The 72089-nt window shown below is 40.8% G+C and overlaps 1 protein-coding gene and 1 long non-coding RNA gene across 2 annotated transcripts; one reads left to right on the top strand and one right to left on the bottom strand.

Moving 5' to 3' along the window:
* Positions 1 to 14155: 14155 nt before the first annotated feature.
* On the top strand, positions 14156 to 52384 carry tox3 (TOX high mobility group box family member 3). The gene is made up of 7 exons (XM_063880597.1): positions 14156 to 14392; positions 35263 to 35331; positions 42037 to 42288; positions 48926 to 49189; positions 49277 to 49507; positions 49665 to 49745; positions 49942 to 52384. The coding sequence occupies exons 1-7, from the start codon at positions 14291 to 14293 to the stop codon at positions 50803 to 50805; spliced, it is 1863 nt and encodes a 620-aa protein (XP_063736667.1). The 5' UTR covers positions 14156 to 14290; the 3' UTR covers positions 50806 to 52384.
* Positions 49200 to 67845, bottom strand: LOC134862595 (uncharacterized). The gene is made up of 2 exons (XR_010165533.1): positions 67763 to 67845; positions 49200 to 49486 (listed from the first exon to the last, which is right to left on the bottom strand). It is a non-coding gene; the product is annotated as an uncharacterized LOC134862595 (long non-coding RNA).
* Positions 67846 to 72089: the final 4244 nt, after the last annotated feature.

Below are 72089 nucleotides of genomic sequence, written 5' to 3'. Positions count from 1 at the left end.
TCAGAGGAGGATATCAGTTGACTGGGGTTATCAAACTTTTTCAAAAGACAAGACCATTTCTGAAGATGAAAGCTATCCAACTCCCATCAAGCCCGTTGTTCTAGTGGCCACTAAGAGCACGCCCACTTACTATAGTCCGTCATGTTCCTCCCAATCAGAGGGACGTTTTTTATTTGGTGTGGTTCAGTTTTTAAAATGTGAGCATATTAAAATATTGGAATGTATGTCACTGTTACTGTGGACTTTATTATCCATGTTTTGTTTGTTCTCTTTGAACCAGATGTAAGGCAAAAAGTCAGTCTCCTCCCACTCATGTTACCCTGTTGGTTATAAGACCATCTCTACAGAAGCCCGCAAAGGCCAACCCTAGACCCTTCCTTTTGGTTCCTGCAATCAAGTCTCATGCAACCCAACTGCATTTGAGTGAGTTTGTCCGAGAAATGGTCCGAGATGTCCTCTCGAAAGCAGAATCAGGCTGGTTGTTTTGGCCCATGAGCGACGATTTCTGTGTACACAACTGCCCAAACAAACCACACTCCAGTTTGATTATAACACTCCAAATGTTGGGGTGTTTAAGTGCTCTAACGTAAGCTGAAACAAATTGGAGAAGTGTCTTGAGTTGCGGTTAGTACTGTAAAATGACCATAAAATGCTTGGAATAACATGACTATGATGCTACATAGGCCCATCTGTGAGGCAAACACTAAAAACTCCAGAAAGCTGGAGGTTTTTGTGCTGTCACAGACATCCACAATCTTCACCATCCTTGACTCTACTTTAGTCTCCTTGTGCTGATATTGTAGAGAGGGAAATGTAAACTCTGGCATTCATCATGAAAAATGTTGTTGAACACATTCCCGGATATTTTCTTCAATGCACACATTCTGGCAACAAGGTTATTCCATGTTCATGTAGAAAGTATACATACCAATATGGCTGTCTGATCATCACAAAGTGTGGCTAAGCTCAAACAAAGAAAGTAGCACAATACATATAATAACATTTGTTGTATTTCATTCCCTGCTTCCTGTCACCTTTCTACTGTCCAAAAAGGTCTAGAAATACAAGGACAAAATCTAAATTCCCTCTGCAAAAATAACCTAATGCAATAGAGGAAGTCATCAAAGCACTTTGCTGTAGCGAGTATTTAAATCTCTCTGATGTTTTTTGATGTTCAGCGTTAATGCCCCAGATTCAGCTAGTGCTAGCACGTCCAACTCAAGTGTAATACTGATATTTTTGTTCGCCTTATACAGTATCTTATTCAAAGAAATATAAGGATCAAAAAGGAGATAAGACAGTGAAAACTGTTACAATAACAAAGACAAAATCATGTTTATAAAATATAAATGATACGGAAACTTGCAATAATGTGCCTTGATTAATAATGTTGGAGAAAAAAAGACTTTGATTCGATGAAAAATGAGTTAAACCTGCAATATGGGGATTAATATCCACCCTATTTGTTGCGTTACATTAGGTTTACTTCATGTATTACCTTTCACTCCATACCTTCACATGTGTTGACTCTCAAAGTCTGCTGTGAATACTTCATAATCTGTGTGACAGTTATAATGAAATGTAAATAGTACTGGGACGATTACCCTGTGCTTTAAATAGGAAGCAAAACAAAAATCTGCTTCTTTAATGGGAAAAACAAAAGGAGGTTTGCACTGACATTTTACACAATAACTGATTGCATTCTACAAATAAGATCCCAGGACTATTAATCATTATACATCAGACGTTCATTACACAGAAACTCATTACACTGGACCATTTGGAACATGTGCAGCGCGATGGGACACATTTATACGATTTTCATGAGCAAACCCTTTTGGAGTAACAGATGTTCTGTCAAAACACAAAGTAATTAATATTGCTGTGGCTTACTCTCTGCATGGAAGTAAAACATTTAAAAGACAAAACCTCATTTAAGCCATAAAATGATGATTATTTTACCATTTAAAACAACAACAACAACAACAACAACAACAACAACAACAACAACAACAACACCAATAAATATCCCAATAAAGATGAAACTACAGGCCATGTGTTTCATACAGATCTAAGTGTACATAACATGTAACATTAGCATAATGATCTAAAATGAAAGCGTCAGTTTACTCACCATATGCAGTATATTTAATGGGGCATGGCTTTAAAAATATCCTCTTTCATTGCTTTTCGACATATATTTGGTCATCTGGAGTGCTTATTGTTCTCCGATTTTGAACAGACCTAGTTAGTTTCCTTATGGGCTTCCTACTAGATCAGAAAACATGTTATTGACGACCAATCCTGATTTGGTTAGCCTCCCTTTGACACAACTAACTTTGCAAAGGTGCACCATATTTTTCGTGCAAGCCAATCAGAGCAAGCTGGGCTTTTTGGGAAGGGGCCCTCGAAGAGACATGCGTTAAAACAAAGCGTTTTAGACAAAAGGTTATAAACATGTTCGAGTAAAAACCCACGCAGAAGCATACACTGAACATATGCATCATATTCCCCCTTTATTAAAGACTCTGAGATATCAACCCAGTAAAGTCGACTTTAAGGGATTTTTGTTGTGGTGCTATAAAGATAGTTCCTGATGAAATCTGCTGACAGTATATGCAAACTCAGGAAGCTCATCTGTGTGCTGTAGCTGCTCAGCACAAACACTTCATTTAGGTCTTTAGGCAGCTCTAAATAAGCAAGTCAGTAAATTGAGTGAAGTACACTATGCTTAAAAAATGTAAACATCCTAAATCAAAAGGCAGCTAAGTCCCTCTAGTGATTGTTTTTTCACATCCATGTAAATGTGGTCTCTTGTTTAGTTTTTATGGTGTAATAGAATACTTACATATACTTTGAAATATGTGTTTACTTACCTACTTTTTTAGACTGTACAAACATGTGCCAGTGTTTTGACTGCTTTCTTCCTCTTACCCGGTGTGAGTGGAGGAATTAAACACATTCAGTTCAACACAAGTCAAAAAAATAAAAACCTGAGGAAATCTAAAATTATTAAAAGGAAACTGAAGCATATCATGTAATTAGCTCCCGGATTTAAGGGAACGTCAATCAAGGGCATATCTTCAAATCGCTTAATGGGATATTGAAATATCCTATTCCAGCATGTGGCATGGAAGGCAAGCGCTAATTAGTATGAATGGTGGGTGCTAAGATGACTAATGCTGCTGAGGACAGGTTTTAATTGAGAATAATATAATGAAGTGTCCTGCAGATTTTTCAGTATGCAGTGCTTGCTCCTTATTGGTCCACACAGGCCTTAGACTTGTGATGAAATATTCAGCGGTATGTCCAGCAACAGAAGGGTTTTGTTTTTTTACTGAGTGCACAGGTGCCTTTGATTACAAAAGCAAATAATTTCATTCAACTCTTGAGGAGGGTATCCTCATTTTATTTACTGACTAAATTGTCTTTACTAATTGGCAAGTTTCAATTCAGCACACACAAAGCAAGACTACAATATTATTCAAAACACCCAACATCAAACCGTCCTGTTTTTAAATCACATTTGTGTACTGACAAGCGGTCTCTGAATACAACATATTCATGACTTGAATACAAACAGCAGCTGGCAATTATTGTGTATGTTCATATGAAAATTACAGACACAGATATGTTTCACCAGTGAGAGTTTTACAGCAAACCAATTCTACCGTGTTTGTCTTATCTCCTTCATCATTATGATAAGGTGTAATATAGCTAATGGCCCCCCAAGGGCTGCACATAAAATGCAAACACAGTGGTTGGAAGGCAGGAATGAGGCTGGGCGGTTGGTTCATGGGGGCTAAAACCATTACAGGATGAGATATTATAAGAAGCCAGCTGCTGTTGCATGCAGACTATTAACACAATAAGGAACGGTGAAGCAAAAAGGGTGCCCTATGCACTGGTATTGGATTGGGCAACAATTCTGAACGAGCCATTTTGCTCACAGCTTCATTGTTCACTCGCTACCACTAAGACAGACGATTCAGGTTGTTCTGTCGTCCTAACCCTAACCCAAACCCGAACCTGAACCCTAAGACAGCAGTCAGTAACTTGACTCTACAGTAATGGTAGCTACGTTGTTTTTATCAATCAATCAATCAATCAATCAATCAATCAATCAATCAATCAATCAATCAATCAATCAATCAATCAATCAATCAATCATCAGAGGCAGGCAGGCAGGCAGGGCAGTGCAGGCAGGCAGGCAGGCAGGCAGGCAGTCCTTTCTATCTATCTATCTATCTCTTATTATCTATCTATCTATCTATCTATCTATCTATCTATTATCTATCTATCTATCTATCTATCTATATCATCTATCTATCTATCTATCTATTATCTATCTATCAATCTAATCTATCTATTATCTATCTATCTGTCTGTTGTTCTGTCTGTCTGTTGTCTGTCTGTCTGTCTGTCTGTCTGTATGTCTGGTGTGTTGTCTGTCTGTCTGTCTGTTGTCTTTCTGTCTGTCTGTCTGTTATCTATTAGTATCTATCTGTTATCTATCTAATCTAATACAACTTTTCCATCTGATCTAATAAGGATAATATCGGGATCATAAAATGTCAGTCAACTTTTGGTATCCACCTGTAAATCTCAGGCCAATCCAGTGCTATGTTTACTATGCTAACTTTGTCTCTTACGGTATGTGGTGCTAGGTAGCATTAGAGTGTTGATATGGGACACGTTGGATTTGGCCTACTTGGCTTGTAGTGAAATAATATTGTAGAAATGAATAGCACAATGGACTTATTTTCCGTGTTGGGTCTTGTTCACTAATGGTAACAAGACTTGCATAACCAGGGTAACATCAACTGTGGTGTTGTTGAGAGATGAGCTTAGATAGTATATATACTGGTGCTCAAATCAAAATGAATATAAGCCATATATTATTTTTTAAATCCTGTTTAATACAACATATGCATGTTGTTGCCAAATCCTTGAGCTGGCACGCAGAACTGCTGTGATTGACACTTTTATTGTTGTTTCATAAACTATTCAAGAGCATGATTCAGCTTGCCACCAAAATGCCACAGTTTTGTAGATGGATGTCTTCATCTCTAAGCTACATGGTGTACCTTATCTTTGAGCAAAACTCTTCTCATGAATATAAGATCTCATTTCCATGATCTAATTATTGCTATTATCATCACTTAGGGAATCTGTCCAAGAGGGCAGCAGAAAGACGGAGCTACTATGTAATGACTTGAGACCTAAATGCTGCTAAACACATTATCCCTGCAGAAACTACATTGATTAGACTGTATTGCGTTTCCCTTTAAACCCTTACAACTTTAAAATTCAATTATTCTAATAAATGTGGACAATAACTAAAAAGCCTAATTATTATCCTAATTTATGCCGACCATGAACTCAGTGAAAATTGAGAATGAGTTTTGTAATGGTTTGCTGTGATATTCGCAGTGTGTTATCCCCTTATGTTTCCAGTGTCTAGCTGCAGGCCACTGTCTATCTCTGAGAGGGTGTCAGACTTAAATCGGTTGTGTGTGTGTGTGTGTGTGTGTGTGTGTGTGTGTGTGTGTGTGTGTGTGTGTGTGTGTGTGTGTGTGTGTGTGTGTGTGAGTGCACATGTTTTAAGTCTCAGTGAAGTGGCTGTTCGTTAACACTCCCCAGAAACAGCTGCAGAGTCTTGGATCTAGACTTTTACTCTCCTAACGGCATGTATGTTGTTGTTGTTGTTGTTCTGAGAAGAGGACACTTCATTCTTTGAATTCAATTGCAGTTTTCTCTGGCCTTGTTGTGTCATGCTTCTTGTAAGAAAAGCTGTCCGCTTCTTCCTTATACTAAAAAAAAAACGCTTATTATATTTTACAAGGAGTAGATGGGAGTAATGTTTTGCGAGGGGAGCAACACAGAGTGTGCAGAGTGGTAGCAGAGGTAGTTAATTAACCCTTTCACATGGTTGAACGAGTAACTACAATACGTGAATGTGCAAGGCCAGTGTGTGTCAAGGTAACCTCGAGTTACATCATGTTGTCAGTGAGGTTCAGTTTTTGATGCACAAACAAAACACGTAACGAAAAGTAGGAGGGAAAAACAAGTGAGAGAAGCAAATGTGGAGCTTTAGGTAGAAGTAAGCGTCAGGTTTTACGTTGTAGACATCATATATAAATGTATTTTTACTTTCAAACAAGTGATCGTCCTTGAGCTGTTCGGCAAACCAGTAAAACTCAACCACCACTTGGCTCTTGCCTTCAGTTCAGTCTTGCTTTCATTAAAAGTTCAACTGCTGTCATTGCTTTTATACCTCACTGCAAGTTACACTTCTTTCAATGCAATGCAAGTGTTTCAACTCTCTTTACTAAAACGTAGCTCCAACTACTTTTATTGTTACATAAGAATGACAATACTTATTTCACCCACAGACTTCTGATGGGTAAATAAAATTAATCTTTTAGGTTTAAAAAAAAGAAGAGGCAAATATCACGACCGCTGACGACCATGAACTGAACTCTGTATGACTTTCGGCTTGCAATGTTTGCTAGAGGGGGTACAACTAGGCACGTTTGCTTCTTCTCTCCCCTTTTGAACATGAACTTTATTATTAATACTTTGTAAAAAGCAAAACAAAATCTTTGTGTTTTATCTGCCTTCACCCGTGTTACTTTGGTCTGTGTTTTAATATTTAGTTGTGTTCCAGCTGCAAATGTTCTTGTTGTTATCATAGGCGGTGGTGGCAAAGTCCATAGGGGCTTGGCCTGGGAACTGGAAGGTCACCAGTTCAAGTCCCCGAAAGACCAAGTGCCACCGTGGTGTCCCTGAGCAAGACACTGGTTACCTACACTGCTCCCCGGGCGCCGTACATAATGGCAGCCCACTGCTCCTAACACTAGGATGGGTCAAATGCAGAGACCGCATTTCGTTGTCCTAGTACTTGTACTCTGTGCAATGACAATAAAGTTGAATCTTTCTTTCTTTCATATGTAAGAGTATATGTATGGTATGAAAACTGTTGACATTTCAAGCTTTTTTTAGGCATCAGATTATATTAAACATTGCAGTAAATCCAGTCCAACCTAAATGTGTTATTCCTTTCTCCTGATTCCTGTTGTTATCATTGTTAATGTTATCCTAAGTTACATTTATGGGTTACTACAAGTCCTCCAAACTGTCCCCATCGTGTGCGACCAATATGCAACACAGGAAATAAAACTTCTGCGTTGTAAAAAACGTCCATATTATTGCATTTTTACTAACTGACAGATTGTTGCATGTTGTAACAGTAAGTGTTTAATGACGTTGTTTCCACTCGTCTAAGACATGGTTGAGTACGCTACAGGTCTTAATTCACAAACCCATTTTAACTCTTAAACAGTTCAGCGACAGCCACTCTAATTGTTGTCACTGTGTGGACACTTGAACTAGTCACACTGACATTCAACACAACTCACTGCTCTCAGTTATAACATGTGAATTTACATTTAAACTGCCTTCATTTCTTTCTCTTCAGCTGATATTTACACTGCTTTTACCTCTAACTCTTCTACTGTCGGGGGTTAAATGTCCGCCGCTTTGATGTCTTGTTGTTTAACTGAGGGTTCACCTGTTTTCAGTGATTACACTTCAGCTGACACTATCACAACAATTTATCACGATTTCAGCTCCTGTCAGACCCTTGACTTCAGCTGAATCTTCAGCACTTTCACTTCACCTGATACCTCACTGAGCGCTTACGCTTTAATAAATACTTCAACTTTACGCTGTGCTTACTCATCAACTTACATTTACTATAAATAATTGTGATTGGAATGCCAGTGCAGCTGCTTTCAGTATTTCAATTATTTTAAATAGACACAATCCCTGGAGAAATTAGCTCTTAGCTCCTAACATTTCTCTAAGCTTTACTACAGTGATACATCAGCTATGGAAGACAACATGCTGCAAAATAACCTACTGTTTATGGGTGTTAATACTCAGACTTTGGGAGCAACGGGATTACGTAATCATGATACAAAAAAACTGTGTTCCCTTACAGTTACATTAAAACAAGACTTAATCAGATTACTAGCAGGATTACAATGTACTCAAAAGCTGAAAAGAGCTTATAGTTTTTGTTGTAAAGGATCAGATGTTACCTCTCCGCTGTAAGCTGTTCTGTAGGCTAATACTTTGAGTGTGAATCCATACGCCTACTACCTGAATCTGCCCCATGGTTATTTGTTCTGTTTTAATTCAATAGGTGAACCTATATGTTCATAAAATAATATGTTAAACTAACCCATGGCCTTTTCTGTCAGCTCAGATTATATTTCTGCTTCTTTAAACTATTGTGCTCATGTGTTTCATTGTTGGTGTATCGGCTACTGCCCTAATATGCCTAAAGGTCACCTATTATGCAAATTCCCAAAAATATTCTCTTTCTTTTTGTCCTGATGCATCTATCTAACAACCTGTGTGAAAATGAGTTTATCAGATTTGAGGCCACCTTGTGATGTCGCAATGTTTTTTTCGGGTTGTGCAACCATTAGCCATTAACCAACCAAGGTAACACCCGCCCCTGATGATAAGATGGAGTCCAAATAAAATCTCTGAGCAGAGGATACATTTAAATATATTGCTTTCTTCTTTTCTACGGTAACATTGGTCTGTTGTTCATTTTTAAAGTAACCCTCCCAATCCTGCTGAACTACAACGAATCACGTCCTATTTGCTTGTTGTTGTTTTACGTCACATCACAACATTTTACTGATAACTGAATTCTGTTTGATTTATGCATCACTGTCTGAAACAGTCTCTGAGCGTAAATTGAACAACATTTTAACTGTTCATGCATATTTTCTCCATGAGCGACGGTGATAGAAATTATAATAGGTCTTTGCATGACAAGCACGCATCCAATCAAACAGGATTTAAATACACAAAAACTGTCTTCAGTGGAACTTCAGTCACTGTGAGTGTGTCGCACACTGACAGAATCACACATTCAACATGAAGCGGATTGTACAGTAAATAAAGATTATTAGGCTCATTAATTATTGTGCATTTATTACTCTGTTGTACCTCCAAATAATTACTCTGCACTGCTTTAATTGAATGTGAGCAGGAGCCAGCAGAAGATAATTTGTTTTCACGTTACCAAATGCTTCCAGTGTTGCCAGGCTGAGAGGAAATGACATATGGTAGAAAAGCATAATTCATCTGGCTGAGACACTGATACACAACCATTAGAAAATGAATTAATTTTGCTCCGTGGCTGCACCGCCAAAGAGCATTAAAAACAGGAATACAAAAACATCAACCCAGACACAACACTTGTGTCATATTGAAAACCAAACATCCAATAACCAGGCTGAAATGGGAATGTAGAGGAGCTTCCTTATCTGATATTTGGTGTGTGGGTGACTGCGTGGGTTTTTTCCATGTGTCTGTATGTACGAGAGTGAATGGGATTTGATTGGGTGGGCATATCAGTGTGTGTAGCATATGAAGGCATTGCTTCGTTATGCATGCAAGCGCCACTATCAAACAGCAACATGACGAAAAATGGTTTGCATATGCATCAATGTGTCCATAATTACAAAGTAGATTTCTTGGCGACTATCATGGATTGTTGACCATCTTTAAGCGAGCACTGGAGAGCGTTCAAATGAGGATTATCTCCTGCAGCACAGCAGCAGAGTTTAGCACTGTATGTCATTGATTAAGCTTGCATATAACACATGCCAGCACACATCCCACTACTCGCATACTGTTTTCTACTGTCTCATAACAAATGCTGAAAGCAACTTCATGGAGGATGGAAAACATGCACTTTCTCTTTGAAAAGTAAAGAAATATAGTCAGATTTATTCTATACAGAAAGAATGTACTTTGTGTTATTGCTAACATTTATAGTATTATAAACATCAATGTATTAAAGTGTGTGAAGCATAAATGTAAGTCTTAATTATTTGGCATGTCAAAGATTTAAAAACAGCAGTGTGGCCGTGACCTTTATTTTTCTGACTTTTAGCTCTGATAACGATTCCAAGGTTTAAATAGCAGAAGTAAATTTACCCTAAATCTATTAAAAAAAGTACAAAACAAGAATTTGTGTATGAGAAACATTTTGTGTTTTGAATAAAGTAAAGAACTCCCGATCGAACATACTTCATGTCTTTTATAAAAGCACAACAGGAGACGAGCCACTTTTAAAAATGTAAAGACTTTATTGTCATGCGTACAAAAGCTGCTGTGTGGATATGGCAATGAAAAACTCAAGTCCCAGGCTCCTCCGACAATGCAAAATGAATATATATCGGATATAAAACAAATAAAACCAATAAAAATACCGAAAGAAATAACAGGAGAGAAATAAAATAGTGCAAGAGAGTGTTTGCAAAAAGTGCAAGTTAAAAAAAAATAGATAAAAATAGAAATAGTCGGAAAACTATTTACACGTACATGGAATATGATATATACATCAAACTGCAAACAGATGAATTCTTATGGAGGCACTTTACAGAGCTCAGGTGTGAATAACAGGACAATTTAATTACAATAATCGTATTTTAATACAATTATACAGAAGCATTCGATTCTCGTGTGTAAATACAATAAAACAAAACAGAGCAAAATGGTTACAAACATATTATTGGTTGCATGCTCATTGGAGAACTGTTATAATTAAAGAGTGGATGTTCACTTAGAATGTACCGAGATTTGATCATAAATAAAGTACCCCGGACATTTGAATATGTCACAGCTGCAATGCTGTGCTTGTGTATTCTCCTGGCCGGTGGCATTGATGTTCATGTTGTTATTTGTGAAATGCTGCATTCTGACAGTTTGTATTAGAAATACAGAGTGAACATTGTATTAATAAGTGGCCTTCATTTGAACTCCATGTCATCTTGACATGTGGCAGGAGAAGCACAAGGGTAATTACCATCATTAATTATGGCTGCAACCATTCAGGTGTGCATGTTCCAAGGTAATAGTTTGTTTCGCATGCTGTCTCACTGACATGGCTTACCACAATTTAATTTACCACAGCAAATGTGAATGTTAGTTATAATTAATTACACCTGTGCTTCGAGCAAACTCAAGATGTGTGCAGTGAAAGTGTCTATGCTATAGATTGATTTGATGTGTTTTATCATTTTAATGTTCTTCTAATGATCTATTCCTCTGTTTGATATATTCACACTTCAGATGTGTTAGTTAAATGACCATATAATAAGAGTGTTTTGTACTTTCAAAACTATTCGCACTTAACTTCCTCTTTCTTAGTTCTCGGAAAACTCTTCAGCAAACACATTTGGTTTAACACCATCTCAATCTACTTCCTGCAAACTTTTTTAAAGGTGTTGCTCTCAGTTTATTTATGACTTTCTTTAACACAAACTATTTTACCAGTAAACTACAAACTATTTTTGTGGGTTTCTTTGGAACAAATGGATCCCATGGTTTACACCTATTCTGACTCAAAAATAATATCTATCATCTGCTCTTCTGGAAATGAAAGTTTTTATCCACGACTCACAGAAACACCACCACTGTCTTTGCTTGCTTCTGACTCAGCAACTGAGAAGAACACTGAGACGTGTTTTGGAGGGAATGGACAAAGGCTGCATGCACACAGTAAACACTTACAGGGAAACAACAGAAAGGCGAGGTGCACATGGGTTGGTCATGTGTTATTCTATATTTCCTTACACTAAGATATGGCTGGATATCAGTATGAATCTCTCCTCTTCGAATCATTACTTTAGTTAGCAACTGCAATAACACATTTCTATTATAGTTTCTATTATGAGAGTCAAAGGTCGGTGTATATACGGACAGAATCAGAAGTCTAAAATTAGATTTGGGTTAGGATTAGGGTTAGTCAAATAAGTAAAGGTTTTAATAAAATATCTTCTGCTATCGTGACCATGCACTTGCATTTTTGTTAACATTCCAAATTAAAGATGAATAATGTCAATTTCATTTTGGCACCACATGTTACCACCCATCTGATCATTGCTGGAATTTTCCTTAACTTAAAAACTAGGGTTTTCGGTCAGAAAAACATATTAAAAGGAGTTCATTTAGGGAATGTTGCACAGAGGGGTCTTTAATTAACTTTGTTGACACAGTCTAAGAAAACTAAATAAAGTCAAATACTAGTTAGGATAACAAGACCATTGTTTTCTCAGGGACTTCAAAGCAACTCCACCTCAGCCCATTAGCTTTGTAATGTCTATATTTCTTTGCTGCTCCATTTTTCACAACTAGTTAATAGCCTATATAGTGATTGCATGTTATTGGGGGTTTTGAAAAAGGCTGTAGACAGGCCATATTTCTAACTAGTCCGCTTTGTGGAGACATCGGTTAGAAATTGTTACTCTGAAAGTCCCTGCACTCTGGAGCACAAGCTCGCCGTAACTTTAGATTGAGTGCAAAAAGTGTATCTGTATGATTACATTGTCCCACTGTCGGAAAAACGTAGAGCAGCTGAATATATATAGACACTTGTAAGAGTGCAAACACTGTAAATGAAAGAGCAAGTGTACTTAATAACTTTTTTGAGGTTGGTTACCATGAAATTGCTTCTGTCCTGCGTATGTATTTATACACTGGACCTGGACATAAAGAAATAGAAATAGGCTGTGGAAAACTGTACTGGTTTTGTGACTTTAAGAACCTCATTTAATCTGGAACTAATAATATCTTCATGCAGAGTATGTTGTGAATTTAGGAGGTGGTGAAAGTAATCAAGAGGCAAATAAATGTGAGCAGCCGTGAGTTTGTCTTGAGGTGAAGACGTGTCTGTACAAGTTGAAAATGCCTTTATGATTTTGGGGCTTTATGACTTCCATTCATCATACAGAAAGAGGAGGGACACTGGAGGAAAACAACAGAAAAAAGGTTTATGGTTCTGGGCTGTGATGATGCTGGTTAGCTAACATCAAGCCTCTGTTTCAGTGAAATAAAACTGGACTCAAAAAACATTGAAAACACGGTAGGCTAATACGTAAAAAAAAGAAAGAGCCTGATCTTAATTCACAGAAGAAAATGGAAAAATTATGAAATTTAAATCAGGTGTAAATCCCAAAAATATTGCATTCAAAGGATTTAGAGGCTTTTTTTTTCCATATGCAAAATAGATATGGCATAGTTTTTGCAATGCAAATCACTAGGCTTAACATAATTAAAGACATCAAAGTGTGCATGAAATAGTATACTGGACAAACAGGTTTAGGTAAGTTGCATGAATAAGAAAAGTATGTACATTTAAATCAGAATAAGATGAAACAGAATTTAACATATATTATATTAATATATATTCTGGGGACATGAGGATTGTAAACAGATGTAAACAATGAACAGTGTTGGATTCATACAGCCTGTCACAGAATATGAGGTACAGTCTTTTTTAGCATGTTTAATACTTTAAAATACATGCTGTCATTCCCACTGGAATAGACCGGTGTCACTGCTACTTGCTCCGAGAAAAAAACACAGAAAATAATGATGTGGGAACATATGCGGTTTCAAATAACAAAATGCACATCCACGTGCACGTGCACACAAAAAAGAGATCCCTGTAGTTAAAATGATCATATGCAAACATGTCACATGGACTTAAATGCAGTGTTTTCATGGGAGTGGCTTAGTGTGTTTGGGGCGTGGCTGTGGTGTTCACACATTTTGTTCATCACTACCAGAGGCAGAGCCGAGGGCTGGACTCCAACACTGGTGTACTACATCATATCACTAATTACACCATATGTGGAGTGCTGTTTAGCTTGTTGTACAAACCCTCCAGTACAGTGAGTATTTAGCAGCTAGCTTCTCTTCACTCAGACTGCTTCACCAACTACTTTCCTAAGTTGGAGAAATAAAGTTCTGCGGAGGACACTGTTCTGTTTTGACGTGCAGGAGTTACTTGGTGGTGAGCCACTTTGTTACATTTTTCTTGTTCCTGCGTCTGAAGCAAAGGGGGAGGAAAAAGGAGGTGGACCCACGCGCGCAGTCGCCGGTCTCGTGGCTTCTTTGTATACAGCAGCAGCTGTGTGTAAATGCATGAACACACAGCCTCTGCTGCTGCTTGACGGACAGCTTATCAGGCTCCAACCTCAGAGATGAAGCGACTGAATCAGGTGTAGAAGAGGAATATTCTAACTTTACCCCCACCACCGCAGTGTGTAGTCCCCCCCCCCCCCCCTCCCCCCCACCCAACAAAGCTTGGGTCAGTTTCTCCGTGTCTCTGTGTGCGCTGGGATTGTAAGCGGCAGAAACACAGTGCTCTCCGGGCAGAGTCGGCTACAGCTGCGCGGCTCCCCTCACACTCACCATGGATGTACGGTTTTATCCGACTGCTGGTGGGAATTCTATTCCAGGAGAACCAGCAAACCTGGATTTTTCCCACTGTTTGGGTTACTACAACTTCAATAAGGTGAGATAGCAGTGTGCTGTAGTCTAGTTTTGTGTTGTGTGGCCACGCTGGTGCAGAAACACTCCGGGCTCGAGCTCTAATGAGTGAAAACCTAACATTAACTTGAAGGATTATATTTAAATTTCTCAGCTGCATGCACTTGTTTCCCCTTTCCTTCCGGCACTAATCATGACTGTGTTGCTGGAGTTGCTTAATTAATACTTCCCTCTCCTGCCACAAACTTTCCTGTTGTGCATTAATGGAAATGAGAAGTAAACAAGTGTACAAGTGGCTCATAGCGGCCACACTGCACTGCTAAACTCTCACCAGAGTGATGTGATCCACGGTCATGGGCGCTGTTGGCTATACAGTTACATGTTCCTAGACATCAGTGATGGATCATTGCATCAGCACTCTACACACACAGTACATGCATTAGAATGTGATGCCAGTGAGATACTGTGGATCAAGTGTCAAATGAATACTGTGCTGCACTGTGAGCCTGTTACAAGACCCTCAACAGCATGCACTAAATACCATGTTGTGCAAACACTTGTTTACCCTTTGGCATGTTTGTCATTGAGCTACTTCTATCATTTATTGCCTGTACTTTTACAACTTTATGCAGATTATTTAAGCAGCTTCAGCACAGCAGGGTTGCTCTTTTAATTCTTGGAGATATTACTGAATGAACTTTAAAGCTAAACATGGAAACACCAACATACAGAAAGGGAAATAGACAGCACACCTTTTATCTGGTCAGCATGAATGCATTCATTGTCAGCTTTGCGCTCACTTATCCAAAACATGGCATCACTAAACCACTCTGATATACTATTATGCAGCCACATGATATATAATGGAGTTGTATCTACTCTTTCCACGGGTAAACAGCCTATTTTCTGTATTGTTTACAAGTTAATTCACTTTCCTGCTAAGGGGTGAGGGAGATAATTGTATAGAGATGTTTTTGTGTGGCATATTCCATCCACATACAAATGCCAAGTATCAATGTTTGTATGGTTAAAAATGGTTAAAATTGCAAATATAAATGGCATGTTTTGGTAGCATTTAAGTCCACTAGATGGAGTTTTTTTCTGATGAGGTCAGCAGGGTTGGCAGGAAGCTGTGCAAATCAAAGACGGGAGAAATCAAAGGAAGAATGTTCATAAAACTTCATTTTATTAGATAAAACAGATGTTGGCAAACTGTTCAATTTGCAGTTGAAAAAAGTAACAAATTGCTCTTTCAAAAATGTTTTTAAATCCTGATAATATTGAATCGTTTAGCCCGGGTGATTCTCAGTCCTATTTCCTACATGTGTGTACAGTCAGCCCTGTAATAATCCCATCACTGAGGTATTAAAAGTTTATTAGCATGAGGCAGAGGTTATGTAAAACACACAGGCGAGTTTGGGGTATTTTCACAGTGATGTTACACTTGAACCTTTTGACCCACAATCCATCAGGAGCTCGACTCCCTTGTACCTAGCGACAAGAAACATCACTTTGACAGACTAATGACACTAATGCAGCGTGCTGTTTTTACAAAGTTTAGACGTTGCTAGCCCCTACGTCCCCCACCCCTTCTCTCTCTCACACACACCACCCCCTCCTAAATTATTCGCCCATGCAATCTGATGTTGCTCTAAACAGTTACCAGGTTTGTCTCACTGTTTCATCAGCTCTTTGTCATCTGGCCAACTTGTCATATGTGCCCAATTTCATCATGTCTTCATCAGCCCTGAGAAATTTTAACTACATTGCTTTGGATTGGTGTAAGAGTCCAAGTGTGATTTTATTCCTGCTCATAAATTCCCCAGGTCAAGTGAATTTTTCCATCTGTAACAGTAATTGGCCACAATGCAAAAGGAGGCAGAGAGAGAGAAAGGGGGAGGGTGGTGGGATGGTGCTTATCCAGAATCTCCACCAGTTATGTTGGAGAGAGAGAGGAGGAGAGTACAACGCATGTATTTCATGCTAATTACAATGCCTTTTCATGCTGAACAAATAGGCTCTTTTGCATGCATCTTTCAAATCAGCCTCCAATTTATTTGAATGAACTCGCTGAAAGGTAGCTCAATGCAGGTCTGATAGTCATCCAAGAGATGTGGCATGCTCAAAAGTCCCGCAGAACTGACTTCTTTTAATCTATTTATATATATGTATAGTCGCAGCACCTTTTGCATGCAGCAAAACTTTCTTTGGATTCATAGTTTTGATTTGGAAAACAGGCAATACCCTCTCAAAACGCTGGCACACAGACATTTTCAATTTTAATGACAACAGAGACAGAAGGGGCCCAGAGGCACTTTGAAACATCAGAGATTCTTTTAAATTTACAGAGAAATCCAAACGAGTGGCACAAACTTAATTAGGTGCTGCAGTCATGACTAATGAAGCCTGTTTTCTGGCACAGAGATGAGAGGGAAACAGCAGTGCTGAGGAGAAACATGCCACAACTTCACACAGATGAAAATACTCACAAAATGAACTCATACAACACATTTGCTGTAATCTGATATAATTAATCACAGATCCGTTTATGAAAAGTCTCCTTACAGCAAACGTGAAGGTTTATTTCTGCGAGTGTACAACTTGCTTATCCTAGACTAACTTTACTCATCCGAAATGCTAAAAGCCACACCTGCCACGGCTCCTACTTTTCCTCATTGGTTGTTAATTGAAGTTGCAGATAACGACTCTCTGTTTTGCTGGCTCTTTGGCTCATGTTAAGAACACCTGGTTGTAGTCAATACAACATGAAAAAGCTCCCTAATAAAGCTTAGAAGCCTCAATGAGTTCATCTTCATTTGTTCAACTTCTTATTACTGTGATGCGAGACATTTTGAGTGATGTGGTTTTTCTGGGCAAGCTCCTCAGCATCAACCAAAGACAAGAGGCTGTTTGGATTCGACTGCTTTTGGTATTTGTAAAAGTCAAATGTGATTGCTTTTAATGGTTTCATGAAAGAGACTCAGTGTTTTTCCCCCCATATTTATAGCCATCTGGTCTTTTCTTTCCCTTAAGGTTTAATAATGTTTCAGATACAGTTACTATATAGTGTGGACTTTCATTACCTTCAGGCGCAGAGAGACTTAAACTACCAGCAGATGTTACAAACTCTTCACCTGCACCGGTGCTAACACATGAGGTTTATTTGCTAAACTAATACCAGCCCACTGAGACTTCTCCAACGTGCGTCATGCTATTTGTATGGCACTGTTGCCGAACATACAGACAAACACAGACACCTTTTTATTGAACATATAGTAGCAATAAAAAGTAGGTGGAAAGATGTCCCCAACTGTATTACTGTTGATGTTGAGCACTGTCAACAAACTGTTTGTTAGTAAAGCATTTCAACAAGCAAACACAAATAACTCATAAATAACAAGTTCATTTGAAATCAAATTATATTCCTTCCTTTTTTTATGAAATCTTAAAAGTAATTCAAGCAATTCAATGCATACATACATACAGTACTTACTCTTTAGCGCCAGAGTCCTCCATTACAACCCTTATATTTCAGCCATGCTGTTGGGGGAAACTCCTTGTGCCATGAAATCAGATTGCGCTTTTAGTTATTATTGACAAAGTTATTTATTAGATTGGTTAATAGCTTGGTTGGTTGTTGTAAGCAAATGCACAAGTTGCTCCCCTGTAATGTTTAAGTAGCAGTGAAGTCTTATCGATGCTTTAACTGAACAAACTCTGAACAGAACTCAGATAAAGCAGTGCAGGAAGTGATTTACCATGTCCTTCGTGTTTTTATCATCCACTCACCTATGATATGAAAGAGCAACTGTGCTGTAAAAACAATAATTAGGGAAGTTGTTCAGACTGTAAGACTGTGACATGATAATGTAGGCCTGCAGCGGCAATTATCAGCAGATTTTATTGAGCCTGTAAAGTGTGGTGTCAGTGAAACAGAAGCCTCGCTCACGGTTCATGTGGGCCCGGCTGACCCAAACGTACGTAGTGAAACTAAAACAGCAAAGACTTTAAACAACATCGGTCAGTGTGTGGGGGGGGAGGATATTAAGGAAGTACTTTACTTCTACAGCAACAGACCCCGGGGCAATAACCTCTCATTGTGTCCACAGTGGGCCAGGCCTCTTTTGTCTCTGCTGCCCTCCCTGCTTCCTGGGGAGGGAAGGGGTTAACTCTCTGCTCAACCAGGGCGCCTTGTGCATCCCTCCAGTGTACACAGCTGGTGCCATTTCATCACACACATTCTAAACATAAACTCAGCTTTAAATGTGTGTGTGTTGGGGGGGGTTGGGGTGTAACATTAGAAGTTGTCAAACCGGGCAGATGATTGATATGACTTCAAGGTGCATGTTAAATGTTTGAATGTCCTACAAGTGAATAGCTGATGTGTTTTGCAGAGTCTTTTTAATTGTAGCTTGTCAGAAGATGTAGCTCAACAGATTTATTAAACACCTAATTTTCCCACTGAGATTAGAGTGTTATTTTTGGTCCGCCCCGCTCGAAGACACACTGTACTTGGAATTGCCTCCTCTAAGAATGAACGCTCTGTCTGACAAACGGCGCTACACACACACGTCTCCACAGGGCAGATGTTATCGTTTTGTTAATGCACAGCTCTCCACTTCCTACAGGATGTCTCAACACTCAACAAAGCTGATGGCACTCTGATGCAATAAAGACATATGTATGGGAAGCTATATCATTTATATGAAAAGTGACTTTTAAGGAATGAAAACTCGAGCTGTAGCAGCTTTGTATAAAACTATGAGCCTAATAGTTTCTGATTCCTGTGGCACCACATTATCTCAGCTGTCACTCTTTATTTTGTTGACACATGTGCACATGCAGCAAAGAACTTTAATCCCCCTTTTGTTTATTTCTATTCATTGCCACTTGTTTCCCCAGTATAATCTGATGATCTGAGCACCAGTACGAACCTGTGGGAAGCATAAGACCAGGTTGTCTGCTTTGTTTACGAGGTGGATATGAGAAAGGCTCTAAAATCTTAGACAGACATAGACCATTACCCAGATCAGCACTCGTAAAGACCTTCTGTAATCCTGCCATCACTGCTCATAAATCCACTTCATTACAGCGCTGTGTACATTACTCAGCGCGGTTCATTTAGGCAGACCTCACACTCTTAAGTTGTTTCTAAACCGGTGGCTTGTGGACCCGGTGGGCATCACGTGTCCTGACAAAGAACATCTCGCTGTACTGAGCCGCCCTCAGGTTGTGATCTCATGACCAGAGACAAATTGGAGCTCCAGTGTACACCCAGTCCATGCTTACATGCTGGGTGTATTCAAACACAGAAGGACAACCATTTGTGTATACTTTTATGTTTATCCTTCAGGATTAACACTGGTGAGTGAAAGTCTATTTGTAGCTGCATGGCTGATGCAGAAACATCTATTGCAGCCGTACAGAGTGCATGAATCCGCAGGAGAGGCACATTTGTTATTAGGTTTTGAGCATGAGCACAACATCACTACATCATCCATCAAACCGGGTAACTGCCTGAGGAAAAAAATGTCTGTTATGACATTCAAAGTCATGGAGGAGTTGTTTTCTTACAGTCATAGTGCATAACGTGATGTATGGTTACTTAAACATCAGGGAAAGCAACATTAGCTCTTTGTTATTTCTGATCAATGCATTCCCAATAGTTTGGATGCATTTCAGTACAAATCTTGACCAACTGTATGCTGCAAATGAAACACGAGACAGTAATAACTCCAATATTTCATTTATTTTAACAGTGATTAAACCATATATAGTTTGTAAGGAGATACACAACGCAATGAAAGCTAACCCCACTCCAAAAGCATCCATGATGAGGAAGTTGTTAACCTTATCTCCTACCTTCTCTCGAAGACGTGTAGATGACACTTTCAAGGTCAGTGAGGGATCGAGTTATAGGATTGGATAATCCTAACTGAGATATCTCTTCACTCGAGTACCAAGCACTTCACTTACTCAAGTTTTGCGAAGTTGTATATGTGTCACTGACATGAAAAATAGTCAATCTGCTGTTTGGATTAGTATATCTCATGAGGTCAAAGGTAAACTAACTTCCTGTTGGAGTTTGAAGGAGTCTCCTTATATTGGTGTAAATACTGTTACCCTTTCAATCAAAGCAGTACCCCCACAAGATATATATTTTTCCACCATGAGGAACTGTTTTAATCTGGTTTTGGCTCACTACAACTTTGACAGCCTCTCTCAACCTTGCTGACTTATTAAAAGGAAGGGGGAAAAACTCCCCGCGCCACAGAAAACCGCTTTTACCGTGAATTAAGCAATTCTTCAAAAGGACCGGTCAATCATTTCTGGTCGGCTGATTCAATAAGTGCCGTGTCCCTTTAGTGGTTAGCTCTTGCTGTTAAGTCACATTCATTTTTAAAGCTTTCCAGAGGGGCAGCAATTCCATGTTTCATAGATCTACTGTCCAATGCTCTTAATGGGCTCACAGACTGTATCAAAACATGGTGAGCTGTTTCCCTTTTTACCCATACTTGCTTCACTTAACCCTTCTCTTAAGCTCTTCGCAGGGAGCTAGACCACTGACTGTCCTCCGGCTTACTCTTTTCTACGATGGACAATCCTAGTCAGTTTCCAATTTTGTTCATGGAGGATATCAAATTGAAGAAGAAAAAGTAATAAAGAGGCCCTATTACACTTTTTGGAGTTATGTTATAGGTTTGTGTTAAATGGTCTGCAAAGGCTAAAATCCCAGTGTTTCTCTCCAACACACTGAAACGCCTCCTTGTAACTTCTATAACATAGTGACATCACTAGGTAACACTCACACTTCTATTAGCTAGCGCTCCAACACATTGCACATGATAGGCTAAGGGGCGGGACATCTCTAAGCGGTTGACCAATCAATCAGAGCAGACTGGGCTCTGGTTTCAGTCAGAGGGTGAAAATAGGTGCTGCAGCACAGGCAGTATGAGAAAAATAAATAGCTTTTGAACATTACAGCATGGAAACATGTCCCACAAGAGGCAAAAATATACACATATGAACCTGAAAATGGGCATAATATGTCCTCATAAATAACTCGGCTAATATCTGGGAGTATGTGTCTGCGCTCTTATGTAGCTGACACCATTCTAACTAAAGCTGCGTACTCACAGAAATATAAGTCACTGCTCCAGCAATTGTTCATGTATCAGGTTGAGTAGGAATATATTTCTCATTAGAGGTGAATGGGCTGCAGGTGTGTATAGTATTACATGTTATGCAGTGTGATTAATCCACCCCTGATCTACCCCCGGTCCCCTCCTACGTGACATTCCAATAATGCAGCGTGTTACCAGGTTGCGCTAAAAGGACTGACAATAGTAGCAGGTGTGCAAATATCCCTCCGACCCGTTGAACAAAGAGCTTAAATAATGGGGGTAAATAAAAGTTGTATTTGAATTGGCACGGCGGAGCCAATTGGTGCAAAGGTCAAGAAATACAACCTGTTTTATAACAACTAAATATGTAAGATGTATAGTTTTTAAAATCAAGAGAAACACATATTTGCTGCCTGTTTGGTAATCTTTTACTTGACTTCATGCTGGTCGATGAGTGTCCTCTAGATACTTGTGATTGTCGAACATAAAGTCTCTCTGTGGCAGTTGGATAATGTTAATGTCTATCTCAGCAGTAACTCTACCATAGCAATAATACTGCAGCCTATAAACCCAACCCCCCCCCCCCCCCCCCACTAAATGAGCTTTAATAGTCTCCCAGAATTGGAAACCTGCCATGTCTCCCTGCCGCAGTTTGATTGGATATTTTATATTCATGCATTACACTGATATTCTCTGGCATATATATACTTTTTCTTTCTCGCCGTAATTTAAGTTCATGATGACATCAAGTTCACATCACGTTGAACTGATGGAGGATTGTCTCGCTGTACCGTGAAGTCCCCGAGGGAAATAAAACATCTGTTCTGAGAAGAATATGTTTGCCCTTTATGTTTCCCTATACTAAGTTAGACATCTCTTTGTATCCATCTTACAGAACAAGCTGATGTTAAAAGGAGCATCTGTAAGCAATTAAAAGACAACTACACTCTGCTAATTTATGTTTTTCTGCCCTCTAATCGATTGCTCTCTGTTATCTTGCTCTTGCTAAATCACTTACTTTTTTAATAGTACAAACAAAACATATTTCAGGAAACCTGACCTGAAAAAAGGTCGCACCGATGTTTTATCCAATTTTGCTTTAAGATTCTAATATGTTCCTAGCACTCAAACAAGATCTTTGAGTTGCGTAAACGTAACACCTGAGCTGTAGGGAAGACAAATGAAGATGTTCTGGAGACAACACAGTTTCTAGCAAACACTGCTGACTCATTACATCACCCTTACATCATTCTTTTGGCTGTAATTGCTCAACAATTATCTTCAATTGAATGAGCAAAGCTCTCAACATGTTACTGAAGTATGACTGCTTTGATGGTTCTTCATGTCAGCAAGATGAAAATCATGCAGTATTCATGAACCCGTCTACTTTTTTATTCAGCAACACGATCAAAAGGAACAATGGACGTGGCCCCGGTAAAAGCTCAAGCCTCATAATAAAAGTTCAGTCCCTTCAACCTCGACTGGGATCATGAATGGGGTCCGTGAAAATCTGGAGCCGACTTCAGATATTTTCAGGAGTTGAAGTCGAGGCTCATTCACAGCATGTATATTGTGATGTGTGTGTTTCTGCTGGCTCGTGGAATCACACATGTGGTCATAGTGCGGTATGGCAGGAGTAGAAACGAGATTAAGCTCAGTGAGGCCTCAGCCTTGGCAAGGTTTCCTTCCCTGGACTTCATCTGACGCTTCTTTCAAAAGACATTCCTTCCAAGGAAACCGATGTAGTTCCTCATCTTTTTGGAGCTTCTGACTCACTGTGTGACTTTTCATACCTGCACGGCCTTGGGCAAAAGGATTTCTTTCTTTTAAATAGACTTCCCTGCATTTGTTTCTCTCCTGCTGATAAACAAGAAGAGAAGCTGAATGATTACACTCTTTCAGAGGCATTACAGGCAGCTGATTAAAGTGTGAGGTCGGAGTTAGCCAAGGTTAACCGTCCATAATGAAACACTTTGAAAATAATGATACGCTGCATGGTTTTATGAGGGCTTGTGGCTGCTCAGCTCAGCAGTGGTGACCTTCAGCAGTTCCACTAGCTAATCGTGGCCATCCTGCAGCTCCCCTGTAGTTTGGAGACTCCATTACCTTCTGATACAAATCGAGGAGAGCAGTGCAAGTTCTGTTTGTTTACTGAGGTGGCTGACCATAGTCACTTTAATCTGCAGAAGGTGCTTTGATTTGTCAGGCCGAGATGGAATTATACATCACATTCAACATTGAAGTGAATCCACCGAGAGAAACTTTAGATAAATAAAGAAACTCGACACCATTACTCAATCACCAGCGATGATGCATTCCCTTCCAGATTGCATAAAAAGCTAATTGTCTTAACAATATTACATTACTTATGAGTATTTGTCATGTGTTAGTGCGGGGCATGTGGCCTGTTATTGCAAACAGCTGCACAATGTACACCTGGGTAGTCTGGATTACACTCCTGCCAATACTTAAAGTTTCACATTGAAAACTGGCTGCTGTCCATGCTTTACGCAAACTGAAGAAGTTATGCCTACCTAGAAATTGAAACAACAATATTTGCTTTGGCCAACAAGTGTAATACTTTTGCAGGCTGTGTTCAAATGTATTTATAGTACATGCGAATACTGCCAGGAATATGTTGTTGGTTCGTCCATCTGAAATGTGTTTGGCTTCTTTTTACTACAGGATGCAAAGGAGGGCTTTTTGTTTCTGCCTTATGCCTTGATCGTTTTAATCACTTTTACCCACAGATAGAATTCTTAAAGGGTTTGTTAATATCATACCATGATGACTGACAGGCATGTCGACAAATATATGCACTTCTGCTTCAAGAATTGTGTTGAAAAGCCACAGTCTGGGCTGATGATTACTTATCTAACAGCCAGTAAATTGTGTTTGAATATAATCAGTATTGAAATGGCATCCCATAGCAAATTAGTATTAAGTAATTTGCTGATTTGTGCTATTTTCTGCTGTATGAAGGGGGAGAATATGGGGGATGCATGGATATATCTTATCCTGTTGGTATTCTGAACACACTGAGGCACATTTCTATCAGCTTTTGTTGATTTAGCAGGGAGTTGTTACCAAATATAGCATGCATTGCACTGCCAGTAAAATTCCCAGCTTACGCGGGCCTAGCATCATCAGGTGACAACGTATCACGTGAAGAGACACCTCTATGTTTAGCTTCACTATTGGGTTTTGATTTTGTCAGACGAAAAACATTCCTAACAGGAACTAATAAACAAATAAGTACAATTTCCCAGTTCATGCATTCATCACCACAGCCTCTGAAAACCGGCAAGCTTCAAGCAGAAACAACAAAGTAGAACATAAATCAAAGCAGTTTCCTTTGCCAAGCCAGAAGCCCTTGGGAGGTACCTTGGTGCTTAATTAAAATCCAGAAGGATCATGTTTTAAGTGTAGGTGAGCGAGCACTGAATAACAATGGCAAATCATGCCCGGAGCATTAGGGAAAATAATAGCAGCATCTCTCTGTACAATATTAACAAGATTTAATGTGAAATAAAGCTGTTTTTACATGCATTGTGGCAACAAATACTGTGGTAAATGTAGCCTTTCCCCGGCTGCAGAACATGCCAAAACCAGCATTGACATATTAATCTCATAATTACCCATACAGGATTATAATGAAACGGCTCATTATTAGACATTTGATGGCTTACCCTTTCACTGCACTGTTTATCTCTCCTTTTTTAAGCCTTTCAATCCCTCACATGTGTGTGCCAGCTACAAAAGATAACCATACTATTGTCAAAGTGTCGCAGTTCATCAGTTATCACTACACATAGTGTTTGAAAGGAAAGGAAGGCAGTAATTATTATTATTATTGAAATGTTACATAAGCTATTTAATCTAATCCTATGTAACCATTGAAACTTTAACTGTGTAAATGAGTGACAATTAATGGTACTAACATTTAAAATTGGCAAACCATCCCACTGATATTAGGTAAACAACAATTCCCTCTGAGTCTTTCTTACATTAACCACACAGGCTGCTAGTCATATAAGACCTTGCTGTTTTAACACAATTACAGAAGTTTATTAACTTGTGCAGCAAGCATTTGCAAGTTATGCTTATTGTCTAACTTTTAAATGATAAGATATAATGGCTACTATGAAATAAAGGAGCCTTTCCAACACTAGGTTGCTTCGGTTGTCCTAAAACAATTACTATTTAGCCATTTAAAGCCTTCATTGTTCTCCTATTATTGTCAGATGTCATGTTGGCGGTCCGCTGGGCCTTTGCTGTCTCAGATTTTTGAGTTTCTAGATCGGACAGTTATACGGTGACCAGGCCAACTGTCTGACTGGTCCCTGGGCTACAGCCAGAGACACTTTGGTAAATCATCAAACGCAACACGATGTGGAATCACATTTTCCAGAGACGGCAATCGAGAAAAAAATGAACTGTCCTACATACTGCTGTTCCTGCAAGCGTCGTAATTCTGATGTGCACTGGCTCTTAGGAGAGGCTAAAAAAAAGAAGAAGAAAAGTACATTAAAAAGGGGGAATGTGTGTAGTTATCAGCAGACTCTCCCAAGTCAAATCCGCTCGATTACCGAACTCTGGAGAGCTATCCCCAAGCAACCCTTCCATTGGCCAATCGGTCGCAGAGTGGTGAATATTTCAGACTCGACAGATTTTAAATAAAGACATCATGATTATTTCACATACAGTTTCTTGGAATCACTTTCGAGGCCTTCAGCTGGAGCCAGGGTAAAGTCTTGATTTAAGAAGGGGGGGAAAGAAGTCGAGGGAGAAAAGCAAACACAAGGGCTGTCAGTCAATGTGGCAAACTAATTGGGTCGATCTCTTTAGCAAAGATGAATGAAGAGATTAACTCTCCCTATGTGTCCAGTGAATCTCCCCCTCTGGCTCCAGGTGAATTAGCTGATGACATGTTGACGGTGGGAATTCTCCCTCTGACTTAAAGCCACAGTCAGTATTTCCATCATGTCTAAATCTCTAATTCTGTCCTTAGAAGCCTTTTTTGTATATTGATTGATTGGACCAATGAATCTTTAACATGTGTTTTAAACCCTAAAAGCTTTTGGTTTTCTTAGTTTCAGGTTATTTACATAGTTGCTCCTCATTCTTGCCTATAAAACATCAGCATACCCTGAGATTTTGGTTACAATAGCACACATTCTGATGCTCCCTGCAGACTATATTCTTGCACAGAGAGAGTTAGAAAAGCAGGTCAAGCATGGGCCTAATGAAGACAAACGAAGAGTGATGGGAGAACATGCTCAAAGCAAGGTTTGAGTGCATTTTAGTGGAGAAACTCACCTCAAATAGAGGTCAAGGCTAGACAATTGGACTAAAAGTGCTCAGAGGGATCTGTTGTCCAAATAGGAAATCAATACGGCTGTAAAAGGGAGATGTACGAATATGTCTTTGGTTATTTTCAAATTGTAAGAAGAGATTCAGGGTTATTTAGCAGCAGTGTTTGGGAAACCACATCAACAAGATGAGCTCTCGTCTATATGCACATTATATTGATTGACAGCCATCCATTCTTTACCTGCAGTGTGCGTACTATAATGTGCATGCAAGTGTAAGATGTGTGTGCCAAATGGATTCTCAGTAATTTGCCTGAGAGAAACAGTTGGGAAATTAGCTCTGGGTGAAAAATAGCTGCATTTTGATTGGCATCACGCAGAGAAGTGCCATCAACAAAACATGCTTTTGCATAAAGCTTATTTTCTGTGCATGTGTGAACACTTTACTAACTTGGTGTCTTTTAAGAAAACCCTGCTCCAACACACAGCCGACCTCCAGGTTTCCGTGTGCCTTTGATCTCCAAACCTGTCATTTCACAAAGAGGGAACAAATCGTTTTTTGTGTTTTTCGTTATGACTTTTGTTCCAAATCTCTCTAAATGTCATCGCAATGATATGGAATCAAAGTTGAAGCTCAGTGTTTGTAATTATTCAAAGCGGCTATCTTAATCTGGCGCTGCTTTTTTGAAGTAGGGAAATGTTAAAGTGACATTTTGAGTTTAAATACTGTTAAAAACATTAGCGAAGCACTTAGCCTGATGGTTGCTGTCACAAGAAAAACAATGTCTGCGACTCAACAGCCGTCAGGTTCGCTAATAATGTCCCGGTGTGCTGTCAATCTACCAGAGGAACGGACAATAGTATGCCAAGAAGAAAAAGCCTGAAATAAGCTAATTGCTTCTAAGAGCCCCCTCAACCGTTCTGTAACTACTATGTGTTCACAGATGTCTTATCCAGCTGCTATTTCATTACGGAACTCAAACACCTTACAATGCACTCACTTTTCTTTACGAGCCTTTGTTGCAGCACATCAAGTCATAATGATTATAGATACATTATTGCAACCACGGGGCGGAGGAAAGAAAAAAAAGGCACATGCAGCGAACAACATCTATGTGTGCATCTTTATTATTCCACCTAATACCCTACCCTTTCATTAATTGTTAATCTTTGCCAACTTGTTGATTGTCAGTTTTGAGACACATTTCTGGAGAGGAGCCCGAGAGTATTTGCAGCCGGACCTCTGTCAGTAGCGCCAAGCAACACAGCCACAAATTGGAATGTGGTACAGCTCTGGGAACGCAGCCAAGATTTAAATTAGACAATAACCTCTGCTCTCTCTATATTGCCTCTCTTTTCCAGCTGCAGGCCCAGCCATTTGTTTAATACAGTCAGCCCTGTAGTATATAATAGACTGATATATGAGTCACCGCTCAGCAGTTTGTGTTTCTCAGATTTATAGAGATTGAACAACTGTTCAGTTTGTGCTTACTGTGGGCTTATGATAAGAATAACAGAAAAAGACACAGGTTGCACAACAACTTGGAAGGTATGGTGACTTTATACACAGTGAGGTTTTAAAAGCTATGGCGCTACTCAAGAATTATTACCAGCAGTAACAGGAGGAGATGAATAATCTTGAGATTTTACACACAATGAGAATTCATTTAAATGCTTACTTTAATGTCCTTTTTTTAAAGGATTTCTGATTTAAATGACATAGATACGAGAACAACACCAACCTAGCCAACAGCCTGTAGCCAAGTTGTCCTAAATGATAGTATCCCATGCATTTACTGACATCTTGATGTTGTTACCATTTAATAATTTGAATCAGAAATATTATTATCTTGCATATGGTAGCTCACCGTTTTCCCTTTTCTGCCATTACCAGCTTAAAAATAAAGGATTGTGTTGAGTCCATCTCGAAAAGCTCTTGACTTTGCACATTCCCAAAGCCTGTTATAATGAGTGTATTAGCCAGTAACGTCAGTACAGGGAATATAAAAATGTATCTGCTGCTAGAGCAATAAGAGAGGACTCCACTACCAGCAGCTTTCAATAAAGCTTTATGTGAATCCAGGCACCAGAGCTCGTAGCCGCCTGAGAAACCACAAGAAGTAACACAACCGTAGCCAATAACTCAACCAGGAACACAGACATTACCAGTGGCACACAGATTTCCCTCTTTTTTTTATCACTTATTTGTGTGAGGGTTATTAGCTTTTTTAACCCCACAGCAGCCTCTTGTTCTTCACTGAAGAATGTCAAGAGAGTAAGCTTGGTTAAAATCCACACCTCTGATAACATCGTGAGTTGGAGTGTCTTCAAAGCTGCTGAGAGTAAACAAGCCTTGAGACATGGCTTAGCAGTAAAGGCAAGACAACACCGCCAAGCCGAGCCTTTCTCATGTTGCTTCCTCAAGAGCTGTGTCCATGCAACAGCGGCCATTGTGAGAAAGCTACACCATGTTTCTGAGGCCCTCTCCCATTGCCTAAGCCCCTTTGTGGCTGTTGGCCAATGGCTTTGCACCCCGCCAGATCAAAGATGGAACCCCATTTAGCTTGCGCTTTCTTTTTAGGATTTGCTCTTGAAAGTACAGAGCAGAGACTCAACGGCTAGAAAGAAAACCTGGGATGTTGACCTGCATAGAACTGAGACTTCTGGGCTCACACTATGGATCCATTATGACAAATACTAAGACCATCTTTGTTTTGGCAGCATTTTTTAAGTCCTTGTCCTCGGAGAAAACATAGCTATGGTGAACCTCGGTGTGTTTTGGTTCCATTGTATAGTGTGACGTTGGATGTGGCCATGCTACACAAATGTTATAAAGTCCTTTACACAAAAACCTGATGATGGAAAAGCCTTGAATGTTAGCATTATTCAATAAATGCCAATGATAGAACAGGTACAATTGACAAGAGTTTTCTTATTCCCAGCAATTCTAGCACTATCAGTCACCTTTGGTCCAAAAATAAATAGCTTTTTCCAAGAACTACTTCAAACATTCATGGTCAAACTTTACCTGCTAAACCTCAGCTTGTGTTTCTATGGTGAGCATGTTAGAATGCCGATTAGCCTTCAGATAAAAGCACCACCGTGTCCGAGTACAGTCTCACAGAGCTGCTTTGATGGCTGTAATTGTGCTTCTAAATTTGGAAACCCATAATTAAAGTAGAACATATAGCTGTAGATCCCCACTTGACTTTAGGCATTAAATTCTCTTTCATTCAATGCGATAGCCACAATGGTATAGCACTGCTGTGGTGAAAGAGTGTTTAAGGAACGGCGGCATGTTCTAACTTGTTATAAAATAGGAGTGAATTTTGGGAATGTAGTTTGACTTTTCTGGGATTGACTGCTTTTCTGCCTGATCTTATGTATGAACTGACAAAGTAATCTCAACCAATTCCATTCTCAAATACTTTAAAAGTAATGCAAAGATCTTACAAGTGCCTTCCCCCCTGGCCTGTGTGTTTCTCCGTGTTATCACTCATGTACACCGCCTCTGTGCTGAATATAAATGTAGCCCCAAGCAATATGCTGAACGCACCAACTATAGCTTTCCCTTCCCTGTCTTTCAACACTGCCATAATGACTGGGTAGCTTAAAAAAAAGCATTATACATATTTGCTGAGCTGTGAAATCGCTTTAAGTTTTTCCTTTATTTTCATAGTTAAGCTTGTCATTTTGGTTGGATATGCAAACTTAGTTTCCTGCCCTGTGACTGTAGGGAACATGTAGAGCAATTTAAAGTACAGAGGATTTGCCGTTTGCTTCACTCGTTACAACCGCCATCTGTACTTTCTTGTTCACATAGTTTTAAGCCTCAGTGATTACATCTTTCAAAGCTAAAAGGTCACATTTTTAACCTGGATGTTCTGCCCTTTTTAACAAAATCTGGTCATTAGAAAGGTAGCATCCTGTTGGAGCTGATTCATATCATTCTGGTAACAAAATAAAACCAGCTGTGATGACAATAGTTCAGACCACAGTGATCAGTGTGGTGTCAGAGAGGAGATAACCAGCAAAGGGCCTGAACAAAACTGTCATCAGCCGGATTCAGATCCAAGATAAGACCTGGACTTTTGCTCATGCTGGATCCACTGCTCTTACTGTTGCAGAAGGAAGAGTGAGATGTTTAAAATAAACTTCCCCTCAGTTCTTCTTCATGTAGTTTAGGACTGTCAATGATGATGGCGGAAAACGGGACTCATCAGTAGTAATGATTTTAGCTTTAAACCGAATTACCAATCGATTCAGCATGCAGATCAGAGTACAGGCTGCGAGCCCACTGCGTGATCATGCTGCGATGTGTAGTTGTTTTACAAATTGCCGGCTGCACACATAGGAGGAATATATATCTATATAGCATGTCGGCTCTCCCCCTGCGTGTGCGACGGCCTGCTGGGTGTGAATAGGTCTTGTGATCACCAGGCAGCTGCAGTGTTTATGCTGAATTGGGTTGTAAATGAGCCTGTATTTGGTGAGGAGGTCCTCAGAGAATAAGAAGATGATTTCTACAGAGGATACAACAGAGCCTTTTCAAGAGAGGAAACAGTTCTACTCCTTTTTTGAGTCTTCACTGAACAAGAGACCCGGTGGTAGGGCCATGCATACTCGGGATTGGAGGTTGAGTTTTAACTGTGGGGTTTTTGCTGCGCTTTAATGGAGACCACTGGAGAACGTATTAGCAAAAGGGTCATATTCCAGAGAACACATGCTAGTCTGTGATTACCGAGCTCAAGCTGAACTGTAAAATCGCTTGTCAGCAGTTGATATGTTTCTGGAAAAGCCCGGGCTCTTGATTGAATTAGTTTGGTGGTTTTTGGTGCTGAGGAAGAATGTGTCCAATTTGGTTACCTGCTGACAGACGGTGACTTTTTTGATTTAATGTCAAAACCAAGGAAATTATGATTTTTAAATAACGTTCGTTTGCGAAAAGCTTTTTCTCCAGTATTCCTTTATCATTTAAACACCAGCAGTAGTCACTGTTCAAATAAGAAGGTATGTTTATTTTCCATTTGTATGCACGCAGAGCTGGCAGCTGTGCTATCAGACGCTCTTCAGGCGTGTGTTCTGTGGATCTTGGTTGTCCAGTTCATGTTTACTGATAGGATATGTGTGCTTACTCCATCATATTGGGGGTTAGATGGGGTCGTGTTGGTGCAATATTGTGTTCACCCTGAGGTTGAAATAATTTTGTTTGCTATAATAGCTGTAAAACACCTTATTTCCCACTGGACTTTCTCTGGTACAAATATTCCTGCATTGGGATTTAAAATGTAGGGGGAAAATCAAGCCTCAAAATTGCACCGGCTTCAGTCAGAAAGATACCAAAAAAACAAGCAGTATGCATGCTGATGTTTGTTGCTTGGGATTTGATTGAAACTGTTCTGTCTGATAATACAAATCTGAAGCTTTTTCAAGGATTAAAATCAAATCCTTGAAGTATTTTCTTGACTTTACAGAACAATGTTGAAACTCACATTCATCACATTCACTGCGAGGTAGTTGTCTGTCTGTCTGCGATCATGCAGACAGTGGAGTCTTTTCACGTTAGGATCAGGGTTCGTGTCAGCCCTTAATTCTCTCCTTTTTTAAACAGTTATTGAAGAAATGTGCTGCTGGTGCAAAAGGAGAAATAAAAACACCGACTGCCCAGTGTTTGCTCTGCCATGTCTGACTCATATTACACCTTTAACTGTGAATTCACTCTGTTAATAAAAGCCTTCTACCCCGTAGTTACTTTAAAGCGCCATGGCTTCCCTTTGGGTCTCTTCTTGTAGCACATGACTGCTTTTTGGAGTCAAGTAAAGTGCTGGTTTCTTGAAAGCGTGTAAGATCACTGCCTGGGCTATTGCTATAGAGCTTAACTGGATATTTAGAACCAGTTTGTTGTGTTTCAGGAGCATTTATTTTTATTACACAAAACCAACTAATTCCACTTTTCCTTTTGTAACAAAATCTACTCTCCAGTCCACACACACACACACACGGTTGTTTTCCGTCTCACATGGCAGCTCTTGTCTAGCTCGTCACATCATTTTAATTACAGAGCCTTCATTGTCTGCTCTGACCCATTTTAGCTGCGTGGTCCCTCCAATCATACTTAATTTCATCTGGCACTTGACTCAATCGTCACTGCTGCGAACATGAGTGGCAAAAGCCTCCCCCCCCCCCCTCCACACGAAAAATGAATTGGGAATAACAATAATCATCTCCACTCCCTGCTCTGGTTGTCCGCCGAGGCCTCTGCTCTGGTACATGGTACAGCTTTTAATGGTGAAGATTGATACTGGTGGCTGGGGACATTTCTCGGGATGTTAGTCACAGTTCTCGGCGGAGATATGGAACTGCTCTTAAAGGGCCCTGGACACACGATAACACCAGATTCACAGAGGCAGAGCCGGGGGAGTTTCACTGCACTAATTAGCACTTGGACTTAAGTTGATTGTGTTTTTCTCTAATGGAGCTAATGTGTTTCGTTCAATGTCCGTTCTCCCAGTATGTGTCTTTCAACCAATGCCCACAGTGGTGATTGTTTTAATGACATCATCTCTTCAATTTGTCATCCACAAGTAATTTTGTTGTACACTGCAAGTAATTGAGTTGACAACAACCAAGAACACATCTCACAGCTCGCTGAGACAGGACAGTATTCAAGCTTCTATATTAAAAGTAGCATAAAGATTTCAGATAGCTTTGTATTCCTCTGTGGTTTTCCTGGCTGTTTAAAATAAGCACTCACTCTTTTAAAATCCTATTCACATCCCGAGAGACACAGAAGAAGACACAGACAGCCTTGCAGGAAGCCATATCTCCCCCCACAATCAGAACAATGTTCCTTGTGCTTGAATGGAGAAGGATATCTCTGAGACTTCAATTTGTTATCTAAAAGAAGAAGAGTAACACTTCCCAGATAAGCCCAGCGTAAGGTTAATTACCAGCCGAGTGGCTGACGTAACCCGGCCATGTCATGTCTTAAAGTTACACACAGCTGGGAGGGGAAGGAGTGCTCGCTATTGACACATGTTTCTCACTAGTAGGGTGTTTGTCTTTATATATTTGTGTGACTTTTAAGCAAACATGTAGCTCGCTGCTCCTGTCAGATATAGTTTATTAGGGCAGCTCCAGGTGAGATGGCACAAGAGGCCCATAGAGCTGCAACCACCTGCTCGTGGCTCTGCTTCTCATTGGTGCGTAACACTGTTAACATTGCTGCTGATTCCCCACTCTCTCTCCAGGGCATAGACTAATTAATGGATACCATTCGCAGTTGATTAGCAGCAGTTCTTTCGGTAATTACATTCGCATACTAACCACTCAGAAGAAAAAGGGAGAATGGGGAGAAAACACAAAGGGATAGAAAATATATTAATGCACTTCTCATTTCGCTCTGATCTTAATTTGTTTCCGCCATTGTTTGGCTTTTGCTAGGATAAGAAGCCGCGTGTATTGGAGTTCTTGGTCTCTCATAATGTTTTAAGAGAGTGACTTTGTAATAAACACACAAAAGAGATTACCGCCGAGCTTTGTTAGAGATGTGGAACCTCATGAAGACACAAACGCACTGTGACTCTTTCTCTTCCGTGCCGTGTAGGCTGGGTTTTTTGCACTCCTCACTCACAGAGAGGTGCATTGTGCTCCCGGGCCCAGCTGCTAGCCCATAATTCTTCATTCTATGTCCCATTGTTCCTACCTGTCAGCATGGTTGTGTTTCCAAAGAAAGGAAGTGGCTGCCATTTTGCCAGCAGGCTATGTGTGGGTTGGGAGGGCGGGGTGTATTGTGAAAACATGTTATTACTTACCAAAGTGCAGGGTTTAATAGCTTATCAACTGTCTCACTTACTAACACGTCTTTGAAGTATGACACCCCTGAATACTTTGTTATTACCCTCATATAATCTCTGATATTACCGCTTGGGTAGAATACATTTGTATGTGTTGCATTACACTAGGATGGATACAAAATACATTTGAATCAGATTATTCATGAGTAAATGGGTGAGATAATTGGAACTCCCATTAACTAAAAAATGTCCTCCATATTAAAACCACCCTCCACCTCTTTATTTCCCCCCAGTATCTCTCCACTCCCATAGTTTATCTGAAGTTAATAACCTGCCACAGCATCTTGATACTGGGCTTTGTGATGCAAACATATCCTTAATTGCCATCCCATATGAGCTGAATAGCCAGACCAGATTCTCATTACCCTGGTTGAATTGGCCCGGGCCTCTCACAAGCCTCTCGTCGTGTCGCAATAATGGCAGAGTGGCAAAATGCGACCGTGCAGGCGGAGAAAAGGGGGTTAACTCGGTGTGTAAACATTCACAGCCAAGTGTGACAATCTGTGTGAGTGACAGGTGTCCATTATCAAAGAGGAGAGCTCGTGTTGCACCGGATCGTATCTGGACTCCAGTAAACTGATTGTTTTTTTTCTTCATTTGCAGTTCCAGAATAACAACAACAACTACATGAACATGGCCGAGGCAAACGGGGCCCTGCTTGCTGCTGGGGATGTGAGTATACTTTCATTTCTACACATTAAAACTATTTTCTGATCATTGGAAGTTCAACTGATGCATATTTTGCATAGGCCCAAGTAAGGAAATGGAAGCAAGTTTAGCTATAGCACAGTTCAATGTGCTTCACAACAACATTTTAAAGCATTAATTCAAGAAAATGCATTTTAAATTTAATTTAGAAACGTCATTAAAAAGTCAAGAGAATGAGACGGAAGAGGCGGGTATAAAATACAATAGTTAAAGTTACAGTGCAATATAAGATGTGAATATTTATTTGATTTAATAAGACAGCTTTAAAAAGAAAAGTCTTTAATGTATTAAATTACATTTCATTTTAAAAATATTCCTCTGTGGTTTTGTTAGTAAAGGGAAAAGTTGGCAAAAGCAATATCTAAAGCACGAGCCCTATATTTCACACTTTAAATCCCTTAATGAGAAATTCCAATTTGAATCGTGTACATGTTTTTCATACGCAACAATATTTATTGCTTGAAACGCTACCTGCTAGTACTGCCTGCATGAGAGGCAATAAGCCTGCAGAAAGAGGAGCCCGGCTCTCCCTATATTGTCTCATTTTAACTTCTGAACGCTGATGCTGATGTGATCCGACTCCACTCTGTAAGATAAAGTGATATCCCAGAAAGCTGAGGTTATAAACAGCTGTTTTCATCCCCCTTTTCAAAGGCGTAATAAAGAAGCCCAAAGAGATTGTATAGTTCTGTCACTCTCTATCTGCCGGTACTTACATAAAGTGACAAGTCTCCAACAATCTGCTGGAATAACTCTGTACTGTTGTTCTGAACGAAAGGGAATAGTTGTTTCTCTGGAGGTATATAACCGTCTCTCTGAGCCATAGTAGTCCTAACAGTGTGCTAAATTTACCCGCTCTATTCCCCTTCCACCCACTCTTGCTGCCCTGTCATTAGAGACAAGTGCACCAAAAATACCCATCATCCCTCTGTGGTTCAAACGGGCCAATTTCATTCAGTTGTGCAGGCGAGATTGATCTGGCTTGGAAAACCCACAGCAAAGCATCCCTGCAACAACTCCCAAACAGTGAGATAGATGTCACTGTTAACCTTTGTTGTTTTCATTCACGTTATTTGCGAAGTTCGGACGCAACTGTGGCATCGTAGCTGGTAGAGAAGTGTTCACAGTGATGGACAATGAAGAGGCTGCTCCTCAAAGCCACCGAGTGTTATGGAAGAAGTTTAATTTTCCCCCCAGATTCACGCTGAGTGGGCGCATCCTCTGCATCCACTGGCTGCCGAGACCACGCCGACGCAAGCTGCTTGCAGAGCGTTCAGCCCCCAGCTGTGGCAGTCAGGGAATGGGGGGGGGGGGGTTGCATGGATTGGGCAGGGTGGGGGGGGATGCTGCTCCTTGATAAAAACAGCCTCGCTCATTTGCATTTCATCAAAAGGAACAACTGTCTCCAGTGTTAGGGCACAGATGGTATTGTGCTTGAGAGAAGAGCATAGGTTCTTCTTTTCTGAGAGGACCCTAAGTATTGTTTGTTGCAACCTGAGCTTAAAGTAAGATTAATGTGACTTCCACTCTGAGGTTTTACAATATCTCCACTGTAATGCTATATTAATCTTCTTCATGTGTCTGCCTTTGGCTTCAGCTGCAGAAGGAAAAAAAGAAGGTCCGTTTTGAGGTCTCCATGATGAATAGCTAACTCTGACAGCAGGCTAAAATTATGTCACCATTGTTTTAAATCAAACCAGATGATTATTCTTATAAAAAGAGGCAACCTCTTTTGTATTTTAGGACAACTCACTTCTACTTTGTGCATATAGCTACACCTCTTTCTCAAATCAGGTCTGGTAAAGTTACCTTTCAGCTACTGATTGGCACTCATGCACACACTTTTGGCCCGTCGGTTTAGCTGTTAGCAAGGCGATAGTGATGCTAGCATTTGGATACTCACACTTAGAGGTACATTGCAAAATACTTTTATTTAAGTGCAAGATGCATCTCCCTAAGAGTCCCGTTACTTAGTCAACTTGAAAAGGTTTTCTGATATTCATATAGCAGCTTTTTAACTTCAATTATGTTCTGTTTAAGAAGTTTGTAAGTTAGCTTAGCTTCAATCTGAGGAAATGTGACTGCTTGAACAGCATCAATCGACAAATTTGTTTCTAACTACCTGTTGTTTTAAATGGAAATGTCATACTGATTCATGGTAAACAGACACAAGTTGAGTTAAAAAGTTAGTGAATTAACCCTCAAAGAAATGTAGAAGCAGTACCTATCTATAGTTTGCTAACTTTAGCAACAAAAAGCCACCATGAGCTAGCCTAGCTTGTCACATTTGACCAAGTAATGAAGCAGCAGCATAATTCAAAAATGTGTAATAGTTTAGGAATTCAACTAAAACAGATGATAATCTCACAAATGTTCATTATGTTTTACTCTGTACAGCATTGAAGTTTGTCTTTGGTGATGATATTGTTGCTGTGACGGTTGGACACGATGCGATTGTTGTGCTTTAAGCAATATCTTAAAAAGCTTTAAAACTAAATGGGAAAAAAAAAACCCTGTTTACATCCAGCCACTGTTCCTCTGCACAATACACACTGTATCTTTACAATACAATATGTTTGGGGCTCAAGGCAGAATGCTTCTACATCAGAACAGCAGCCCAGTATTTGCTGTTTAGATGGCTGGTGTATCGTTTACCTTGTGCACTTAGAGGATGAGATAAGATGACCTTGCCTGGTAAAGCATACATCCTAGCAGGGAGAGCTTGACTGCTTTCCTCAGGGATAACGATACTGTACACTGAGATTGTGTTCCACTCAGATGTATCACTTTACTCTCCCAATCAAATTAGAGCTGTGTAATGAACTATAAATATGTAGAAATGGACTACAAATGATCCAAATTTGAAATAATGTTGATTAGGGGTGCCATGGTTGATGTTGTCATTCGAGTAGCTGCACTTTGCCTGTCTAGATATTTGAAACTGGATCCTCATTCCTGCCTCTATTGATTCTGAGGCCTATTATGTGCAGTAATTGCATGCTGCTGCCTTTAACAAGTCTTGCTTATTGCATCTGTGAATTGCATTACTACGTTTATTGACGGGCTGGGAATATTGCCTGAAAAGATTTCTCTCGCTCTTTGTCCTGATATTGAAAGAGCACCAAGGATAAAATATCAGCGGAACATGCACTGATACACATCTACACCTCCCTGTTTGTATCGCTGTTTGTTTTAGTGATTAATTTGCTAGAGTTATCGTTGAACAAGTTGTTTTGTTGACACTTAGCACTTAAGATACCATGCTAGTGGGCTGGCAGTGTTTCTGTAGGTTCACTACTTTGATGCAGGAATAAAATATCTCAAGGACATTTTGCAAAAACATGAATCTTTCAGATGGCTGGACCCCTGATCTTACCTGCTTTGCTATTAGTGATATGCTCTACTGCCACCATTACCTTCACAACAGCTTAACATTTGAATTTGTCCGACGTTTTGGTTTGTATCCAAACACTTTCCATCGGCCTCAGTTAGAAATTGTGTTTAGTTCACATGGTCAAATGTTAGCTTAAAGATGGTGAACATGGGAAATTGCTTTACATCAGCCTGTCATCATTCTGAGCAGTGCTTTCCTTTTCTGTTTTTGATCAAGTGATCGTGATATCATAAATCATTTAGTACGAATGCTTTATCTCTTCGTACTACACCAACCCCACTCTTTATTTCAGGCAGAATATTCTAACTGGTCAAAATGGTTTGCAGTACAGTATAGTTTGGCACACCTGCTCAGGATGCCCATTCTGGGAACATCAGGCCTCTCTGTTACAAGCCCTGCTCTGCCCTCACATTACTGGACTCTGTGGCTGCCAATGGAAACTCACACACACACACACACACACACACACACTGTGCTGTGCTGTCCCTTGCCCACCCTTTACATGTACATGCCTGCACATCCCAAGCCAGCATCTGTCTTGGCACTTGGCTCTTCTGAGCCTTTCAGAACAATTTAAATGGATAATCAGGCTGGTGATGTGAAGAAAGTGGATCGTGCATCTCTTAATCTCCGATCAGAGCCCCCTAAGCTGCTCCTGGTGCAGAATTAGACTAGCTTTATCTGAAATGACACAACACACTGTAACACTCTGTGGGTTCAAGACAAATCGGGCTCCTCTTCCTCGGGGAGAGGCTCTTTTCTCCTCAGACAGCTGACATCTTCCATGCTCCCTCGAATGAGACACAAACGCCATGTCTCCATTACCAGTGCCCCCGGTGCAGATGTTAATTTGTATCATCATTAACAAAGCGAGGCAATGCACACAAGCAAAGTCTTTGATACGGATCTGCTGTTTCCTCCCCCACAGTATTCTCCTTTTCTATCTTCTGCTTTCATTCTGTTTAGCAGACATTAAACACCAGCATTCCTCTCCTCCAAGTGCATGTCTGTGTTTTCCTTAAAGGTCACAGTCATGCTTTGCAGCTCTCCTACAAAAGCAGAGCTCACCTAAGCCAACCTTCTCCTTTGACATCTCAAATCTCTAGGTTGGCTCTGTAATTCAGGCCACTCTGCAGTAGCCTGTAGGAGCCAGGGACGTAAATAGTTCTGCCCTGTTTTACTTTAAAAATGTGCAACACCTCCATACACCTACCTTGCTCACATCAGCAAATAATATTCGTATTAGAGCGAGAGACAAACAAGTGATATGTTTCTTTCCTCAAAAGCATTCCTGCAAGGGATTATGTGGATACACTTGCTGAAATGTTTACAGCCTGTGCAGTGTTTCTGACTGTTCTGGACAGGGCAAGACTACAGCTTTTCTGCCAGAGACATTATAAGAGTCTGCCAGTGTTTTCGGATAGCTGCGTGATATGATACAGATGAGACTTGGACTGTAGATCTGTGGGCTGCGCGGTTGACCCTCCACAGGGGACGTTGAAAATGATGAATGAAGACAGTGATGATGAATGATGTCTGATCCTTTCCATGTGCTACTGGAACTTCTGCCCGTGACTTATGACAGTTTTGTTGTTTGTTTTTATAAACACTCTGCACTGTGATTCACGTCTTGCTGAACATGCATTATTGGGAAGTAAGTTCTGGAGGTTTTTCAGTGGACTGAAGCATAATATGACAGCAGAGGACTCAGAGTAAATGGTTGCTACTGAAGGTGCTTGTGATTTATTCTGCACTCTGCAAGCCAGAGGCTAGGACTGTGATGAATATGACCTTAGCTCCTTTTGAAAGGAGAACTGATTCTCTATCCGTGAAACAAGCAACTGAAAAGTGAAACATTGGTAGGAAGCAGGAAGAGGGAAAGAAAGGGAAGGAATGAAAACTCTATTTGCTGCCTCCGCCACTGGAATTCATCAGTGCTTGTCAAGACAGCTGCCCTGAGCAGGCAATGAATTAGTTTCAAGTGTCTGTGTGCTAAAGCAAGCAAGGGGAACATTAATACTCCCTAATCAAGGCCTGTGTTGGCATATTCTCTCAGTTGTCTCCTTTCTGTTATTCTATCCACTACCGGAGACAGAAAGACAAAGACAAGGAAGACTGGGAAGACATGCCTGGTTAGCTTTGTTGCTAACCACAGTGAGCTCTGCTGGCAGGCCAACTCTCAATATCAGGTTTTTAAGGTCAGTGAAACTTCCCCTCTGTTGGGATAGGAGTTGGATTCCAATTGGAAAAGCCATGTGACTACGTGTGTCTTATTGCTGTATTGTCAAATGTTGTTAAGAGCAACCCAACAAAGAGTGAGAAAAACCAGCTGCCGTTTCAAAGAAGCAGCGTTAGTCAGAAAGGTATGCATGATCATCTCTAGGACTTACAATCCTGCATAAAATATAAAATTGGCACGGCAAAAGTCATCGGTACCTGTTCGAATTGGTATGAACGCCTTTTAACTCGCATGTTTTAAATAGTTGCACACACTGGAGGTAGAACTTTAAAATAGTGTCCTGACGCCAACAAAAAAATGCTCTAACCAAAGCACTTTGTTTTTGTGTTTGCTAGTAACGCTTTGGATGCATGCAGTGTGCAAAATGCCAGCCCTAAGCATGTCAGCTGCAGGATAGCCTGCTGTGAGGTGTTCAGCTGCATGCATGTGGTCATTGTGAGCATATGAATATATACGGCTTTGCAGAGCGTAGCTTAATGCAATGCACAGATGAAAACAAGACCCGAGTAGGTGAACAGTCCCATCTCCAAGAAGGCACATAAGCAAATTAAGTGTGACCAAAAGCTTTAATTCGAAAGGCAGAAGGATTAGTCTGTTTGATGAGCAGATTTAAGGGTGCAGGCGAGGGGAACAAAAAGAAACACTTCTGGCCAAGCGTAATAATCTTTGAAAATGTTCTTTAAATCCATCTCTCTGTGACGTGTGTTTTCACTGCACTTCAACCCAACATCTTCCGTCCTTAAGATTAAGAGCTTTTATCGTGTATCCTCTCTCTCTCTCTCTCTGGTGATTGCTGCTTGATATTTTCTGCTTTTGACGTCTTCCTCCATGCTTGCCTTTTTTCCCTCAAAGTGGACTTTAATAGGTTTAGGAAATGTAACATCTTAGTGCACTTACAGACAAGTGTATTACCACTCTACTTCTAAAACACTCCTTCTCTTAAACAAAGTTCGGCCTGTTAGATGAGGCCCACCACAGCCGATGCTTCCTTCCTGTTTTAGTCACTTTATTTTAATGATGTTCCTCTTTCTTCCAGACCTTCCATACACCCAGCCTGGGAGACGAGGAGTTTGAGATTCCTCCCATCACACCTCCACCTGAGACGGAGTCTGGTATGGGTCTTTCGGACGTGGACTCACCTTACCCAGCCATGCCGGAGCCCCCAGTTCCTCACAGGGGGCTGTTAATCCCTCAGTTCCCCCCTCAGAGTCTGGATCTGCCCTCTATTACCATCTCACGCAACATGATGGACCAGGAAGGGCTGTCCATCAACAACGGCCAACCTGTGGTGAGCGCCGCTGCACACACACCACTATAAAATCAAGAATTATTTTCTGCGGCTAGAGAGATCCTCACCTGTCAACACAAAATTCCTGCTCCAGTGTGTGTCCTTCCTTTAGCTCCAGATGTGTTTCTGTCTATTCATACTAAAGATATAACTTTTAAATATAAGCTACTGGACAGCACTGAAATCAAAAGCGTACAGTCCTCTTAATGCAGCCTTTTTTCTGATCCGTAATGTCACCTTCACAGTTTTTCTACCCCTCCTGTTGTTAGTACATCTGGCTCAGCATCTGGCCCTGTTTACAACACAGGAGGTATATGATCACATTGAGTAAATGTCATGATGGTATGTTACTTACTGTGAGGTTTTGTTGGAAAAAAAGCACACACTTTGTGGATGATCCGCCCTCTGTAAGGCGAGCAGATGTGAATAGATCACAGGTGTTAAAGTATAAAGCACATTCAGTCCCAGAAGGACGGGGAGAATGGGACCCAAAAGTGCCACAGTTTCACATGCTCATATTTAATTCATGTTGCCTCCTGAAGCCCTTTTTGTAAATGCTGACGCACGCTTCTGTCCAATGTCACACGAGGCGTTCAGGAAACACACATAGTTGAGGATCAGCTTTGTCTTGAGAATTACCCCTCAAAGAACTCACTTCATGAACCTCCTTTAACTTAATCCTCCTCTCCTCTGATCCGCACGGTCAAACATTGAACAGCAGACAAAATAATCACTCCTTATGTTGATACTGTGCGTTATAGATTGTGAGATTGTTGTCCTGGGCTCCAAAAGGCATTTCCAAATGCCACAATCCTAGAAGCATTGAGGAGGAAAAAAGGAAATGTCACTGGCTGACTAGTCGTCCTGCAGACCTATTACAAAAACGGAAGATTCATTTAGGAGAACGGGAATGAAAGGACAAAGGCATGAGCTGAGAGATGATGATGCTGAATTTGTGAACCACACACTGCATTGAGAGAAGGTGTCATGATCGTTATAGCCGTGTGAATTCTCTCCGACACGTCTGTTGAATCACGCCGATATTACAGATATTTATTTACATTCCATATGGGAAGGAGGCTATAATTCTGAACAGCTCTTCTTCCTGTTTCCATGCTTCTGGCATGTAAAATAATTGCGGCTTTTAAAAATATCCCCGCCGCCTACAGTAAGTGAGCCCCAGAAGGCTTTTGCCTAAAGAATTTTCATTTCATGGTCAGTTAAGCTTTCTACATCTGGAAGAAACGAAACCTTGACACAATTACATTCCTGACTGTTCTCACGACTTGCTGGAGGATTAGATTTGATTCTCAAACATTATTCCTCTTTAACACCATTTGCATGGCTCATGTCTCTGATTGTGCATAGACTCTATTAAAAACTGAGGGCAGAATGTGGGTTTCTGCTCCTTGCCTCGTGGCTTTGTCGACGGCACACTACTCACTCGTTATCAGTCATCGCACATTGTACCGCAGGAAGGCTGCTGGTGGCCCTTCATTTTTCCTGTAAATGGGATTGATCCCCAAAAGTCTCGTGACAATGCCTTCAGAAATTCTATTCATCTGTGGTTTTATCTGCGCCTTGAAAGAGGGAAACGCAACTTCTTAAATGAGATAAGTAAGAGCATTCTATATACAGAGACAATGATTTACGGAGACCCTAAGAGGGGTGTTTTGTCATTTTGTCAGCACACTGATAAAGGAATGACAACCTTATATACATGATTACATTCTGTGTTATTTGTTATGGCTGCAGGGGCAAACAAATAAACCGTGCACTCTTGCAATTACATTTTTCATCAAGCCCTCATGCTCATATTTCCCAAACACTTGTCTTGGTTTCCTTTTCTGTATACATGCTTACCGGTGGAGAATATTTAGTGTGTGTGGAAGCCTGTCTCTTATCAGAACTTAATGAGAAACCCAACCAGTGAATATACCTGGGCTATTTTCAAAAGCTTCTTCCATGTCACTGCATTGCCAAGTGTTTTGCTAATTCCTCTCCCCATAATGTTCAGCGTATGCTTTGCAAATTGGACACAGATGCCGGGCTTCTACAAAGAGAAATACATTTTCTCAGCTGCAATGTGGCTGGCAAGCCGTGAATCTGAAGTCATTATTTATTTAATCTGCTCTCCTAACAAGCTTCTGACTCTCATTTTTGTCTCCCAGCGTGTGTCCTCCTGATTTGTGATTGAATCTCAATAGTGCCAAATAGTACTGGAGTCAGGGCTGCCAGTATTGCTTTATTCACAATCTCTTCTCGATTTTTCTCCCTGCTGCACAGCAAGGGTCTCTGGGTTCTATTTCAAAAAACACCTGGTGCCTTCACCACACTTTCAGATTTTCTTGACACATGTAGGCATGTACTGAAATGTCCTGAACGATTGGATTTCCAAAACCTAGAGTAGTCAACTACTTCTGTTAGATGTTAAAATCAATATTAAGTAGATATGACCCCTGCTGTCTTATTACATTTACCACTATGTGCTGATGCATTATATATTTGTCATTACCAACCAGCTGTTTCACATGTCATTAGCTCTGCAGCAGCAAATATATGCTAATGTCTCACAGAACATGGTGTGTGGAGCGAATGCTGGATGAAAGTGAGGCTGAAAAAGAGATTTGTTGTTCACATGATTTGATATGTCTAGATATTGTGTAGATTGCCAGTGAGTATAATAGCCTGGGCTTTAACTGGTCAAAAACCACTATATCCTGAATCAAATGGAAAATGTGCGCAGCGTTGCAGAAAGCATGTTTTTCCACACTTCCCTCTTATCTCCCTTCCAAGCCAAGAAGCACTGACATGAGTTGTACATCAATTTAAGAGAGTGGATTTCTTTTTTTCTTTCTCGCTCCGTTTCTTATTCCTCCTCTCCCTCGACGGACAGCTATTGTGACATATTGGGTCAGTCAGAAATGAAAGATATTCATGCAGGCATGCAATACTTGTAATGAAGTCTCAGCTTGACCTTCTGCATGATTGATTCTGTAATTTACTTTTCTCAGGCAGCTCTCAAAATGAAATGATGTCATGTTGGACATGTTTTAAATACCCACAATGCGTCTAGTGAAATGGTTGAAAGAGGTATGGGTCAGTGGCTGTACCGGACCAAGGGGAGGAAGCCTATTGGCCTCACAGTGTAAGGGAAGGATAGAGATTTGTTTTTAAAAGACGGGGTTAGAGGTCGGAGAGATGGATGAACTGAGTTTGCACACGGCACAGAGAGAAAGAGAGAGGAGTGTGTTTGACTCAGACAGGGCAGGGGTAAGAAAAACTATTTATCTTCATGCTATTATAGCCGTTACCAGCATTCAAAATTCCATTTTTCTCATTTGGCTTAAGCACAGACTTTCAGCAGGTTGCTGAAAATGGAAGGGAAAAATAAAATGATGTACCCGTTTAGAAGGCGAGTAAAGGAATATGTGCAGAGCACTGATAAACTATCTTTAATAGGACTGACCTTTCATGCTGGCGAAAGTTACTGGGGGATTCATCCTTATAATTACCATATAGATGATTTTACCCCTCTCCTGCCATGGAACATTTCCAAGAGCTCTGGCATTGATTGAATGGAAATTGAACTTGTTAACATTCTTTTCAGCCTGTTACAGCTCAGTACATGGTGCCACTGTTCATAAATTCTGCTCAAATTCTGATTTCCAATATCTTAAAGAACACACTGCCGCCCGCCTTTCATTGACATCAGTGTTGAGATGTTTATCGCTCGGTGAATGCATAATGTTGCATTCTGTGTCCAGCTGCCGTGTTTATTGGCCTGCGTTTATTGTGGAAAGGGTTTCACACATTGTCAATAGCAGGGTTTTTTTTTCATCTGCTATGCTTTTTATGGCTGCGTGTGGAATGTTTGCTATGGTAAGTGTGACTGAGGCCAACAATAATGTACAAAACAAGCTATTTTTCTTCCTTTTGCAGCATATTGTTGACAGCATTAAGTTGTTGTTGCCAGCAATTCACATTAAAAGCAACCTATTGTGAAGCATTACAAAATGAACTTACATTTATTAAAAGAAATCCTTTCTTATTAAAGGAGTTCATTTCAGCTTTTTAGTGTTTGACCTAACAAACATAGGCAGATTGCACATCCCACCCCCCCCCCCCCCCCACACACACACACACACACACACACACAGGCCTGACTGAGGAGGGCACATCTGGCCACTGTGTACCCAAGATAAGGACTTATTTGCAGATTTACGATGACTATCAATATATCTAGTTAGATGTCTGCTGTGACTGTCGACAATACTGCAATCAAAATGCAAATTAGAAGGTAGAGGGACATAAATAAACATCCCGCTACCAGACTCATATTCACAATCAAGGCAACCCTTCCTTAAGATGATTTCTTTCACCTTGTTATCTTTTCACGCTAATGCTGACATTTCCCCGTCATTGTCTGAGCAAAAATCCCCATTGCTGCTTTAATATGTGGTGAAATAAGACATCTAGCAGGCTGTTCAAAGTGATATGATTAAATCCTTAACTGTGGTCATCGGTGCATCTTTTTCAAATGCACAACAAAGGCCATTTAGTCAAAATCACTAAAAACAAATGGCAGAACGGGCCATTGCTCCGAGTCAAAACGGCTTCTTTGGGATTGGGCAAAAGTGTTATTATACAGATGGCCACGACTAATGAGCTCAGTGTGTGCATCTTTGATGTTCGCAGCGAGCAGAGAGCAAACTGCGAGCCATCGTGTTCTCCGTAATGAAGATGACAATAGCACTTGGAACATGGCGGGTTGCAGATATGTAAATCAGTCATTTGGTCACAGGCTTGTTTATTCCAGCTTTTATACTCGAGAAAGCGTCCATATTTTGAAGCATTGCAACAATATGTCTTCAATTTCTCCCCCCCGCCCTCACCTTTTTCTGAGTCTTCCTCGCAGATGTAAATATAAATCCGCTCTCACTTCATAGATTGTATTTATGATAAGCAGCAGACATGGCCTATGAGAGAGAAATAGATTGTCGATCCAATATGTTTCCATCTGAAATGGTGTTACAATATTGTTTTTGAAGACGGGCATTCGTAAGGTTCTTTCAATAAAGCCAGGTGTGTGGGTTTATGATGTGTTGATGTTGGGAGAGATTGAGTTTGTGCTGCTGAATACCAGATGGATGTGCCCAGGGAGAACAAATCACCTTTTCTGTGGTGTTCACGTTCCCTCCTCTGTTCCATGTCAACTCCGCTGCCTTTCTGATCAGTCTTCCCTCCGGGGAGCTTGCAGTGCTTGTAATTTCATCCCTCGCCACAATCAATGCAAACATGTTGCATGCACCTTCTCCGGGACTCTTTCAGGGGCCACATTTTTTACCAGGGAAAAAAGTGAAAGTGTTATTACATTGTGCCCTGGTTGGCAAAAGGGAGGGAAACTGTCCAAAGCCCTTAAGCTTCATACCTTCAGCCAGATAATTTATGGGATTGATTATATAGAAGCTGCTACTTTCACAGAGTTATAATCTCAAAGTAATGTAGGCTTGCGGCCGCCTTAAACTAAACTGACATGTAGGTGCATGCATGCAATCTGCAGCTGGAACAGTCCATTTATCGTTGCTTTTGAAGTTATGTAGCGCAGCACCGGAGAACTCAGTCCACCGGTGTCCTCCAGGGACCGGGCAGTCAGAAGCTGTGTCACACATTTCCATGCAATAGAGTTTTGAAATGAATCTACTGAGCTGTGTAGCCATCTATTACTGGCTTATAAAGTTGCCTCTTTGGGTGTCAAGATAATTTATCATGGCCTGTAATAGAGACATTTAAGATCCGGGACATAGTGACATGTGACCCGCCACAAAGCAATCCGCAGAATCCAATGACCCGATTTGTTCTGTGGTACAAAGATACAGCTTCAATAGCTTTGAACTGGGCTGTAGGTCGTCATGGTGACATATCTTAGAGCTGGACACATTATTTAATTTATTCTACTATTATAATATTAATACAGACAATTTATGAATCTGACAAACTAACTAAATTAGTAGAAGCCGGGGGGGGGGGGGGGGGGGGCAGGCAGAGAGCATAGCTTATACAGAAGAAGTTAGTCATCCAGTTGCAGGATAACAAAAAAACAGAAGATGAATCAATAATTAAACACGCACACAAATAAACACAATTCTATTTATACATACACCCAGTTTCCAGGGTTAATAATAATAAGGTAAAACATAAATTCCTACAAATTCATGTTCAAATAATAAGGAGGAATAAATTCTCATTCTATTTTTATATCAAATAAGATCATTAGGATAATAGCCATCAGGATTATATATATTATTACTATTATTTTCCCATCCATATCTTTTTTAAGCGCTAAATATAAAACAGATAAATAAATAAAAACTAAAAACAGCAGCTGGGTAATATATACCCATTTTTTGTTAATTTGAGTAATCTGTTAACAAAATATTTCTGAATCTTAATTTGAATTGTTTGTGACCCTTGAGAGAGATTGAGTAATAGCTGTGTGCACTGGGCAGTCGGGCGTACAAATAATGTGCATGTCTATGATGTATAGTATGAAAATTGCATATAGAAATGAATAAGATATTTCATTTGATATTATCTCCTTAACAATTCTTTGCTTTTTGTTTTAATCCCTTTACAGAATGTTGGACCAGGCCATCTGCGCCAGTACTCTGCCAACCCGGCCATGGTGATGAAGTCCATCATCAGCATGAACAGCCCCAACGGGATGTTGTCACGCAATCAGCTGACCACCATCAACCAATCCCAGCTCAACGCACAGCTGAGCTTAAACATGGCGGGACCAAACATCGCCCACACCTCCCCTTCCCCGCCCGCCAGCAAGTCCGCCACGCCGTCCCCCTCGAGCTCAATCAACGAGGACGACCAGGAGGAAAGCAACAGGGTGAGCAAAATTAGAAATCACATAGTCTACTGTTTTTATTGGTCGTTGACAGGGCATTGATACATTTCTTTATCCCTATCATTGCAGGTGATTGGAGAGAAGCGGCCAGCCCCCATAGATCCTGTAAAGAAGCCCAAGACACCCAAGAAGAAGAAGAAGAAGGATCCCAATGAGCCTCAGAAGCCGGTGTCAGCTTACGCCCTGTTCTTCAGAGACACCCAGGCCGCTATTAAGGGTCAGAATCCCAACGCCACCTTTGGAGAGGTGTCCAAGATCGTGGCCTCCATGTGGGACGGTCTGGGAGAGGAGCAGAAGCAGGTAATACAACGTTTGATTATTCCGGCTAGTAATTGCAATATTCCTACCAATGCAGATCCATATTCAGGAAACAAATGTACAGGGAGTGTGTGATCTGTGTGATGTGCTTTGTCTCAAGAGAAGTTTTATTAATGCATTCACCTTTGTGTCTTCACAGGTTTACAAAAGCAAAACAGAATCTGCCAAGAAAGAATATTTAAAAGCTCTCGCCGCATATCGTGCGAGCCTGGTTTCCAAGGTGAGACGCTTTTCCTTTCTTTCACCTGAGAAAAGTGTGAAATTTATCCGAAATACATTGTGCATGAAAAGTTAGTGATGAAAACAACAACTGTCTACAAAACTGTACCGTAGACGTATTGATAGAAGAACAGGTATTCTCCAGAGAGGAAAACTGTGGCTTTGAAAATAATATTGGATATTTGTTCTCCGTCCAGGCTGCAGCAGAATCAGCTGAGGCCCAGACTATCCGCTCCGTGCAGCAGACCCTGGCCTCCACCAGCCTGTCCCCTGGCCTGGTGATGCCTTCACCCCTCATCCAGCACCCCTCCATGTCGGCAGCTTCCCTTGCCCTACAACAAGGCATACCACGGGCCATCGCCCCAAAACCTCTGCAGATGAGACTAGGGGGCAACCAGATCGTGACCTCGGTGACAGTCTCCCACCAGAACATGTCCCCCGGGATGCCACAGCAGATGCACGGCCAGATGGGTGCCGGAGGGGGCATGGTGGCGGGTGCCCAGTCCACAGCAGTGTCTCAGATGAGCCCACCGATGCAGCCGGTGCAGCAGCATGCCATGCAGCAGATCCAGCAGCAGCAGCAGATGCAGCAGCATCTCCAACACCATCAGATGCAGCAGCAGCAAATGCACCACCAGCAGATCCAGCAGCAGATGCAGCATCAGCATTTCCAACACCACCTCCAGCAACAGCTGCAGCAGCACCACATGCAGCAGCAGCAACAACACCAACAACAACAGCAGCAGCAGCAGCAGCAACAGCAACAGCAGCAACAACAACAACAACAACAACAACAACAGCAGCAGCAGCAGCAGCAGCAGCAGCACATGCAGATGCAGCACATGCAGATGCAGCACCAGCTGCACCAGCAGCAGATTCAACATCTCCAGCAGCAGCAGCACCAGGCCCAGTGTTCTCCCCCTCAGCACTCCCCCGGTACTCCCCATTCAGTGGGAGGCTCTGCATCGCTCGGCAGCCCCCAGCCAGCCTCACAGCAGCAACCACACCCCTCCCAAATCCAGGCCCACGCCCAGGTCCTGTCCCAAGTCAGCATTTACTGAGCCAAATGGAAATCCTATCTCAAAGAACAGGAATAGAATAAAAGCATCCTTCCACGTTGCTTTTCTACGTTGCACTTAAGAAGTGTGTAAGATTTAGAATGTTATTCAAAGAACTTGTCCATTGTTATAGACGGATATGCACACGCGTGTACAGGGGAGAACATGTTAACTGGGTTTTTGTCTATAAAATAGGCTGAGCTGTGACAGAGCCTGTTCGGGCGAGCGCCCAGTGATTGTTTATTTGTTTGTTTGTGAGGTCTTTCAGTTGTCAATTGGAACTGACTGGGCGCACAATATGTTGAGAGACGTGTGTCTTTCACTGTTTTATTTAACAATAAAGCTTTATTTATGCGGCCAGAGTCTTCAGATCAGCGCAGCAAAAAGACATTTTGAATGCGTCTGAACACGAGGATTTCTATCAGCTCTCGCCCGGACTGACTCACAGGATCCTTGCTGGAAACCAGTAAACCCACACATCAGTCTTTGTTCCCACACTGGCCAGTATATAGCGAGACTCTCTTTACTCCAACCTTTCTCTTTCACACATCGCTCTGGCAGATGTAACCTTTCAACAATGGCGGAGAGGAAATGGTTGATTAAATCATCACACGTCGGAGGCCCAGTGATATTTGAACACTGGTAACTCATCTCACAAATGTAAGCAATGTCTTGAAGAAGAAGGGAAACTGAAAACATAAAGTCTAGAGTCACAGACCTTTGGATGACCAACTGAACAGACTGAGACAGAAACTGCCATAAATCATATATTTGATCACATCAAACTGTAGCTGTAATCTGCTGTACATGTTTGTAGAGTGGGGGAGACAGGACCTCCCGTATCCAGTCACCCTCCAGGATGATTAGCCCCAAAGCGTGTAACTGGCACCCCCTCCTCCAAAAAAAAACCTTCTTTAATCTATTTGTTTTTACTTCAGATGTTTAACAATTAAATTATGTTTTTATTTTGTGTAACAAAGGGGATATTTTATGGTAAGTACAAATGTCCGGATCAAGGCAGATGATTTGGGGATTGCTGTATTTTTACTCTGCTTCTTGATGAGTCACTGTTTTAAAAAAGGAGAATAGCAGAGCCAGTTTGTTGCACTGCCAAAGCCGACTGAAAGGCATCGGAGGTATTTTTGCCAGCTGTACAGAAGTCCCTGAGGAAAAAAAAAGAAAATGTTGTACATTTTTCATATCACCTGTTGTAAAGTTTTAATATGTGAGGCTTTAATTAAAACATTGTTAAACGACCTGTGGATTGCTATATCACATAGTGCATTTCTGCTCTTTTATACTTTTTTATGAGTTACAATAGCAGCGATTTTAATTTTGTTTGTATTTTGCTTACAAACCAACTGCTTTGAAAAAAAAATTGTCCATAGAATAAATGCATATCCGTACGGAGGTTGTTTTCAGCTCACGATAGGAAAAGTAATTTAATGTTTGAGTTCTTGCTCGGCCATGAAGATGAATCCAGAGACATTCCATCACTAATATGATAGTAGCCATAATTTTGTATGAAGTATTATATATTTCTTTGTGTCTCTGTTCAAAATTAAACTATCAATCACAAATATTTATTTCAAGGAATCGGTTTATTTCAGAAGCGGTAATTCTTCACGTCTCTATTGAAAGTCCATAGCTCTTGAGATACATTTGTATGTTTTCTAAGGAGTAATTCTATAAGAGACTTGGCAGGGGGGGCGGGGTGAGCGTTCATGTTGGCATTATTATAGTGTGCTGTTTCTCACTGACTTGAATGGAAGTCCATTGTGTGTAAAAACAGTGTTGAAACTGGACAAGGCCAGCATGTAACTGGTACTTGTCTCAATAACCGTCCCCTTCTCACACACCAGTGCATTGGATTCTGCCTCTTTCTTACTCCCTTCAAAATCGCTTCATTTCCAAGACATCCCCAGGGGTTTGCTGAGCTCCCTTGAATAAAATGGCGAGCGGGGGAGGGAAGGCAAACAATAATTATCATATCTTCACAATAGGCTGAGAATCCACTGGCCCAGAGAAGGCCCTTTTTTATTCCAAAGGCAGCTGAGACACGGGTTAACGTTAGTTACAAATTAGGAGAGAGAGTCTGCTCCTGTGCTTCTGTGATAGCGGCTTGATAGAATTTTCAAATTTTTGGTTTGTTTTCAATTAGTTAGTTGTAGGAAAGCATTTGTAATTTGGGCCCTGCTGCCGCGTGATTGGCTCTTCAGCTCGCCGTGGAAACGATGCCCATTTCTCTGCCGTGATTAATTGCAGCATCTGTCCTGTCAGAAGCCCGACTGAAGAGGTCTGCAAGAAAACTGCAAATAAGCGCTGGCAACCGTCTTGAAGTGCTTATGATGAAATGAAAATTAAAAACAGCAAGTGCCGTGCATGACCTGAATCTCAACGCAGGGGGAGAGGAGGAGAATGCGAGAGCCGGTGTCCATGGATACCAAACGCATGCTTTAAAAACACACAGTAATGAGGCTCTGGGAAATCGCCGTTATTATTCTGAACAGATTCACAGCAGAGCCCATTAATAATGCATGGAGCTCCTTGTTATTCCATAACCCCTCAGTGCTGCGGTCACTGTGTGTACAAATATCTCACAGCCAGGGTTGGAGTTATGGGACTCTGCAATAAAAAGGTTACACATATTTTCAAAACACCGCTATACACACACACACACACACACACACACACATAATTTACTAAGATAATTCACTGTTCTTCCTGCCTCTCCTCGTAGGTGAATACATACATATCACCTGCTTTATGATGAAGACTTTGTTTTGTCTGCAGGATAAATATGCAATATTATATCATCATGGAAGCATGAACAAATCAATATCAGCCTCCTCACCATTAAATGACGCTGATGAAACGCATGAAGGGCATGCATATGTCAATGGATTAAAGCAATCAGGAGGTGACCTAATTGTCCTCCGCCTCCCCACTGAGGTCAGTTGTTCGGCACCGTGCCGAGGATGACTAAGGAGTCAGATGTGGAAGCTGAGGGGATTCTGTATTTTAATGATTTATTTGGCTCTTTTGTTGTTTTCCCGTTCACCGCACAGATACAATGAGAGCCAAACAAAAGCCCTGCTGACACTGACCATCTGACCAGCAGACCCACGCTGCAGCCAATCCCTCAGTCTGGACTCCAACCTGCCACTCTCCCCCGATATTAAACTTTAAAAAAAAAACACCAGACCTGATAAGACCTGGTCCAGGGAAGTGTTCAGACAGATGACCTCACAAGTCCAATGGCAGTCGGTGTTTACAGGGGGAGCCAGGCCTCCCGTCCAATGCCTGACTGTTTGAATTCTTGACCTTGCCATGATGGGCTTTGTGAAGAGAACTATTGACCTCTGAGATGAATAATGAACTTTGTTTGGGGGGACTCTCAGCTTCTCTGCCGGCTGGCTGGACTGTTGAGGTCCCTGACGTTTGTTTAGAGAACTTTTGACCCTACCAGACTAAAGGAGCCGTGTACATGGAGCCTCCAAGCAAAGTTAATGGTATATTCAGGGGGGGCTAGCATAAATATTATGATACCCTCGCACAACCTTTCTGATAATCTTATCTGAATCTTTGAGTTTAATTATATTTATTATGGAGTTGGTTTAATAATAAAGACTCAATTAAATAAACACACATTCTCTATTCTGCAGAAAATATGAGCCAGGGCACAAATAATTACACTGTTTTGTTCCCTGTTAAAGCTACATGTAAGCACACTCAATCTGCAAACTCACACACACACACACACACACGTTTCCATCCTTGGTTTTCTGCTCAATGATGTTGCCTTGGTGACACAGTGATTCAGCCATTAGGGTCAGCCCCCTCTTTTGTGGAGCTCTGTTATGGTTACACTGATCTGCAGAGTCCTTTAACCTGCGCACCACCATCCTGTCACAACTCATACACCCTTTAATGTAGAAAATCATAAACGGCCGGGATAGATACGGCTGTTATACGTTTGGTATTGTCAGAGGCGGTGGCGCGGCTGCTAATGACTGTAGGCAAAGCTGATTTCCTTTCAATGATTAACAGTATGTAATCACACTCTGAGGACTGACATGGATCTGCTGCAATGGAGAAACACAACTGCTTTACGTGTGATTTTAGAAAAGAGAGCCTTTAAAATGAAACGACCTGCCAATGCCCCTCCAACTCAAATTAAAGTGTGTGTTTTATAGGTTTTTGTGCATCTTGATGGTCTGCAAAGACTCAAATTCCAAAGTTACCTGCAGAAGGACTTTGGAAACCCACACACCTCCCCCCACCCTGTCCAACAACGATAACTTCTGTAACATAGTGACATCATTTCTTCTATTGGCTCGCGCTCCAACACATTGTCCGCGGTAGGCTAAAGGGCGGGACATCTCTAAGCGGTTCAAAAATCAGAGCAGAGCCGGCCAGCTAACCAATCAGATCACAAATGGTATGCAAAGGCTTAAATCGAAGTTTCTCTCCCACACACTCCCCCTACCCCCCCTCCCCCGCCCATTGGACTCCTTTGTTTACTTCCTCAACATGATGACATCACTGTGTACCGCTCGCACTTTTATTGGCTAGCGCTCCAACACATTTGAAACACATGAAAGGCTAAGTGGCGGGACATCTCTAAGAGGTTGGCCAATCACAGAACTGGCCAGCTAACCAATCAGAGCAGACTGGGCTCTGGTTTCAGACAGAGGGTGAAAAGAGGTGCTGCAGCACAGGCAGTATGAAGTAAAGAGCTTCTTGAACATTAAAGCATGGAGACATGTCACAGTAGAGGCACAACATACAAATATGAACCTGATCATGAGCAGAATAAGGCCCCTTTAACAAACTCAAATCATAGGATTTTCATACAAATTGATTTCACACATATGTGAGTGTGTGATGTGCAGTTAGAAGGAGGGCAGATAAGCTCACCACCAGCGTGCTCCTGCTGTCAGCATCACATAAAAGGTCAGGAAATAAACATATGAAGCTCGAAGAAAAACTGTTTATTACAAGCAGTTGTCAGTGTAACAATAACAGCGGTGAGCATATGAGGAGCTGGTTTGTTTCAGAGTATTATGGTTCACTGAAAATGTTATTGTGCACTGTCAGTATATTGCGGACCAAATGCATCTGGAGCATTTATTCTCTGTTGAGTTATACAGTCGCTCTGAGAAACGGAAAGGAAGAGCTGTCAATGATTTGAGAAAGCTTTCTTTATTGTGACAGATCATCATTGCCCCAGAGGTTGACAGATGTCCCTACACTGTATGGAAATGATAGCAGTCTCTTTTTATTCACACTTGCTTGCTTTAAGAATGTAAAAGCCCAACCTGCTCTCCCCCCGCTGCCACCGATTTATTTCATCAGTATTTTATAGGCTTTGTGTTCAGCAGAGGATCCCAACTCTGAAATTGCCTTTTATTGCAACTTACTTAGCCTGTTAATGTGGGCTATTACAGAGCCAACATGTTTCTATGGCAACAAAACTGATAAAGTGTACCAGGAGACCGGAGTGATAGATTACACGTGCACGCTGTGTCACATCCAATTAACTCAAACTGACTGTACAGCACATTATGCCACGACTTGCAGGAAAATCAATAAATATGGACGGTTCCCAACAAGGTTCCCCCTCTGTTTCTTTCTTTCATCCTTTACGATGGCAGTGAAGCCAAGACAGATCATGCCACTAGGATGTCCCTGCTGCTACAAGAGGCAGGTGCTGTGTAGACACCATTCAAAACTTGGCCTATTCAGTCCAACTCCTCTAACGCTCCATTCATGCATAGCAAAACACCATCTGCTCCTGTTTTGCCCGGAGCAATCACAGCTGACCAAAAAAAAAAAAAGAAGAAATCCATGATAACAGCTGTTGCCAAACAAAAGCCAAACAAAAGAGGGTAGGGAAAGGTTAGGGACAAGTTCGACAGCAAAAATTACTCATCGGAGAGGGTCGCTGGAAAGCGTTTACTCCTGGTAATAGTGGAGGAAGTGGGAGGCCATCCAGCAGAGGAGGAGGAAAGGGTTAAACGTGAGCCGTGGGCTTGGCACACTTGAAACAGTGCAGGATCAGGTGATAAGAGACTCAAGCTGAGGGTGATTCTTCTGCACAGTCATTTCTCAGGGTGCAGGAGAGGAGGCAAATGAGCCGGAGAGTCTCCTCACAGGGTACAGCTGCCGGCTGAAGTGCATGCGCAGGCAGGAAGAGAAACAGGAAGCAGAGTACTGGCTATTGTTTACTCACACCTGTTGTAGTTTTTAAAATATGGATGCAACTAACTATGATTTTTTAACATCAGTTATTCTGCAAAAATGTTTTATGTTAATCGTTTGACCTTGAAATGTCAAAACCAAATTTAAATTGTTTGCTACAGAGGTAGAAATACTAAGTCCCTTTGCTTAGGAATTGTATTTGAAGTAGTACCTTAATTAAAATATATCTTAAAAGTAAAACCCCAACATTAAACTAGTCATCTAAGTAAAAGTGAAGAAGTATTATCAGCGGTGTGTTAATTACATTTCAAAAGTACAATGACTCAATGATTACATCACATCATATGTTAATTATCATATCTGCATCAACAGGTTGACTGTTTATCCTGTACAGTTTGGGTTAGTAAGAATAAAAAGCACCATATTTTATAAAATGATCATCACAAGTAAATGTCAAATATATTTATATAAATATCATTCTTCAAGAAGCTGTTACCTATCAACTGCCCTTAAATCATGTTTGTAATTATTTCCATAATAAGTCCACAATGACACGAGTTGCTAGACCCCCCACACACCCATCTGCCCTCTCAGGTGAGCTGATGGTACCAAAAAGTAAAGTAGAGCTCAAAGGGGGCCGTACTTCCGTACTGCTGTGGCCCCTAAACTGTGGAGCCCCTCCACATTAGACAGGCTCCTACACTGTCCGTTTTTTAAATCACGTCTTAAACCCCATCTCTTCTCCTGAGCGGTCTGCACTTTGTAGACGGTTGCTTCTAAACGGTATATAATGTTGTTTTTATTCTGGTTTATTTTGTGTTCATTCCTGTATTTATTTTTGTTTTGTTGGCTGCGCTGTGGGGTTTTGTATTTCTCTGTACAGCACTCTGGTCTGGAGGTTTCAAAGTGCTTTATAAATAAAGTTGGATTGGATGCTAGCAAAATATCTAAGGGAGTCCCATCAAACATGGTGTAAAACAATGGTCTTCAACTTACTAATGGTATATGCTCAGTGCATAGCCTCTAAATGACAGCAGATTATACACATAAAAAGCAGAACATGTAGTGACAGTAGTTGCAGATACTGTACTTGCTGTAATTCGTGTAATCAACAACAGCCCGTATGGATTTAAATGAAGTATACAAATACATGTTTAGTTTCCGCCGAGTCATCACTTTTTTGTGATTGGCACCGGTTCCTCGACCCTGTGTGGCCGAGCCTGATTCTAATGTATGGCCGCTGACCTGGGGTAGGGGCCGGCAGCCAAGGTGAACGACTGAACAGCTTGCATGCCTCCAGACCTCAGCTGCCCGAACAGACGCTGAGCTGCGTAAAACCAGCGTTTGAGCCTCGGAGAAATGTCAAGGCATCCGGATACACAGAAGGCAACAGGAAGTCAGACGCACCTGATTTACAACTGCAGTCTGAGGAGAAGCAAAGAAGAAGAGGAAGAGGAGGAGGAGGGATCAGTAAATGATGATCTTACCCATTGTCCCCATGGGGATAATTATATTGTATCTTATCATTCCTTATGCTGACTGGGAACAGACCTGGATCTAATTGCATTTTGGCATAATTCATAACATACAAAATATTCCTTAACCTCTCAGTACCAGATGGTCGGGTGTGTTTGCAGCCATTAAACAAATGACTTTAAATATGGAGCAGAGGAAAATACGTGTGTGTGTGTGTGTGTGTGTGTGTGTGTGAGAGACATCACCTGTAATGATGCTGCAGGAAGGAGCGTTCATAAATTTGCCTATGAAACATGCAAATGAGTTGATGTTGTGAGATATTTCATAGGTGGAGCTTTTATTTATAAACAGCAGCTCCTATGGCAGTTGTTCTGTCGATTTGACTAACAAATACCTCTCCAACATGTTGTCAGTTGGCTGGCCTCTCTGTTTGTGACACCGTTTCTAAGCAAACCTGAAACCAGGGCGAAATGAACGATAAAAGTGAGCGATGCTTGGAGAGCGAGCGCACAGCTGCTCTTTAGGGTCGCGCCTGAGCTATGAACTCTGCCTAACATGGCAGTGTGGATGCCTGGACAGTGTACAGTAGACCTTTAATGAAGAGGGCAGAGACAGGACAGAAGACAGGCTCCAGCCTCACGCCATTAGAGGTGATTTGTCTGCCAAACTGATCCCGGTCCCGGTACTTTTATCAGTTTAATGCCCAGGCTGCGTTCATTATTTCTTTGCCGGGAGGGTCAGCCTCTCTTCAGCAGAACAAGTGTGGGTTGTGTTTCTGTCAAAGAGGGAGGGGGGGGGGTTGGGGGGGTTAGTGCTTGACCCGCAAAGCCATTCAGCTCTCAGAGTGATCCATTGTTTGGCTCCTCTCTTTGTTCGCTGCCTGCAGAGAGAAGGGGCCGGCTAAAGGGGAGAGAAGGAGCAGAGCCGGGGTCTCGCTGGGTGCCAGGGGTCCGCACTTACCCTCAACACAGCCTCACCTACAGTCCTTTTAGTCCTAAAAGGCCATGCAACTTAATTTTTATTCTTGTGTAGTAATTTGACACACACACACACACACACACACACACACACACACACACACACACACACACACACTGAAGACAGACTCACACAAGAGGTCAGGATGTGCTATATGCAGCTGAAATATTTAGAAAGCTGTGCATTATAGAGAAGAGAAGGTCAGCTACCGTATGAGTTTGTTATTGTGAGGCTTTTTCAAAGAGTATAAGAGGATGGGTCTCATTGATGTGAAAGCTTCATATACAACGCTGGAAAATAATTGTGAAGAGTATGACTATCTGCAGCTTCAGACAGAATCAATATTTCAGTTTGCAATTGTGGAAATTGTCTTTTGCAGCTTTTAATAAACAGTACCGTAAAACTGAACAGCAGATTAAAATGAATGTCATCTGCAGAGATGCAAACTCAACCCCAGTTATCAATATATCTAATAAGACCATTTTCAATACAAAACAAAGGGATGTTTAAAGGCTTTTGTGGGTGTTTTACATCTCAATTCTGGGTCTAGTCTTCATGTAATGTGCATTATGTTTTATATACATCCACATCATAATATTTAAGATGCTCTGTAGAGAGGTTGCATGTTTTTCTGTGTGGAAGTCAAATATTCCCTTGGTGTTTAGGGATGTTTTCTCGTGCGTAGAAAACCCATGAACTGGATCGTGGGGGGATATTGTTGCACCTATTTTAATGCACATTTGAAATGTCAGTATATTGGAATGTGTCATAAGTCAAATCTAATAGTTGGCTAATAAAAAAACAAGATGTGACAAAGTGCAAAGGAGGCTTTCCTGTTTGTGAAGTGATAAAACAAACAATGCATTTCATATTTACATCATGTTTTCTACATTGTTGTTGTTGGTTTGATGTCGGTGCTCTTTTATTCACATCATCCCGATGCATGCTCTACTTCTGAAGCCTGAAGCAGCCTCTGGGTTTAGGATTGTATCAAAAAAGGGCTTCTTAATTTTTCCAGTTTCTCCATATTGCAACAACTTTTGTTTTCAAACCGTCCCTTTGTTTGAATGTTTTGCAGCATTAACAGATAAGACATTAACAATAATTGTATTTGTAAGGCTCTATTGTTTATCAGTGCTGTACTTATCTATCTTGTCAGTTTAATATGAAAACACAAAGTTAGACAAAAGCCCTCCGTACGCCCACGTGATAAATCCCCTGCACGAGGTACAGACAGATGTTTCATTCACCCACCATCTGTGTGAGATGAATTACAGATGATATTTGGAAGAGGTATTTGTTTGTCGTCGTCAGAGTTATGAATCTCTAAATCAATTCACATCCGCAGTTTATCACTGATTAAAGAAACAAGCCACAAATGGCGCACGTCAGTCAGCTATTCAAAAAGCTTAGTGAGTGCCAGTTCCAGTTTCTGTTGTGGGTGTGCAGCCAATTATTATATTGTTGCACATTGAAGCATTATCATCTGCTCTTATAAAACCTGCTAATGTTCCCTTTAAGGTATTGTGTGTCCCAGCCAAGTTTACTCCAGAAATACACAAAAACTGCTCTTAATAAATGTTGAATTGTCGATCCACAAACTGCATCTGTAAACTGAAACACTTTTCCCCTCTTTTAAGATAAGATCTCACACTCTCAGCCAGGTGTTTTGGCAGTTATTCTGACTGATTAGAGCCGTGCTCAGGTTGCACTTGGGTGGAGTAACGCTGACTATACTTTCAGGTCACAACACTCCGTGTACAAATAAGAGAGATAAAGGTGTAAGCCGCCCCGCCCTGACAGGTGCAACAAAACTAACAAACGAGCCAGGGAGATGTCAATCAAAGTCATTCGGGACACGCCCACAGAGTCTAATCAGGCAAATAAAGGGAAACACCTGTGAGCCTGAGCCGTGCAGGGGGCAAACAGCAAGCTGGATAAACTGCTGTAAGTAAACATGTAAAGTAACTCTTCTCTTTCCCCACATCAACTATACAATAAGGCAGTAAACAGGTTAATAATAGCACTTATTGTTGTGCTAATTTGTCACTACTGGCTCTGTAATTTGTTTTGTTGATACATATTTGTTGTTTTTTTGCTACTTTACATTTACTTTTCCTAATTTTTGGCCAATTACTCCGCTCTACCATTTTGTTCTCCACATGGTAACAAATTATAAGATATCAACTTTTTTTATTATTATGTATTTTAGGCTTTGCACACAATTTGGAAACCATCCTGCACAACTAACAAACACTATAATACTTTTGGTGTTAGTTTAGCCTTATCTGTATCTGCAATTGTGCAGGAATACAGATTTTAAACACAATGAAGAGACATTTTAATGAATGAAGCGCCTCACTGAGCATTTCCTTACTCTAACCCCACCTTTAGGCCTATAATAAACGTGTCAAACTGTCTCATATAACATAGGGTTCAAACAGCAATGGTTTATAACGCATACACAGGAAAAATTGTGGTAAAAATATAATAAATAAAAGTGCTACGAAAATGCCTGCCCTCCTTAATTGCAAAACCTGAAGAGGGAAAGCTGCATTAAAAACTGCTGGATATATTCTGTTTTCAGTCTGTTTTGTAATGGTATTAATATTCAGCAAAGCTTTTTCTAAATATATATTTGGATCAGAGTCTTCTGTCACAAAACATGTCTGTATCGAATCGAATCCTCTTTGTCAGACAGGAAGGTTGTTTAAAAGTGCGTGTCCTTTTCCCTCAGGTCAGCCGGGTCAACAACGCTAAAGTTGAACTCTCATATTGATATACATTGCCCCCTACTTGCCCCTCTTATAAATGAACAAATAGATTATTTAGTTGCTACTGTCCGCAGCCTTTTACTCATATTATCCACTGTTGGATAAATCCTCACCTTTCTGCTCCAGTGTTGCCTAACGTGACTCTGCTGAATGCTGAGTAGAGACTTTATGCAAACACACGCCGCTGGAATTAGCTTCAGCGCTGGCTGCAGTCAAATCGTCTCGCTGCACTTTTAGGTGATTTGGGGGCTTGGCTGATGGCTGGTCTATTTATCATACGAGTCCTAATGTGCTAATTCTGTGTTCATAATCTGAGGCAGCATCATCGATCAACATTGGCGTGACAGCCCCACCCCCCACACCCCCTACCTCCTCTCTGTTGTCATGCATAAAGGGGTCATTTCTGCACAATGTCCTAAATTCACCATCTCTCTCCAGAACAAAACAAATGAGCTTGCTCTGCCACCGCTGACTAATAGAAAATCACATCCCATCATTCTGTTTTGGTGAATAAAGGACACGTCTATGTGTTGGATGGATGAGGTGTGTGTACCTCTCTGCAGTTCTTTATTTTTGAGTGATACAGAATTACTTTTTTAGTGGCAAATCATTCAAGGGATACATTCATTCATTTACAACTTAAAGAGGCCCTATTCTGATATGTGTTCGGTTCCTATTTGTATGTTGTGCCTCTACGGTGACATGTCTCCATGCGTTAATGTTCAAAAATACTTATGCAGCTTTCAATGCAGCACCTCTATTCACCCTCTGTCTGAAACCAGAGCCCAGTCTGCTGCTCTGCTGTGATTGGTCAACCACTTAAAGATGTGTTGGAAATGTCCCGCCCCTTAGAATATCACATACAATGCGTTGGGGCTCTGACCTATAGAAGAACAAGTGTTAAATGATGTGATGCCACTTTGTTACAGAAGTACACAAAGGAGTCTTTCTCAAAGACTCCTTGCTTTTATATTTAATAAAGATAGTAAAGTTCAAATTCATATATGCAGCACAATCACTATGCATGAAACCACATGAATAGCGTAGTGAACACGCTTCAATCAAATGAGAGCCGGCCGAGTGGTGAGGTCTGATTCTGGGAAATTAAAGTTGACACAGCTTATTCGGCAGCCGGACATCAGACATGAGTGCTTGCTTTGACCTTTTCTATGACTATGAGAACAGAGTAACTCACAAGGGGAACTGTATTAGAAAATAAATGAAAGGTCTCAGTGGAAAGGTCAGGACACATGTTTCTGTGATGTGGAATAAAGTCTGTTTAAAGCCAGGTTTGGCTGACTGCACCTCAAAACCAAGGACTGTCCACAAATCAAATCTTCTTTCTGCTTGTACGGTACGCTCATGTCTCAGGAATTTGTGAAACATCCCGTGGTGGATGAGTAAAAGCTGAGGATATTGAATTACGTGACTTTATTTCATATTTCATCAGATGTCGTTTGATTTATAATGATCAAAGTTGGCAGAGAGGCTGTGATCCTGCACTCGTTTAAACCTGTGTGATTTATATTTCACCCAGCATTAGTTATACAGTATTGCTCATCAGATGAGAACAAATTCAAACTATGAAGTATCCCTGTAGAGCAGATGTTAGCCTAATGTGGGAAGAACCTGTGCTTTGCTCCAGTAAGTAATAGAGAAGATATAAAGAGGAAATAGGGCAGTACATCTTTGCAGAGCTGTGCGCAAAACATACTTATTGTGGGATGTTCAGGCAGTAAGATATGTCCGATATACAGCGTGTGCTAGCTGTTGTTTTCAAGTCAAAATAAAGAAAGCAAATCAATCATTTTCAATTATTAACATACGTCTAATATTCTCTCCTCTAAGGCACTAAACTCTGATGACAGAAACCGTACTTTGACCTCCCTAGTCATCTTAAAAACATACTACACTTTGCAAAGATTATGTCCAACATTAAAAATCTGAGTGTCATGCTAATGCTAACATCAGACTAAATCCTCAATTTGCAGCTGATTGTTTTAAAACAAACTACCCAAGTGTGATCCTTATAGCAGCACTTTAAACACACAACAGTGTCTTGTCTGACTGTCTGAGTTTGCACGAGGAAACTGAGCTATAATGACCGCGAATCAGCAGCAGTATATTAAGGGGTGGGGGAGAGCGCAGACACGTCCCAGAGCCTGATTCATTCAACCTACTTTATTTCAGACACAACTGAATTGATTCAGGAGCGGTTCATTTAATTCACTGTTTTTTAAATGTCAATTTTGCAGCCTACTGCTGCCACTAACAGAAGTATCATCATAGAACAAGCTGAACAACACTGTAGTGTGAGTTGTCCCCACTATACAGCAACACAGTGTTGGCTAAGGTATGTTTATTGTCTCTGTGCTATAATGGAGAGGCCTGAGTTAAGTGTCAACATACACAGTAATAATAATAATCAGGATCAGAATACCGTACAAAAGGTACAGCAAAGAGACAAAGACAGCTTAATATCACTCATGAAGCATGCATAGAAAATAATAATGTTCATATTAAAGGTTTAAAATAACTAGAAATTACACGATATGCAAAATACACATACAGTACCATTACCATTTAGCGATACAGCAGCCAGGTGAAAGTATGAAAGACGGTGGATTCATTTCACAGCTATTTACAGCACATAAGCAGTCCTTGTATATGTGTTGTATGTGTGTGGGGGTCTACCAGGGGCCGTGGTGGTTGTGAATTAGCATACAGTAAGCCTCAGTTTACCCACATAGATTACAGCTCTAAGATTCCCTTTTTGCTCTGTTTTGGGCTCCACCACCTCCTTAGTTAATGATCAGGTTTATAGAGAAACTGGACTCTCCATAGCTTCTCTTGGATAACTGGACTGAAACTCACACTGTACATTTTACATTTACGTCAATTTCCCATTCCCTTCCTTACACACTTAATGTATGAATAGTATCCTGCTTTATATGTTGTTTATATTTTCTGTAAATGTGTTTTCCAACATGTATATTTTCTAGTTTTTTAATGCTATTTGATTTCTATTGAGATCTTTACATTCTGAATAGTTTATTTCTAGTCTTTTTATGCTGCTGCTGCTGCAACGCAAACATTTCCCAAATCGGGATCACTAAAGTACAGCATATAGAAAAGACCCCTACCGCATACTTGTAAAGATACAAATCTGAATAAGAGCGGATATCTAAGTTAATCTCTACCAACAAACAGATCAAATATCAGTGATTGCATGATTTCTCTTAAACTCTTTTGCCTTGTATTCTGCTTCTTATCCCTTCTTCTTTTGATCATCTGTAGTTGGATATTTGTCTGCCTTGCTTTGGGATTTATAAACAGCTGAGGTGTTTTTCTGCTATGTTTCTGTTCCCCTGACAATATACAACAGCACCACAGAGGTGGTTTGGTTTGTTTATAATGGCTGAAGCTTAGCTATTTGTTATGATGAGTTACAAATACATGTAATTGCATTTTAAACTCTTGGACAACACAAATGGAAATAGTTTAAGCTGGTCATAAATGTGGTCTCCCTCTGTTATCATTTCATTACAAAAGCCCATTCGTCATCTACAAAATCTACACTCTAACTTCATGGAAACTATTCACTAACCTACTGTACCTACCTGCCAAATTAGAAACACGATGGAGGCATGTCAACAAATCTGCGGAGAAGGAAAGGTCATGTGGGCTATATTTCCAGTCCTTCAATTGTTGTCAAACCCTTAGTATTTCCCCCTCTGTCTTCTTGTCTGTCTCTCAGTCATAGTGAGCCATTCTCTGTTTCTGACCAAGGTGATGATTTTAATTTTCTGTATTCAGCGTAATAAACACTGACATGAGAATGCGCCTCGGGCTGAGACTCCTAATGACAAAATGAAATTAGTTTTTCAGCTGACTGATCAGAAACATTTCATACATTATAATCAAGCATTCTGTGTGTGTGTGTGTGTGTGTGTGTGTGTGTGTGTGTGTGTGTGTGTGTGTGTGTGTGTGTGTGTGTGTGTGTGTGTGTGTGTGTGTGTGTGTGTGTGTGTGTGTGTGTGTGTGTGTGTGTGTGTGTGTGTGTGTGTGTGTGTGTGTGTGAGAATACATTATTCATGATTCTGTTTTTGTGCTACTGCTTGTTATTGCGACACAAAGACGCAACTCATGACATTTTCCAACCTTTAGCAGCAGAACTAGGTGGCTGCATGTCTCCGTATATGTAATTTTATGCCTCATCTTTCACAGTTACATCCATCACAGTCCGATGCATGTAAACCAGGCCGGTCACACAACCAATCACACCTGGCTCTCATCCTGGGGGCTGGGGATGGAGGCTAGGTTGGTTAATTCACAATGAAAATGGACAAAAACGTTGGCACACCATGTCAGGGAGGCAAGGTAAATAAGAAACTGCGCTTCAAGGAAATGTAACTACACTGACTTCAAACTAATGTGCCACACTTTCAGAATACGACTCACTTAAACTACTGGAAAGAATACGTGTGGAAGATTATAATTTAATATATTAAAGGGCTTATTCTGCTCATTTTTAGGTTCATATTTGTATTGTGTGCCTCTACTGGGACATGTCTCCGTGCTTTACTGTTCAAAAAGCTCTTTATGTTTCTCATACTGCCTGTGCTGCAGCACCTCTTTTCACCCTCTGTCTGAAACCAGAGCCCAGTCTGCTCTGATTGGTTAGCTGGTCGGCTCTGTTGCGATTGGTTAACCACTTAGACATGTCCCGCCCCCTTAGCCTATCCAGTACAATGTGTTGCAGCGCTAGCCAACAGAAACCTCAGTGTTACTTAGTGATGTCATTATGTTACGGAAGTAAACAAAGGAGTCCAATGGAGGCGTTTCAGGCAGGGGAGAGAAACTTTAGCCTTTGCAGACCATTAACATGCACACAGATCTATGTAACACACTACAGGAAAGGGAAAACCCCCAAAGCATAATAGGGTCCCTTTTAAAGATGTCCCACACGTCAAGAAAACCCAACAAATTGGTTATTTTGCCCTGCACCGACAATCTTTTATGTACACAATTGAAATATTAATGGCACAAATTAGTATTTTTTCAAGGAGAGAGATAAGTAGTTTACCATGGAAACTCATTAGATAAGTCCTTGATAAAATTCAAAGAGTGCTTAAGACTCAATTCATTAAATCGATTCACAAAAGCATAATTGCTTGCAGGAATGCTATACAACTATATTCACCGAGAGAAAATCTTTAAAAAATAACATTTGAATTACATCCTTAAAACATTAAAACACTGCTCATGAAAACAGTTAATAAGGAAATCTTTTTCTTGGTAATTCTAAGCAGGCCACGTCTGAATCATCAGGGGTATTTCCATGTTTTTATCCTTACTCATGTGGATATCTTCTCTCACTTACCTCGCTGTTAAATTGTTGTAATCCTGTTGCCAGAGGCCTGTACTAGAACATCGTGTTCATTAGCATCTGTTCGCTTTCCTGCGGAGTTCAAAGTGATTTATTTTTCCCTCTTTATATATAAGTGAATAAGAGCTTGAGACATTACCTCTGGTCTCCTCAGTAACATTTGACAAAAGTAGGGCAGGAGGAAAAACAAAGGGTAGGCGATGACTGTCACTGTTATGAAACATCCCTTGTTTGATCCTTTGCAAGAATGTTTTGTTGTGATCGAGTTTAATGAAGACTTAGTTCTGCTTTCCATTTACAAAGACCAGCAACATGCAAATTCATACCGTAGACAGGATGTAAGGCTGACTGGCATGTGAATAAAACACACATCTTGTACTATAAGGTAACGCCTGTAGGTTAAAAACTGCTTCAATCAGTTTCCTGTTATGTTTGATTATTCTGTGGCGTTTCTGCTTGTAATGAACTGTTAATATCTCTATTTGTTTTCAGCGTCACTGCTTGTTTTAGCTCCTTACAACATGTCAAATCTGTATTTAGTTACTGCTAATGCAAGCCAGACATTTCTCACAGCACTTGACATTAACATCATTCTGCAGGCAACAAATGATGGCTTTCATTATGAGCAGTGGCAGGAAACACAAGGGATTTTTTTATAGAGGTTGATGCTGACATTGATGCTCATCTAAAAAGTTTCCAACAACTTCCAAAAACTAAAACTCATGAAGAAAATATCTTGACCTTCAGCGGCTTCGTGCCCACTAGTTTCAAATTGATTCAGATTAAAACAAAACCACAAAGATAGTCGATTGAAAAACCACAACAATGAGCGTAAAAGCACTAAAACGGTCTCTGACCAGCCTCACAGTGTAGGACTCATGGTGGACGGTTATACAATTTAAACTCCTCTCAGCAGAACAATTCATAATCATTATTTTTCACACATTCTTCCTCTTTTCAAAACCTGCTGTGTATTGGTCTGCACAGACAGGTGTTACTGATGGATTTTTCTGCATGTTGCACCCCCAACAGCGCAGTGAGGTCAGCTACAGGATCATCAGCCGGGGACCATGCTTTGCCCCTTTAACCCTGGTAGATCTATTGTAAAAATATTTGTATGCAACTCTAAAAAAAACAATTACTCAGACCTGACAGCAGAGAATGTATGAAAATAATGGCTATACATGTTAACCTTTGGTCTATTAAGTTACCCAGAGACGTCTCACAGGGATATACCTGATAAGTCTCATCTCCCATTATGTAATTCAGTCTGATCTCATCTCCCTTTGTCAGGTCATCTCATCTCATCTACCCTAATCTCATTTAAAATCATTCGCTGTAATCTCAATGCATCAAACCTGATTTCCTCTCATCTAATCCTGTTCTTCTGCAGACGCACTCTAACATTTTGCAAGTACATTCTCAGGATTTTATTCAAATCGCAGGACTGTCAGGTCAACATGCTGTGACGCGCAGAAGTTGGCACAAGATTTAAGGAAAGGAAAAGGTCACATTTCCCTGTCTGTATTTCACACAGAACATTGAAAATGAAGTTGACTTTGACACATTAAAAGAACACACACATCTGGAACTACATGCATGATTCCATTGTGTGCTGAACGGTGGCGATGAACAGCAGTCCTCTGTGTGCAGCACAGAGGCGTTTAGGTAAAATGCTGAAAGAGCAAGACTGCACATCTGGAGCAGAGAATAGCAGAACACGAGCTGAACCCGGGCCCCTCGCTGCTCCTCTTTCACTCCGCTGCATGTTCTGCTGTATCATGAGGCCGGCCGGCTCTCTGTGGACTCAAGGTCCATCTGCTGTGGGGAGATGTCAGAACTGAGGAGGAAAGACAGGCTCTCAGAAAGCTGGGTAATTACTCTGCCACATTATTAATCCTACTCAACAACTTTATACATAACAAGTAGAGCTGTCGAAGAGGCGCTGTTATGCTTTCTGTGGTTTTCATTTCCCTGTAGTATAAAAGTTGTAGTGCATGTAAATGGTCTGCAAAGGCTAAAATCCCTGTGTTCCTCCAGAGTGATTATCTCGTGATAGGCTAAGTAGCATACATCTTTAAGGGATCGTCCAATCGCAACAGAGCCGGACAGCTAACCAATCAGAGCAGACTGGGCTCTGGTTTCAGACAGAGGGGGAAAAGATGCGCTGCAGCACAGGCAGTATGAGAAAAATAAAGAGCTTTTTCACAGCAGAGGCACTAAACACAAAACATGAAGCTGAAAATGAGCACAATAGGGCTCCTTGGTTAACAGGTAACAGAATAGTGTAGTAATTGATAAGGCGGAGAAAACTCACCTTTGATGAAGGGTCCCTCTGGGTCTAACATGCCTAAACCTGATGAGAGTTATCTCACATATTTCCTTCTGTTTTCCCACAGTTGTTCTCGTTTTCTCACCTAGTATTTGCAGGAGTTTGCACCACTCATGCCTTCTTCCTCAGCCACTTACACAGTTAACAGGAGTCAATGCTTATGGAAAAGCTTCCATTGCTGCACTGTTCCAGTTAACATCGCTTAGACAACACAGAGCAGCTTTAGCGCTCACTGCACCCTAAAACTGAACCAACATTTTTTGTGTAGACTGCAAAGAGTGACAGATCCTGAAGGCAATGTGTTTTTTTTTCAATCAACATGCAGTCAAACAACATAAACTTCTCCTATCTGTTTATTTTCTGTAAAGGTTGAGCAGGGCAGGTAGGACCCAAGTGCAGCACGGACATGGCTTGAACTGAGAATTACCTACTTATTCAAGGTCTAACTCTCTCTCCCTTGTAAACTCCAAGAACCCACCACACCAACAGAAAACCCAAACTTAAATACATACAAGAATAATTAAGAGGACAAGACACAGCTGGGGAGGGGAGGGTAAAGACAAAGGCACCAGGTGAAGAGAATCAGGTAATTAGACAGGAGGGAAAACACAGACATGAGACAGGGGGTGAACACTTTTCAAAGTAAAACAGGAAAACAGACAGACTGTTTTTGTGCAGATCGTGACATAAGCACTTTTTAGACACCTTTTAGATTATTTCATTCACCTCCATGTCCTCACAGCTGTTCTGCATCCCTGTTAAACTGCATGGAGCCTATTGTCAGCATACTGTTACATGACTTTTACTGAAGAAATGCAACTCCCTGAAAGCCTGATTGAACCTGAACTATTTGCACATGCATCACTGCGTTATTCAAATGTTACATTGTGTCTGCAGTGGGAAATGCCAGTACAAATCACTCTCATCAGGTCCTGACCCTGTGTCTGACTTTTACATGAGTCTCTGATACAATAACAGCTGGTCAAATTAGATTTACTGAGACAAGTGAAGAAAAGCACGTAATGAAAGCATCACACATAACTCCACAGGACACAAGCATTCTTCCTCATAGGTCACTGAGTTTACCTCTTCCTATTACACATTGTATTTTTGTACCGTATGCATTCAATGTATCAGCGAAACTTGAGCAAGGGAATATTTTATTTGCAGTTCCACACAAAGCAAATGTTGTGTTGCCTGAGGTGTAAACAGACGGATGAGCGCGGTACAGAACATGCAATACATTTCCTCTCCCTGCACCGGGAAGCTGATGTCATGCCAAACAAGTCCCTCCGTTTATCACAGTGTTACCGGAGATGCTTAAATCCATTGATACATTTGTCTGTTGCCTGGCAACACAGACCATGTTTGTTAAGATTTTTTTTTTTTTACGACCTGCAGCCGATGCTCTTTAAGTGTAAGAGCAGCTTAAAGCGGCGGCATCACCACCGTTACACAATAACTACAATATAATGAGATCGTTGACAGCCTTACTTTGCCTGGGGTTTATTCACATCATTTGCATATCCTGTAGGAGAAGGTGAAACATACTGTATGTATAAGCATTCAAATTCTGTTGGTGTTATTTAGGGTCAGACCAAGAGGCTGCTAAACAAATACAGGGAATAAAAAAGTGTGTTTAGTATTTTTAAAGTTATCTGCTAGTTCGGTTTTTATGTAACCAGCTTTTCGTTTGTTATTCTTAGCAACAAGGACAGTAGTTTCAAAGGTCATAGTGCTAACACACACACACACACACACACCACACACACACACACACACACACACACACACACACACACACACACACACACACACACACACACACACACACACACACACACACACACACACACATACACACACACACACACACTGAATTACCTTCTGGAAAACGTTGTTATCCACACTAATGTGATCTGTATTTCGGAGAGCAGCTGTGGAACTATGTTTATTTTTACGTGTGAGTGATCGAGTAGCTACGTGATAACCAATGCTGCATTTGTATGTGTGAGCGTCTGGATATCCTTATAACAACAGGCCCAAATGCATGCAGTAACCCTCATAATGGAGTAAATGGAGTTCATTTAGTGCTGTCTTTACAGTGCACTCTTGTTCAAAGTAGTATCTCTAT

Source organism: Eleginops maclovinus, chromosome 4 (genome assembly GCF_036324505.1).
Source record: "Eleginops maclovinus isolate JMC-PN-2008 ecotype Puerto Natales chromosome 4, JC_Emac_rtc_rv5, whole genome shotgun sequence".
NCBI lineage: Eukaryota > Metazoa > Chordata > Actinopteri > Perciformes > Eleginopidae > Eleginops > Eleginops maclovinus.
Note: the sequence above shows the minus strand (reverse complement) of the source record. Positions and strands in the feature narration are given on the sequence as shown.

Bases quoted from the DNA above. Each gene is read 5' to 3' on its own strand.
- tox3 (XM_063880597.1), top strand. From the start codon at position 14,291: ATGGATGTACGGTTTTATCCGACTGCTGGTGGGAATTCTATTCCAGGA. The intron at 14,393-35,262 runs GTGAGATAGCAG...CTTCATTTGCAG, and splicing joins GTTACTACAACTTCAATAAG to TTCCAGAATAACAACAACAA. The intron at 49,190-49,276 runs GTGAGCAAAATT...CTATCATTGCAG, and splicing joins ACCAGGAGGAAAGCAACAGG to GTGATTGGAGAGAAGCGGCC.